Genomic DNA, 72,089 nt, shown 5'->3' with positions numbered 1-72,089 from the left:
TAGACTCATGCTTTTCTGATGGTCTCACAAAGAATTATAGAGGCTTTTATGTAATATCAGAGTGATTAAAAGGCCATAGTGTTTCTTATATATGTCAAAGGCAGTGATAGCGGCATGTACTGACCTCCTGAGAAAGTCTTGTGGAATAAGGCAGGTATGGATTTGGAGCATCCTGACTGTGCTGCACCAGACACTCATATACCTGTAGGAAACAACACATCCTTTACATGCAAACTACTTGCATAGTACAGTCATTTATCTGGTGTAATGCCAATGATGTTAATAAAGTATAAAACTGGACACTGTTAGTGGTTGTTAAGCAGTGGTGAATGAAGAACACAAATCAAGCACTTGAGTCAACGTACAAATATCCTATTAATTTAATAATATATTCTTATAAAAGTATACATATTTTACTTTATATATACTTGTACTTACTGATGAATGTTTATTTTGCACAAAATAAAACGTATTTCCAAAAGTATATATAATATTTAGAATTAAGTATAATTATATTAATAATTAACAAGGTAAAATAAAATAATATTTCATATACCACGACAGTTAAAGTATGTAAATATCTGCTGACAAATTTTTCAATATTAAAACATGTAACGTAAAACAAAAATAACACTCTGATAGTTTAAAAAATGTACTTAAATGTGAAATGTGCATGTGAAATCAAAATAAAGTGTTTTTAGACGTTATCATTAGTCTTAAGGATATCTAAAAGCTGGTATGTTCCAAAACAGTGACTAAATTTGCAGTTAGAAGAAAGAAACATCCAACGCTTGCAGTTTGTCATTTTATGCCTAAATGGATGTCAAATCAAATGGGTCAAACATCATCTCATACATATATATATTTCTCATTAAATCTTCTGACCAACCAAATGCTCTTTATCTAAATTGTCCTGCCCTCTTCAAGATCCTATTGCTATAGGGTGTTGCTATTGGGAAACAACTGCGGCTGGAAGGTATTTATATTATTTATTAATTACACTTTAATTGTAAAGTATTAACGTCTACCTCCAGCCCAACCCTAAACCTGACAATCACAGTAACGTAAAAACAGTAATTATATCGATTATCATTCATATAATTTATTACATTACACATTAAATTGTATTTCATTAACACCTACCCCTTCAGTAATGTAAAAACAATAACCACTGTTGTACAGTGTTACAAAACTATCCTATATTGATGTGCTTATCCACAGCTATATCCCTTTGAGACTTTTCCAAGCACTGTTATAAGGCGTTTAATGGTCATCAACATCTTAAATCCTTAAAAAAATGTAAATGTAATTTTTTTAATGTATTTATATTTATTATTTTATGTTTGCGCCATGTTGCTTAAATAGGAAATCCATGTTTTGGTCTAGAAAAGACGTGTGTTAAGGCGCATTGTTGACGCATTGCAATTGACCAGCAGAAAGCGCTCCAGCGCAGAGCGTGTTAGTTGTGCACCTTAAATGTACACATTGCTTAATACACACAGGATGTACGGCAATATGCAAACATCTTTACATATAAAGAAGAATAAAAGAATTGAAATACTACAAAAATTATTATTTTCTACATAAATATAAAAAAAACACTCTCTACATGCCCTCTTCATCTCAGGGGCTTTTTTTCAATTTATTAATGATAACTTGCTTTTGTATAATGCTATTATTATTATTATTATTATTATTTATTAAATGCATATTTGTTTTATTAAAAACAAGCTTAGATTTGTCCACCGGTCAGCTTTTGGACCATATGGGGCACAGGATATGCGTTTGAATATAACAGTTTTTTGACCACACTTCATTATTAATGTTCATTTATTTGTTTGCTAGTAATTAGAACTGAATATAGAAATAGTTTAAAAACAAATCTTTGCACTTAACAAACTAAATTAATTATGTAGGCCAATGAATGTCTTTAGCAGAGTGTTTCCTTAGCAAGGAGAGAAAGAGAAAGTAATTGGTCTGTTTTACTGTTTTCTCACTAGTAAAGTGTTCAGTTTTTTCACTTACAAAGTCTGCCATGTAAATAGCAAATGCACCATGGCACAATGCAACTGACTCTTAGGGCCCTATCATACACCTGGCACAATAAGACGCAAGACGTGTTTCCAACAATGCAACCAATGCAACCTTAATTTTACAGTCTTCAACTACGTTGTTTAAATAGCAAATCCATTTGCGCCACTTTGTGGACTCATGGATGTTCTGGTTGAGATAAGAGGCGTGTTAAGGTGCATTATTGGCATGTTGCTATTTTGAGGAACTAAAATTGTTCAATAGACTAGCAAAGAGCAGGTCTAAAGTCCAGCGCAGAGCAGGCCAGTTGTGCGCCTCGCTTATACATTGCTTAAAACACACAGGACATACAGTAATACACAAATATCTTTACAAATGAAAAAGAATTAAAGGAATAAAATATTACAAAAATGATTATTCTCTACATAAACATAAAAACCAGTACCTACATGCCTTCTTCACCTCGGGGGCTTTTTTCAGTTTATTCACCACAACTTTCTTTTTATAAGGTAATTATCATCATTAGTATTATTTATTATATGCATAATTATTATTTTTTTTTAATTAAAAAACAAGATTCAATGTGTCCACCTATCAGCTTTTGGACCATACGGGGCATAGGACATGTCTTTGGACTATGTAGGTCAATGGATGTCTTTAGTGAGTGCGTCCAACGACTTTCTTTATCCACGAAAAAGAGAAAGTGAAAGTAAAGGCCAAATGGAGGAGGCTCTTTCTTAATTCTTGACTTGCAGATGCTCTGTTTAACTGTTTCCTCGCTAGTGAAGTGTTCAAGTCCACCAAGTAAATAGCACATGCGACTTGTTGAAACGCAACTGACTGTAGACGCTGGACTTTAGATCTGCCCTCAGGTGGTCTATTGCAAAGTCTATTTTAGATCCTGAAAATAGCAATGCGCCAACAATGCGACTTAACACACCTCTTTTCTTGACCGGAACACCCATGAGTCCACAAAGTAGTGCAAATGGATTTACTATTTAAACAACGTGGCTGAAAATGAGAAAATCAAGGTTTCGTTTATCTGAAAATAGCAACACGTCGTGGAAACCTGTCTTGCGCCGGGTGTATGATAGGGCCTTTAAAGGGAATGGGAGATAAGCCTCTGATTAGTTTGTTCTCAAAACACACTCAGAACTCATAAAGTGAATAAGCACAACCCTGTTAAACCATGCGCCACGGCGCAAATCCTATTTTTCCATCCTTAAAATAGCAAAAGTAGATTTGAACACAACCTTAATGCTTTTGCACCATGAGCTTTAGATTGCACTTTGCGCCTAGATTGATAAAATACAGCACAATTTCACAATGCCAGTCTCACAATTTATTTCTTTTTATTGAAAGTGATAACACCATAGTGGAGTTTTTCTTTGATTATTTCAGCAAATAGGATTACAAAAAAATAATTTGTTTTACTGCGCATTGGCTGCAATTTAAGTTTACCAAACTATGATAACTTCCGCTACTAAGAAACCTGGAAATGTGAAAAGGGTCCATATGCACTTGAGCTCAACCACTCTCACTGGCCGGGCTGTGATAAAACGAAATGCAACGAGTTGTCTCTTTTTTTAAAACAGGGAGGGGATAATCTGTGTCCCACCCTGTCTTCAAGTTTCATTTTAAAGTTTGTCGCACACCAAACAGAAATGCACATTTTAAAGCACTTCACGGGACCTTTAAGTACAGTACTAAAGGAGAAATACTTTGTTACCATCCACCACTGGTTTTATTATATGAATTGTATTAAACAGAGTGAGCAAGTCTTACCCTGAGAAGAGAGTAAAGCCAAGGAGCACTGAGGAGACTGTGTAAAAGATCAGCACCATTAATATCTCTGTCTATGGACTGCCTCACTTCCTCTAACACTTCTGCCAAGACCTGAGCCAGACCTGCATCTGAAGGAGAAAAAAGTATTGTAGTATTGATTATTTATAATATCTGATTTGCTGCTGTAACTTTGTGAATGTTAACGTAGAGACACTCAAGTCGTTTAACAATTAAGAGTGATGTTAAAAGCCCACCATTGTCATCATATGCAGATTGTGCCATTGACTCCTCCTCCACCGACTGCCACATGACAAGCTTCTCTGTTCATCAGATCACTGCAGTCTTGAAAATGCAAGAAAATAAAGTAAGTAATCCGCACATCTGCTGAGGAATTATGAATTTTAAGCTTAAAAATGGCATAACCACCAACCAGTACCAACTTAAATATTACCCACTTGTTACAAATATAAGAATAAATGAATCAGAATGAGCTCAAATAATGATTTAAGATAAGTCTTGCTGGCGTGGTCAAGTCAATTTAAATTGGACTGGAACATCGTTCGGAGAGTCTTCTCTCTCCTGGCTTGATTTGTTTATGTGAGAAAAAAAACTTATGCTGTATTTGCAGGCGATATTGTTAAATTAAACAAATAAAACTAATTACACTATTACACTATTCAGGGTTCAACGCTAAGGATTTTTTATACTGGCCCAATCGGGCCAGTGGTTTAGATTTTTACTTGCCAAGCCAAAATTTTCTCTGGCCCCACCCAAAAAAAAAGTTAGCCCTTTAGTTATTCAGCATAACTTTTCTTTAAATACAACTGACAAATTAAAAATGATTTAATTTAAATACAATACTGATTAGATTAAATAAAGTGAATGGTTTAGTAGAAAACTACAACAATTTTATGACTGGATGTATGGATAAACAGCACTCGGTAATATTTCAGCATGCTTTCACTTTCATATTAGACATGAAACACACATTTTTTGGTAGAAATAACATCCTGCCCTACTCATCATTCTCTCTTCATATAGCAGAATATATGGCTATCACACAACCATAGTACACTGTGATATAGCCTGGATTGTTTTGTTTTACTACAATCGATCCGCTTAATCGAGCCAAGACTACCTTTTTCTGGCGATCTCAGACCGATTGATTTGACGTGGACTCGAGCACAGTTGCAGGATTCACATATGCCACGAACCGCGCTTACTGGGCAAACGAGACAGGTTTCGAAACAATCGTCTAAGCATGAAAGCATGCAATTGACAAACAGTCGCAGCCAAATTAAGCTTTAGTGACAAGGCAGGACTGTCCCCGATTGGGCGAGTAACCATTCTGTATACTGTCCCGAGCATCTTGCGCGCTGACCCTGGGCCAGCGGGCAGTCCTTGTTGAGTCCTGTTATAACAGTACACACACACACAGACACACACAGACACACACAGACAGACAGACAGACAGACAGACAGACAGACAGACAGACAGACGCACTCACGCACGCACGCACGCACGCACGCACGCACGCACACACACACACACACACACACACACACACAAACACACACATACACACACACACACACAAAGCATTGTTTTTCATTGGATCAATGTGGTATATGCACATGGACTTTTAATTTTCACACAGCCAGCCCAACGGCTTCCTGTGAATAGTCTTTACATAACAAAATCGTGACGTTTAAGATCTGTTTTCTATTAAAAAAAGTGATCTTCACTGCCTGATAGATATATGATATAAAGTGGGTTTCAAACCGGACAAGAAGCACTGCTTTAAATTCCATTTTCCCTGCCATCTCTTAAAAATTTGGAAATTTATTTTACCAGTATTTTCAATGGAGTTTCTGCGCTAGACTGGGTTTGCGTGGTCTATCATCTTGTTTTATGCGTGAACAAATAAATTAATGTTTTAGTTTATTTAACTTATTTTATTTTTATTAGATTATAAGGTCGATGCTGTAAAAGGAACTACATATATATATATATATATATATATATATATATATATATATATATATATATATATATATATATATATATATATATAAACAATTTTTAATATACATAGCTTAGACAACTTTAAAGGCATTTTTTCAGTATTTAGATCTTTTGAACTCTCAGATTCCTTAATTGTAAGTAGTTGTATCTCAGCCAAATATTGTTTTTTTCCCAAAACTCAGTTTCCAAGAATTTACACTGACTAGTTTTGTGGACTGGGGTCACATGTCATCACCTTGATATTATAAGGTTTTATCTGCTTTCTGAATGATTTTGAGATATTGAGATTCAAAGTTCTGCATTCCATATAGAAACAGTATGTGTGTAACATTTGTTTTTTAAATAAAAAGTCTTAAAATGTAAACAACTTATAAAGAAAAAAAAAAACATCCCATAATGTAAATAAGTTTTCATTTTATAAGAATATGGCAATAACTCAATTTTGACAAAAAAAAAAAAAAAAAAAAGTCAGATAGAACCTTATAATTCCAAGGTGACTATGTATTACCAAAAAAAAAAACAAACAAAAAAAAAAAAACCTAAAACACTAAAGAGAAACTCATTGTGGAAATGATCTGTTTTTCATGTAGAATTATAAACACAAAACTAGAAAGCCATCCCACATTTATTTGTATATATATATGACAGTTAAAGAAAAAAAACAACATTGGAGTAATACATTTGAAGTAATAATTCACATGCTATAAAACAAATCCCTGTCTTCTATTTTTCAGCTGTAGAGTTAGTAATTAAACAACAAATATGACTATACAATTAGCAGTATTTAGTTGTTTCACTAAACAAATTATAACAGCTTTAAACTGTCATTGTATTGTAATTATTATTATTATAGAGATACTCACCATTTACCCTCAAGTTGTTTCAAACACAAATAAGTGCTAAACTGGTAGAAATATGTAACCATTAGTAGGAATAGAAATACAATAGAAGTCGAGGGTTATAGGGTTTCCCAAATTTTTCAAATTAACTTCTTTTGTATTGAACAAAAAAAGAAACTCAATCAGGTTTGTGATAAGTGAAAGTTGAGTAAACAATGAAAGTATTTTGAATTTTGAGTAAACTATTTTCTTTAAATGTTTTTTACTAACATTCAATCATTCATTCATTCCTTCAGCTTACTCCCTTATTTATAAGGGGTTGCCACAGCGGAATGAACCGCCAACTATTCTAGCATATGTTTTAAGCAGCAGATGCCATTATAGCCACAACCCAGCACTGGAAATCTTACTATCATATGAAATGTAAGGATTAATAATAAAATCAGTATTTAAAAAAATGTTACAATGAAACAAACATTGTAATACAAAAACAAACAAACTACAAATTACTCTGGAAACATGCGCAAGTCATTTGTTAAAAAATAAAATCTACAAATACACACCAACTCCACTTGAAGAATGGCCACATTTCAACTGTGATCTGTGAACTGGAGTGACTCAGTATTACGAAAGTAGGTCAAAAGGCCATCATGTGAAGATTAGATGATGCCACTCTTACCTTCAGACGCTCCTGTCACCGTCTTTCTCAAACCACACGGACGCATCAACATCCCACATCAAAACCTTTAGGTGCCATCCCTTCAGCTGAGCTTCATATTAAAGTGATCTTCAGCTTCTGGCTCGCCAACATGCATGTGATTTTACTATAAAATGTCTCTGGAAACTCAGATTGTAATCCTTTTCTATCCCACTTAATCCTGCGAGGGGCCGTCCTCTCTCTGTGAGCACTTCTATAAGACCGCCTGCCACTCAAAGCTTCTTACCTCCTTCTGCTTTTAGAGACACACTTACACAATACAGCCGCTCCAACTTTATCGCTAAAATGGAAAAGAAGAAACATGAGAAAGCATCCCATAAATCCAAAAAGCTTAGTCGGTGCCACAGATTTTCTGCGGACATTACGGTTACATAATAGAGCCGGATAAATACATTTGACAACGACAGGGACTTAACAACTTAAGAATAATTGTAATCGAATAAAAATACATGATGATGGGGAGGGTGGGTGTCCTGGTTTTTAATGCCAAAGCTAAAAGCTAGGAGATTGACGGCAATGCTAAATGGAAACTATTACTTTTAATTCCTTATTTCCATTGTAAATTATTACCACATTTTTTATTAATACTGCCTTAATTATTGTAGTGTAAATTCTGGGGCTGCATGATACTTGAAAGATTTGCAATGCTGTTTGGCTTGCTTGTTTGGGACTGGTGGAGATGTTCTTCAGTGGATCGTCTTTTAGCAGTGACACTTGCATTACATTGATCTGAACTAAAGTGAACTTGAACTACTTTCAAGCCTGCCTGACTTGCAGGAATGTTCCACATTTTGAAATGTTGTTATGGCTTTTTATTCTCTTTATCTATCTTAAGCTGCTTTCACACAATTTACACTGTAAAAAGCACTTAATAAATAAATATTCACTTAATAGAATTGAGTACTGTGATTATATTTCATGCAATATTTCCCTAAAGAAATGGAATTTTTATTGGTAATTTATTATAAACTTGTTATTTATGAAATCATACTAAAACAATAGGCAAAAGATCATTTTTAAATATTCACAAACTTCTAGTACAGTGTAATATATTTTGCTAACTTATGTACTTTAAATTTTCCCAAATAATTTAAAGAATGTTCAAATGCAAAAAAATAAGCAATTTTCTATATTCTGTTGGTGAACAATCTATGAAAGTGAATCCACTGGGAATAAATAATTTGTTTTGGTAATCTTCAATGAAAGACTGACCATTTTCTTCCATGTTTGGAGTGGTGGTCCTTCTATGATGATGTCAGTTTGACAGTTTTATTGTCAATATTCTTTAACACTCCCTTCTTAGTTTGCTATGATAAATTGATGCACAAAAGAAAGCCCCGTCCCATACTCAATATTTCATTTCATTAAGAAGTTTATCATCAAACTGAAATAAAAACTTCCAGTTCATACAGACTTTCTCATTCCAATCCACGCAAATGAAGACATTTTAGACGAAATCTGAGAGATCTAAGGTTAGAGAAGGAACCAAAACCATCATCCAAAAATTACATGTGTCTTCATTCATTCATTTTCCTTCAGCTTAGTCCCTTTATTCATGAGGGGTCACCATAGCGGAATGAACCGCCAACTATTCCAGTATATGTATTACACAGTGTACGTCCTTAAAGCTGCCCTTAAAGCTGCAACCCAGTACTGGGAAACATGCATAATTCACACACTCACACACATACACTAAGGACAATTTAGTTTATTGAATTCACTTATACCACGTCTTTGGACTATGAGGGAAACCAAAGCATCTGGAAGAAACATGTGGAGAACATGCAGACTCTTGTAGTGGTTTTCGGTTTTTCTCTAAATGAATAAAATTCAGCCTGGAGGTTAAGATTATCAGAAGAATATACTTTATTGTAATATTTTCCAAAAAAGCAGAGACGTCCATAAGTAGACCCATCACTAATCTCACTCCAGGACAATCTAATGTCCCTCCCGTTTGCTATACCCTTTATCCTTGCTTCCTTCCACCTTTGTGTTTTCACAGATGTTTACTGGTTCAACAGGCCTCTCCCAGCTCCTACTCCTTTACGACCCGTTTAAAGTCCCTTTTTCTTGTTGGCCCTCATAATGTAAAGATCTAATGTATTCATCACTGTTTTTACACATACAGTCGGTACTCCTGACTAGTATCTATGTTTTAAACATCTAAACTGGACTCTTCTCTCCCATACAGTATGTGTCTTTTTAAACATATATAACAGTTTCAACGTATGTTGTATACAGGTAATGCTTTTCTGACACAAATGGTTCTGATTGTATTCACAAGTCCTCTCTCGTGCTGTTTTATGACCCCTTTGCCTTAACCTGACTTCAAAGACATATAATGGCAGATCCATAGGGGCCCCCACTCACCCAATTAAATGTGTCTTCATATAGATTCAGTAAATAAAATAAATCTTCATCACTCTACAGAGAAATGCCAACTGACCCAGACTCGAACCAGTGTAAAACATATGCTGGATAATTTGGTGGTTCATTCCGCTGTGGCGACCCATGATTAATAAAGGGACTAAGCTAAAAGAAAATGAATGAATGAAAAAGTGTTCATGGAGCTTTGTGTGATTACAGTTGCAGATTACAACCACTGAAGTCACTCAATGGACAGCCCTGGAAGATTCAACAAGGTTCTGGAAACATTCCTCAGAGCTTTTGATCTGTTTTGACATGAAAGTATCGCAGTTTCTGCAGATTTGTCAGCTGCACATCTATAATGTGATTTTCCTGTTCTAGCACAATCCAAATGTGCTCAATTGCATTGAGATCTGGTGAATTTGTAGTCATTTGCGAACTTAATGTCATGTTCGAGAAAACCAGTTTGAGATGAGCTTTGTGACATGGTGTATTGTGCTGCTGGATGTAGCTGCAACAAGATAATTGTCTGTGGCTTAATTGGTTTTAAAGGGTTCAAACTGTATCTTCAAAATATCCTGTATTCTCAGTTTGCTGTTTTTAGCTGTCATGCAGTGAAAATCCCACAGTGGCACCAAAGATAATCTAGAAATAAGCAAAAAAAACAAATCAAAACGTAAAACATATGCTGGATAAGTTGGCGGTTCATTCCGCTGTGATGACCCTTGATTAATAAAGGGACTAAGCTGAAAAGAAAATGAATGAGTGAATGAATTCACTGTAAACCCTATAGGGATGGTTGTGTGTTAATATCCTAGCAGATCAGCAGTCTCTGAAATACTCAAAGGTCCAGTGAAGTTCTTTGATATGTGCATGTTTAAAATGAGAATAGAGAAGTTGTAAGATTACTGGTAATTTGCCGGAAGCATCCAGTGAGCGACAGCACACACACATACATATTATGTACATCTTCACATGCGCAAGTGTTCCTCCACGTTTTCATCGAAGTTGTTCACAATGCTTAATTCATCCACAGAATTTGTAATGTAGTCAAATGTGTAAAAATTTTGCTGTGATACAGGCTTCTGCCTTTGGATGTCGCTGGGACAAAGCAGCTGCATGAATGCTAAAGCTTTAAATAAAAGTGAAAAAACATCAACAAAATCCAGACCCCCTTATATGTGTAAAAATACACACGCAGCCATTTAAAGCTCCTTTCTGGTCAATGATGTCAGAATTTACCGGTATTTTGGAATGAATGTGTGGATGCTCTTTTTCAGAAAAATTCCGGAACGTTCTTGCCTGTGTGAACAGGGCTTTTTTATTTACCGATAAAGTCTTTGCTGTAATTTTCCTGATATTTACCGGTATCACAGTGTGAAAGGGTGTATAGAGTACCTCCTCCCCCCTTTTTTCACTCTGCCACTAAGAGTGGTTGACTTTTAAGTGCATCACATGAAAAGCAAATGAAGAGAAGCATCTTGAAGTGGACAGGCAATGTCGGATACTAGAGAGCAACTGATTGGTCAGAAGATTTGATGAGAAACTTGAGTATGAGGTGATGTAAAAAAAATAAATGTTGATTTATTTAGACGTGACAAACTGCAAACTTTTTGATGTTTATATTTTCTAAATGCAAATGTTGTCACTATTTTTGTGCACAGTAGAATATAGAGCTATTTAAAGCTAAAATACTTAGAATAGCTTTATTATTTAATTCAAGAGACCTTTAAATCAGCCTGTCTGGCAACAACAATGTTATGTTTAAAGTCTCTTAAATCACCTTTCTTTCCCTTTCTGATACTTCGTTTGAACTTCAGTTGATCCTCTTGGCCACATCTACATGCTCAAATGCATTAAGTTACTGCCGGGTGATTGGCAGATTTTTGTTAACAAGCGGTTGATGGAGTAATAAAATGGCCAGTGATTTGATGACATGAAACAAGGTGACAAGGAAAACAAAAATCACAATAAAAGATTCCTCTCCCAGTTATGTCAAGTTTATTAAAAGTGAGTAGTCTACAAGAACATAGTTAAAAAAAAAAAAAAAAAAAAAAAAAACAAAGCTGGTTTTATAAATATACAAATATGACCTCAATTCATATGTGTTGTACAAATTCATTTTCAATGTGATAGTAATAATTAATCAACAATGAATATAAATGAAATTGATCAAATCAGCAACTTTCTGATTATGAAAAATAAACCCAGCCCTTATGTACTGTAGATGATTAAAGCTGCTGTCATCTTTATATTATAGTGGATAACAGTAATGTAGCTAGTGACAGACCAAAATACTGGGCGAATCGATTATTATTAAATATTCAGACAATATTTAGATTTGTGATTAACAACGCCCTACAATAACTGGTTAGTTTTTGATTTTTGATATTTTTAAAGAATTCTGAATACATATAGAAAATAAATGTTTTATTATATAATATTATATATACTTTTGACACACAATCCTCAATAAATGTGTCATTTTCTATTAATTTCCTCTATAAAATCAGTCTTTAAAACACAAATCAGTTCATCCCTATAGATCACACAACAGTGTGACATCAGCTAAACTCTTTCAGTGCATGTTTTAATGTATTTTAAATAAATTTTACTTAAATCTCTCTCTCTCTCTCTCTCACACAGACACACATTACAACTAAATTCATTCATGAAACAAATTCAAAATTTCATTCAAAATGTAAAGCTTATTACTAAGTTTTGCCAGTGGAAATATGCTGAGGTCCTTTAGGAGCCCTTCCGTTTAAAAATCCTATTCCCTTTATGCATAGGGTTTAACGCCATGTTTCTAGCTAATGGCAAACTGCATAGAAAACATTACTTTAGCCTCCAGTGTATTAGCTCTAAAATCAAAATCCACTTGGATACAGTTTCATAAGTTAAGAGTTTCATAGTTTTCTAATAACAACTATATGGATTTTTATAGCATTTCATGTCAGCATCATGCCAAGCGGAAATGGAAACACATAAACATTCAATTATGCTTAAAAATATTAGGTTCACTTTAGTTTATATAACTGCACCCTCTGTAATGTGCAAAAACGTTTAGGACTGATAGCAAGTTAAATGCAGCAATCTCAAGTTAAATGCAGCAACTCATCTGCATTTTTCAGTGACGGGACAGTAACTTTTCTGCAAGATTTTACAGCAACAAGTGTTTTTTTTTTTAAGTAGGAAAAAAAAAAATAAATAAATAAATATATATATATATACACACACATATAGTTGAAGTCAGAATTTATTTTATCCCCAGTTTCTGTTTAACGAAAAGAAGATCTTTTCAACACATTTCTAAACATAATAGTTTTAATGACTCATCTCTAATAACTGATTTATTTTATCTTTGCCATGATGACAGTAAACAAATATTTGACTAGATATTTTTCAAATTTTCGCTTCTATACAGCTTAAAGTGAAATTTAAAGGCTTAACTAGGTTAATTAGGTTAACTAGGCAGGTAAGGGTAATTAGGCAAGTTATGTTCTGTAGACCATTGAAAAAAATACAGCTTAAAGGGGCTAATAATTTTGTCTATAAAATGGTGTTTAAAAAATTTAAAACTGCTATTCTAGCTGAAATAAAACAAATAAGACTTTTCCCAGAAGAAAAAATATTATCAGACATACTGTGAAAATCTCCTTGCTCTGTTAAACATCATTTGGGAAATATTTTAATAAGCAAGAAAAAAATAATAATTCTGACTTTAACTGTACATACAGTGCATCTGGAAAGTATTGATAGCGCTTCGCCTCTTTCACATTTTTTATGTTACAGCCTTATTCCAATATGGATTAAATTCATTTATTCCCTCAACATTCTTCACACAATACTCCATACTGACAATGTGAAAAAATATTTTTTTGAAATTGTTGCAAACTTGTTCAAAATAAAAAGGCAGAAAAATCACACGTACATAAGTATTCACAGCCTTTGCCGTGAAACTCGAAATTGAGCTCAGGTACATTCTGTTTCCACGGTTAAGTCTTGAGATGTTTCAGCAGCTTAATTGGAGTTCACCTGGGGTAAATTCAGTTGATTAGATATGATTTGAAAAAGCTACCTGCCTATATAAGGTCCCAGGGTTGACATGTCACAGCACAAACCAAGAATGAAGACAAAGGAATTGTCTGTATGTAACCCCGCCGGTCCTACTGCACCCAACCCACTCCGAGCTGGTATCGAACCGGATACCTTCCGCATGCAAGTCAGTTGCTCTACCAAGGAGGCTAAAGACCATAGCCTCTAGCGACTGTCGCTAGAGCACCTTTAGAGGTCAGAGGAGTGAGATTTACCTGGACAGCACTTAGTAGCTGGCCTCTGTTACATGTAGACCTCTGAGACATGATAAGCACCAGGCTGGGGAAGTTTACAGAAAACTGTTCTGTGTTCTAAAAGTTCCAATGAGCACAGTGGCCTCCATCATCTGTAAGTGGAAGATGTTTGAAACCACCAGGACTCTTCCTAGAGCTGGCAGGCCATCTAAGTTGAGTGATCGGGGGAGAAGGGCCTTAGTCAGGGAGGTGATCAATAACCAGATGGTCACTCTTGCTGAGCTCCTGTGTTCTTTTGTGGAGAGAGGAGAACCTTACAGAAGGACAACCATCTGTGCAGCAATCCACCAATCAGGCCTGTGTGGTAGAGTGGCCTGACGAAAGCTATTCCCCACCTGGAACTTGCCAAAAGGCTACTAAAAGACTCTCAGACCATAAGAAACAAAATTCTCTGGTCTGATGAGGCTAAAATTGAACTCTTTGGAGTAATTGCCAGGCGTTACGTTTAGAGAAAAGCAGGCACTGCTTATCACAAGGCTAATACCATGCTGTGGGGATGTTTTTCAGCAGCAGGAACTGGAAGACTATTTAAGATAGAGGGAAAGATGAATGCAGCAATGTACAGTAACATCCTGGATGAAAACCTGTTTCAGAGTGCTCTTGACCTCAGACTGGGGCGATGATTCATCTTCAAAAAGGACAATGACTTAAAGTACATCGCCAAAATATCAGTGGAGTGGCTTTACAACAACTCAGTGAATATCCATGAGTGGCACAGCCAGAGCCCATAACTAAATCCAATTGAACATCAGAAGATCTAAAAACGGTTGTACGTACACCATCGCTTCCTATCCAACCTGATAGAGCTTGAGAGGTAATACAAAGAGGAATGGGCAAATATTCCTTCAGACAGATAGTGTTACATTGTGTTTTCACATTTTCATTATGGGTTATTGTGTGTAGAATTTTGAGAAAATAAATAAATTTATTCCATTTTGGAATAAGGCTGTCACATAAACAAATTTAAAATATAAGGACTATGAATACTTTCTGGATGCACTATATATATATATATATATATATATATATATATATATATATATATATATATATATATATATATATATATATATATATATCTCAGTGCTTCCCACACATAGACTTATAGGTATATTTACGGCCGCCCAAGTCTATTCAATAACACTTTTTTTCTATTATTATCATCCTTTTACACTCTTTTTGTATCCACCTAATATAATTAAACATCTGCGATTGATTAAGTAGTAGAACATCTTCTCTCGTTTACACGTTTCTTTCTGTGTGCGAGAGACCTGTTAGCACTCTCAAAGACAGTCTCACGTGCTCTGCAGACACACAGAGACATGTCTTTTGGGAACTTAAAAAGTTTGTCCGGGCCGGGTCTTTAAATCTCCTAAAATGTTCAGGATTCAACTTTTGCTTTTGCTTTCTAAAGGTTGTATGCGTTTTTGCATTAATATTTTATAAAAGACTATTTACAGATTCTTTCACAACTGACGCACACGTGCACGCACAGCCACGAGATAAAAAAAAAAAATTAAATTCTTCAATCTAAATGATTCAGAAAAACTTTACTATGTGCTCGAAGAGGATGAAATGACTCATCAAAACTGGCTGCAAAATATACTTATATCATTCATTCATTTATTTTCTTGTTGGCTTAGTCCCTTTATTAATCCGGGGTCGCCACATTGGAATGAACCGCAAACTTATCCAGCAAGTTTTTACGCAGCGGATTTCAGCCGCAACCCATCTCTGGGAAACATCCACACACACATTCACACACACACACACACACACACACACACACACACACACACACACACACACACACACACACACACATACAATACGGAGAATTTAGTTTACCCAATTCACCTGTACCGCATGTCTTTGGACTGTGGGGGAAACCGGAGCACCCGGAGGAAACCCACGCGAACGCAGGGAGAACATGCAAACTCCACACAGAAATGCCAACTGAGCCGAGGCTCGAACCAGCGACCTTCTTGCTGTGAGGCGACAGCACTACCTACTGTGCCACTGCTTTGCCCAATATACTTATATATATTTCATAAAATACATTTTAATATATACAGTAAATGTGCCTTAGTTAAATAATCTACAAGTTTTAACCTTGTAATAACAATAATTTTCAGAAATAATTTCTATTTTTTTTCCTTTTTTCTGTCGTTTATTTCTCATTTGCTGATAAATTTATTAATTTGATGATGTTAATATATTACATAGGCTATTTTATATACATATCTAAAATGCTTTGGCATTTAAGCTTGCTTGAACTTAAAAAAGAGAGAGAGGCAGACGTGGATCCTGAATAGCATAAAAGTAACAGAAATAGTGGATTTCTTTTTCTTTTTTACTTTGACCCATTGAAAACAAACAGTGTATAACAGTGTCATAATAATTAAAATTATTGTTAAATATTAAAATATGTTTTGTTTGTCACACATAGTTAACTACTAATTTATGTCATGTGAGTAAATGTGTTTCAATCTGGGTACCACCGCAAGTATATTTCAAACCTGTGGGAAGCACTGTATATATTCATTAAGTACATTACATAGATCCAAAGTGAGAGTAAATAGATGTATAATGTTACATTAAATGCTTTTGTTTAGAACAGTTTATCAAAGAATCATAAACAAATGTATTCTGGTTTCCATAAAAATACTGAGAACAATAAATCATGCTATTGAGCAGCAAATCATAATGTTAGAATAATATCTGCAGATCATGTGACTAAAGACTGGAGAAATGATGCTAAAAATTTCAGCACAGGAATCAATGACATGCTATATATTGAAGTAGAAAACACTCATTTCAAAGTACAGTAACATTCCACGCTATTATTAAAGTGGAAAGGCTGGGCACAGTGAACTTAATTCAAAAACATAAACAAGGAAAGTCTAAGCGAAGCCAAGCTTTTTAATAGTCGTTTATAAATGTGCTTTCTACAACAATATATTTGAAATGCTGCTGTTCATCGCTTGTCTCTTAATTTAAATAAATGTTTTTTAGCTTTATCAGTTTCAAATTAGCTTACAATCACTCTGAAATCTTTCAGTAAAGACCCCTCGTATTTTTTTACTACTATGATACACTTGTGCAGTTTTTTTTTTTTTTTTACAATATGATTAAATTAAAATCAGAGCGGCATCATTAGTTTGAGTATCAGTACATACAGTGAGCCAGTAACAGACTTTAACCAAAGGTTGCATATAATCACAAGTGTCAGTTATTATTAAAACTTTACACATACTGAGTGCTTGAATAATTCAGACTGTATATTGATGTTATTGATACAAAAATAATTAATCTTTTAAGTCAAGTGATGGGTGTTGAAATGTAAATTAGTTGTCTGTCAGTCAAAAGGTCAGTATGAAAAGGTATACAAATGTTGTAACCGTGAGTAGAACGTGAGCCGCTTGTTGAGACCTGAAATAAACAAGCACATCTTGACTTGACCTGTAATCCGTGTCTATTTACTGTATATGGCACCTGCTCCATAAGACTGTGCGCGAGTTGGCACAGCTGCAGCTGGACTCACAAACCGACCCTCCTATGTAGTCTTCTCAAGCTGAATCTGGTTGTAACAGGCCTGAGGGCAGAAATAAACAGAGGGAAAGAGATTAGAGTAAAAGATGGAAGAGAATGAAAGGGGAGAATGAAATCCTTGAAGACTTTTAAGGCTTTTTAAATCAAACCCTTGGTCTGTACAAAAAAAAAATGGGGTCGTGTCATACATTAACCGCTCAGTTACGAGTCGTGAAAAAGTGTGCGTGGATAATTCTGAAACTGTAATTCTCACTTTGAGAGTTGTCAGCATGAATCCCAGTTGTCCCAGCTGTAGATTGCTGTCTGTGAGGTCTTCTATCAGACTCACTTCAGAGCCCAGGTTTCTGATCCTGCACATTCACAAGCAGGTTCTTTAGGTGAGCAGACAAACTGCACATACAGTACATTAAGATTATTTACCCCAAAAATGTACATTTTGTTATTAATTACTCACTCTCAAATCATTTCAATTCCCTTAGACCAGTGGTTCTCAAACTTTTTTCAAGTACCACCTCAGAAAAGAATTGTTTCTCCAAGTACCACCATATTGAAAAGTATTGAAATACAGCAGCGTAATAGGCCTAATATAGCAGCTACAGCTCTGTAACACTTCGGTAACACTTTACATTAAGGTTCATTAGTTAATGCATTTACTAACATGAACTAATTATGAACAACACATGTACAGCATTTATTAATCATAATTGAACATTTACTGATGCATTATTAACATCCAAGTCTGTGCTTGTTAACATTAGTTAATGCACCATGAGTTAACATGAACTAACAATGAACTACGGTATTTTAATTAACTAAAGTTAACTAACATGAACAAATACAGTAGTAAATGTATTGTTCATTGTTTGTTCATGTTAGTAAATGCATTAGTTAACATTAACTTATGAACCTTATTGTGAAGTGTGACCTGCACAGTTAAAAAAAAACAGGCAGATTAATTCCTATTATTAAGAATATTTGTTATTTTCAGCCACTTTAAACATTATAAATAGTTTAAACATTAACACTGTACTGTTAACTATTAACATATAGTAGCCTATTCATTAAAACCTGGAAATGTTGCTTGGACCTCAATAAAATAGTCATCATATGCATGTAAATATATGACATGTTCCTCCGCGTAACCACTAGAAGGTTACCTGCGCACCGCTAGTGGTACCCGTACTACAGTTTGAGAACCACTGCCTTAGACTATTGATTAATGACCAATTAAGGTATTTTAGATTAAATCCGAGAGCTCTCCCAAGACAGCAATGGTTCTGAGAGGTTCTAAATCCAAAAAGGGAAGCAAAAACATTCCATGTGACTTCAGTGGTTATTATGCAATCAAATGTAGTTCCGGACCCCCCCTATTGTGCAGTGTGTGAACACAGCAGCAACATAATACTACCCCAGATGATCATGCACTGTAAAAACAATGGCAATTTGATGATTTAGAAAGTCATGGAGTGTGAATTCGCCATTAATCAGTGTTTCAAAGATGAACAAAGTCTCAAGGGATAACATACTTTATAAATAACATTATAACAAACATTATAAATAAATAAACATACTTTTCACTTTGGCTTTACTTATCCTGTAATAACCCCTTATTATGTGTGTAGCCATTTGTGAAAGAGATCAAAGTGCAGAATAAAAAGTATTGTTTCAGAAAAGAAAAAAGGTGTGAATTTGACTTCCTGCACAAACAATGTCTCCTTTTGCGTTGAAACACAAGCGGTGTTTGACCTAAATATTTAAAAGCATAATATAAACCCTTTCTGTGTCTCACTGGGTAGAACGGAGTTGAGGGTTAGGACAGGTAATAAGTAAGTGAAGAACAGGTGTAGGAGGGTGGCAGGGGTTATCACTAAGTTAATAGATGCGATCGGTAAGTGAAGAGTGGCTTTGGCGGCCTTCCGTAACTTGTGGAGCCCTATATAAAATAATACATCAACAAAATAAAATTCATACACAATTCACGTTTACAAAATTGAATTTGTAAATACAAAACGCAGTTCGTAAATAAACAAATCACAATTCGGAAAATCAAAACACAGTTCATAATAACACACATACAATTTTTTTGAGAAAATATTTCAGACTTCTACTTGTTTTATGAATTGTGGTTTGAATTTATTAATTTAATTTGTGTTTATAAATTGTGTTTTGAATTTACAAATTGGATTTTTTAATCGTGAATTGTGTTGTGCATGTTTGAGTTTGATTTTTGCAAATGTATTATTTTTGAGACGAATCTGGCTCCATATTGGATCCACTTGAGGGTTTGAGTAAATAAAAAAATTGGGTTGAACTGTCCCTTTATATCTACTGTATCAACAAACTGCGTAACCTGACCTTCTGTCCAAGCATGCCTTTGCACTTTTGTCATCAAAACGTTCAGACTACAATCGGACTACATTCGCACATGTGAAGAGAACTGTTTGCATAGGATTATTTTTAAACAAAAAAAAAACTTATCACCATTCACTGCCATTTTAGGAATAACCAAGGATACAGCTTAAAAAATCTTCTTAAATGCTATACAGAAGGAAAAATTCACATACGTCTTGGATAACCTGAGGGTGAGTAAATTAACCAGAAATGTTCATATTTGGGTGGACTATCCCTTTAAGGTCAAAATGCAATCAAAGTTAGTACCGTGCACGCAGCACCACATAGAGGAAAATTGGAAAGAGGTCGTCCATGCACCACAAAAAGTCCTGGCAAAGAATAGCCTGCACGTCCTGGGTGACCTCCTCAAAAGTCAGCTGTATCACCTGCAACTTGTCTGAAGGAGTGAATGCTGTGCTGTACAAAAAAAAAAGGAGTAATTCAAAAGATAGTGTTAAAAATAAAGTGTTGCTGTGGTTTTTCTAATTTTGTTGCACCAAGCTGTCTTTACCTGATCTGTTGCAGGGTTTCAACAGCAGTGGAAAAGCAGGCGTCTTTAGTACTAGGCAGAACCTGTCCATTAAACCCAAATGATCGAACATGAGATATTATATACTGTTAACTTTTCCAACATTTTGTCTTTAAAATGAGAGAAAACGTCACCTTCTTTATTTCCCCCAATACAGAGATAGAAACCGGCCAGAATTTTCTGAAAAACAAGATGATAACATTCAACTATAACAAAAGCCATTGTAACTTTCTGGTCTTAAAATACAGGATCCATAAAAATTATTTGGATACTTAAGCCAGCCTTATTGCATTACATATATATATATATATATATATATATATATATATATATATATATATATATATATATATATATATATATATATATATATATAATAATTTTAAATATATCAAATTTGTTTGTTTTTTAAAATTTAATGATAACACTTTCTGTGAATCCTACATTTATGATGCATTATACAGGTATTCGTAAATGGCGTAGTGATACAACGAAATAAAAATTTTGGTTGATAAAAATAAACTGATAACTCTTCATATTCGGAAGCTGATAATGTTTTTACAGGCTGATAAATTGCCAAAATATTGTGCATTGATATTCTTAACCTATAATGATGCACACAATAAAAAAAGTTTAACAAATACTTTTCATAGAGTAGTATGACAACTACAGTAAAAACAGCGACATATTATAGTTCCCATAGTTATAATGTATCGTAGGTCTCCAATCTTCACTGTCTATTAACCCCTTTATAACCTATTTTAGTAGTTTACAATGCATTATAAATACCGGTTTTACAGAAATAATTGTTTCAATTCATTTTTGCATTGACTTCTTACTGTTCACCACAGAACTGTCTAAATACATTTGCCATATTAAATCAAAATAATTTGTTGTTAATTTGACATTTTAAATCTAATACATTCACTTAAACATATGCAACTGTCTGAAAATATGCTATTCCAAATTTCCTCCAACGGTGATGTTAAAGAGCCCATATTATGGGTTTTTGAAAATTCCCCTCCATGTAGTGTGTAACACAGCTCTAAGTGAAGTGAAGTATCCAGCTAAGGCTTAAATCTGTAAGAATACAGTGTTTAAAACTGTTGATTCATCTATAAAAGAGTCGATTCATAGTGCTTCAAACGAGTCGCCTTGATACCGACTCATTAGGTGTTTCGCCATGACGTACGAACGAAACAAAGTTTTTCACGTGCACGCGCAAACCCGGGAGATTTCAAACCTGAGGCCCCGCCCTCTGACGCAGTAACCCAGACACACACACACACACACACCCACCCACAAACACACGCACACAAACATGCCGGTCGATTGAAGTCACATTGCAGATGGATATATTGAGTCTCTACCCAAAGATGAAACCTCAGCATTATAGCCAAGCAGTTGGAAACTACTGGAAACTTCTGGAAGCTACATGCTACAAAGAATACTTCATCTGCGTTTGTTAAAGGAAGGATCAGTAACTTACTGATGGACATCAGGATGGGTTTCTTCCATTTCTCAAGTGTAAGTACGTGCGGTTAAAGTTGTTGCCTCGTTGACTCTAGCTTGCAAATGTATTTAGTTGTGATTTGTTACTTGTAACCGAGTGTACTGTATCAGGTTAACTGGCTATATTCTCTTATCGCGTGCAAAGTCACGTTAAAAACGCGACGCGTGCTGCTTTGTTTATGGAGCTCCGTGGTAACGTTAGAGGTGTGCATACCCGCGGCTGTCCCCGCGCCAGATTTCTGCGGCGCGGGAATAAATTTCCGAATAAATCGCCGGAGCGGTCGGTAACGGGTTTGATTTGGGACGGGAGCGTGCTGCCTGAGAAAGAGAAAGATGTGTCTGCTTGGTGCTTGTGTGTTAGTGCGCACTCGCGCGTATGAGAGAGAGAGAGAGAGAGAGAGAGAGAGAGAGAGAGAGAGAGAGAGAGAGAGAGAGAGAGAGAGAGAGAGAGAGAGAGAGAGAGAGAGAGAGAGAGAGAGAGAGAGAGAGAGAGAGAGAGAGAGAGAGAGAGAGAGAGAGAGAGAGAGAGAGAGAGAGAGAGAGAGAGAGAGAGAGAGAGAGAGAGAGAGAGAGAGAGAGAGAGAGAGAGAGAGAGCGAGCGAGCGAGCGAGCGAGAGCTTTATGCTTGGTGCTGTGTGTGTGTTTATACAGATTTTCGGTTTTGTTCTCCCCGCTCTTTAGCGGGATCGGGCGCGGCGGGCAGAATACGGGGCGGGTTCTAAGGCTAAAACCTGGCGGGTGCGGGCGGAAGCGGGAGCGTTCTCGTCCGGAGGTGTGTGTGTGTGTTTGTGTGTGTGTGGCAGCTAAAATCCACGCCTACACTATCTAGCGTGTATAAACTGTGATTACTTTTTATATTGCTGATTAGCTATTGGCCATTTCACTCTCTGACTGAAGGCAGTCGACCAATCGCGACAGACTGTCATCGGTCCAATCAGCGCAGATTAGCTTCGCGCTAAGGAGGGGTTTGGGAACAAATGAATCACTGAACGATTCATACGGGAGTCGCTGGGATAATTAGGTAAAAATAAATGCAGATTATAAGACCATGAAAGTGTTTTTTGACCTTGCATGCATATTAGACTGTTGTTGGAGACCCTTACAACCAAGATATGACCCTATTTCATGTATAATATGGGCTCTTTAAAGCTTGTGGTTCATTAATGGCAATTCAAACAGCACTGCATTACCTGATGGTAAATTACAATTTTGTCTATGTCTGTAGGAGCTAGATTTTCCATTGAACATATTAAATCGTCACTTGTTTTGTCATTAAATGTCTTAAAAGTGAATTAGTGTAATAATATATGTGTGACTGTCATGCAGTTTGAATTGGGCTTAAGAGTGCAAACACTTCTTGGGCCCACTGTAAAGACATCTTACACACTGTAACACGATGTTATTCAACATAGTCCCATTGCTTTTGCCACTTACTGTTGCACCCCAAGGAATGCAAGAAGGGCTAGATCAGGCTGTTTGTTGAGTCTTAACACACAGTTCCAGTACAGCTCCTCCTCTCTCTCTTTCTCCAAAGTATAGAGGGTGAAGAGTGGAGGGTAGAGCCTCGGCAGTAGCACCGGCAGGAGGAGACTTGAGCTGCTCACGGTCCAACTGCAGCACACAATACACACACAAGCCTGTTTAACTCTTATGACAGTATACTGTACCCAATAAGAACACCAAGAGTGGGCGACAGAGCTAAAAATCATATTTTGATATATATATTTTTTTGCTGAATCATAATAAACAGCGTCTCTGTATGTTCTTATATTTAGGGTGCTTTCACACCTACACTTTTGTTTTGGAACGTATCTCGTTTGCCCAGTTAGGGCGGTTCGTTTGGCATATGTGAACAGGGCAATCGCTCTCTGTTCCGCGCCAAAGTAATCGCTCCGAGATCGCTTGAATGAGGTGGTCTCGGCTCGATTGAAACTAACCCTGGAGCGGATCGATTGCAGTGAGAATCCCCAGTAATCTCGCATCTCCCTCCGGTCCTCAAATAAGCATCGTCGCGCACCCTTCTCACCCCTGCCCACCGCGTCTCTCCTCAGACACGCCGCGCGCATGCACCCTGTCAATCACCACCAAACCACCTCCTCTCCTGACAGCTTAGCGGGATGCTGCAAAATAAACCCTGACACTCTGACCAATGTAAGGAGAGTTTACTCGCACATGACTTGTTTTAGCTGTTTTGGTCGGATTAGAAACTTTGCAGTGTGAAAGCGAACCGCTCTAAGAGCAAAGAGCAACACTGTAACAATTGTAATCTCTGTTTCGGAACAACTGAATCGATTCACAGGTGTGAAAGCACCCTTAGATGGTAAAAAGCAGTGACTGTTTTCAGTTTTTTCTCTTCCTGCCTAATGTTGTTCAATGAAAAAGAAACTGTGAACACAAACATAATAAAGGTAACAATGTATCTTATGCTACACATAATGATAAAAAAACATCACTTTCTAAGGTTCTAACATTGACATTTAAATGCTAAAATAATGCTTTTTTTTTAAAAAAAAAAGGCAGATGTTAAGACCAAACTATTTTTATTCCTCCATTACATTATTCACATGAAGCTTGCTGCTTTCATAAAAAATACACTTATTTATAAGTAGGGCCAGAAGGAATTTGCGGACATTTTTTTTCTATTTCTGCGCAGAATTGTGGTACAAATCTGTGGATTTATGCATAATTATTTTGGGAGTATCATAACTAAAACCTTATTATATGAAATAAAAAAGTAACACCTTTTTAACTTTTATTTATTGTTGGATAAGTTGACGGTTCATTCTGCTGTGGCGACCCCTGATCAAAAAAGGGCCTTAGCTGAAGTAAAAATGAATGAATGAATGGATGTTGGAAAAAGCAGCCATTGACTTCTATTGTATTTTTGGTTCCTAACATGGATGTCAATTACTGCATTTTTTCAAGATTTATCTTGTTTTGTATTCAACAGAAAACATAAACTCATAAACATTTAGAACCACTTGTGTGTGAGTAAATGTTGAGAAAGTTTTCATTTTGGGGTAAATAATGACTTGTATTTTTTATTTTAGCAGAAACAAATACCTGTCAAATGTAAGTAAGAACTGGGGAAATCAGCGAATCTCAAATACATCAAGCAGTCTGCCAATTTGTTAGCAGCACATATTAAAGCATCTGATGGAGCAAAAGATGCATGCTAACTATATATCTTACAGGACATTTTCCAAAAAAACTGAATGCCTAATTTATACATAAATGTTTGGCGGCCTACAAGGTTTGGAACAGTCTTCCTTATTAATGCAACTTAATGGGAGTAATCTGATTAATTGATCAGTATTAATAAAACGATAGCTCAGAAAGAGTGGTGAATTCTTACCCCTGCTGTGGAGCTTCTGAATGAGTACTGCTGTTCAGAGAGTCTGTGCCCTCATCTGAGGAACAAGACGAGTCCACAATAAAACCTCCATCCTCAGGGAGACCAGGAAACAGAAACCTGCGATAAACACACGCAACAACTGTTACAATCCTGTGGGTTTTGAGATTACGAAATGAATGCTATGCCTCATTGTTTCAATTAGCAGAGTTCACAGTGTAGTAAAACAGTGAAACTGAAAGAAGAACCGAAACTTCACAACAAGCAAAATTTTTTCTATGAAGTTTGCAACATTTAAGGCACTGGAGTTTCTCATCTTGAAGCAATAAGCGGAAAGCCTGAGTGTATTACCTGACTATGTGGAAAATGCGTGTTAGGTATGACTGGATCTCCTCCACTGCCTGCTGCAGGAGGCGTCTGCTAGAGCCCACTCCAACATAAGTCATCCTGTACACGGTGACAAGGGTCTCCAGCAGCCAGCCCAGTGGGTGCAGAGGGGTATCACAAGCCTAAAGACAGATTTTACACCCACAAAAAAATATTACCTTTCAAATAAATCGAAAAAGAAGGCATTTTAAACAATGTTGGAAACCTGTAACCTATGGAAGATTAAAGGATAGGTAAACTTTCCAAAGATGAAAATTTACTTACTATTTACAGTACTCACTAGATATCCACAAAATAAAATAAAAAATACATATGATGATTTTTAAGAAAACTGAAAACCTTCAACTTCCATAGTAGGAAAAACAAATACTATGGAAGTCAATGGCTACAGGTTTCCAATATTTTCCTAAATGTCTTATTTTGTGTTGAGCAGAGAAAAAAAAAAACTCATGAAGGTTTGAAACGAGTAAAGGGTGAGTAAACAATAACAGATTTTTTTCAGTTTAGGGTGAACTATCCTTTTAACGATTACAGGTGTCTATCATTCTTTAAATTATTTTCTTCTGTTTACAACAGAAAAAAAAAACTTGTTTGGAACAAGTAAAGGGTGAGTAAATGCAGAATAATTAATACCAATTTTGCAGAAAAGGCAAACTTTTTATCTTTGAGTAAACCTTTGAATGTTCAGACTATTGTTAAAGTGCTTACAGCTGAGCGTTTTGAAAAGAAATCTGGTGTTTTCAGCTTCACTGTATTTTATTATCTCCTAACCCTAGCCCAACCCTAAACCCACCCCTCACAGTAACATAAAAATGCTCATTGTTGTACACTGTGGCAAATATTATGCTATACTGATGTGCACAAGTGGTGACGCTGTGGCGCAGTGGATTGCATGTTCGCCTCACAGCGACAAGGTTGCTGATTCGAGACTTGGCTTGGTCAGTTGGCATTTCTGTGTGGAGTTTGCATGTCCTCCCCATTTGTGAGTTTCCTCTGGGTGCACAAGTCCAAAGACATGTGGTACAGGTGAATTGGTCTAAAAATTGACCGTAGTGTATGAGTGTGCATGGATGTTTCCCAGTGATGGGTTGCAGCTGGAAGGGCATCCGCTGTGATCTGTACTGTTAGGTAGACTTTATTGTTTATATGTCTTTGGACACCTCACCTTTACAAGATACCGACGGATGTTGTTGTAGGAATTTGCAGTAACAGGGCCCTCATGCAGAGGAATCACCTCAAGACACTCCAGCATCTTAGTTTGTGATCGGCTCAACTCTTCTGAACTACACACACAAACACAAACACAAACACACACACACACACACACACACACACACACACACACACACACACGTCACTGATGATTGCTTCACACACTCAAGAAATAGTTCACAAAATGTCATTTACAGACTCTCAAGCAGTTTATGACTTTCTTTTTCTGATAAATACAAGATTCTTAATATTACATAAGAATGCTGGAAACCAGTATGCACTGACACACATGGTAAGACAAAAATACTATGAAAGTGAATGGCTACCGGTTTCTGACATTTTTCAAAATATCTTCTTTTGTGTTTAATAAAAAAAAAAAAAAAACTACAAATTTAGAACAAGTGGATGTTGAGTAAACTAAATTTTCATGTATGGGTAAACTGCATTTAAGTGCACATGAACGTTTGTTTTTGCATAAGTTTAAAAATGATTTAATTATTAGAGAGTTCTTATTTATTTTAAAGGGGTGGTCCACCACAATATCATATTTTAAAATTTAGTTGATGTGAAATGTAGCTGTGTAAACATAAACAACATCTCTGAATGTAAGATGTTCAAAGTTCAAAGCAAAGGAAGACTTTGGCTTTTTCAGAGTTAGTTTAGCGAAGACTACAGCGAACGAACTTGGAGACAACTAAAAAATACATTCGGGCTAGTGAGATCACAAGGGCTTCCTGTTACATGCATTCACCTCACGCACACACCTTGCGCTGTGAAGGGGCGTGGCCAGATGCACTGTAATGTTATAGCAGAAAAAGCTAAAATGCCGTCCAAACACTGCTATTTGCACAAAAAAAAATCTGTATTTGGGCTTCCAAAGGACACGACACAAAGAGAGAATTGCTTACAATTAAATTTTACAAATATGTTACAGAAAATTATTAAAAAGATATAGCTCTAGCAAAAACAAACTTCCAGAAACTCTCCCAGTTCAGCGCTGGATTTGGCTATTAACTCATCCAACTGACGAAGCTGTGGATGGTGAGCCACAACCTGGAGGTATGTTTATTTTATTATTAGCAGAGTAACTTTATATAATCAAAGTAAGATATATGTAAAAAAAAAAAACAACAACGTGATTTTCTACAAGTGAAGCATGAGCACACAAGTGTTATAAGCACAATCAAGCCTTAAAAATACACTGTGGATCACCACTTTAAAATAAGCTCTTGAGTGAGACATCATAACCTTGAGAACTTATTCATTTAAATCTATGTATACTGTACATATAGCACATACCGATCTCTCTGTTGTCTGCGTTTGGCAGTGAGGGAGATGGCGATGTTCTCCCAGGCTTTCTCCAATGCCCCCTGACCAGCGGTTTCACAGCCCAGTCGGCTCCAGCATTCCTCAAAGACGGCTTTCCACTTTTCTTCTGCAGGAACTGCATGTTGACCAGCCACACTACATACACACACATGCACACACATTTACAAACACTGTACATACTGTACACAAGAGGTGCAGCAGATCACAAGACTCACGGTTTGGATACCTAATAATGTTTATGAGATGATTTTCATAAAGAATAAATAAATACATCAAAGATAACTTTGCTAACCATTTAATTCTTGGACAACATTTATATAAATAGCAAAACAATAATAAAAATACATCAGTAAAAACAAGTAAATAAGTCAGTAATAAGATCAAAATAGACAAATTAGCAATAGCATAAATAAAATGCAAACTAATGGTTGGTTGCACAACCCAGAACCAGGTCATGAAAGAGTTTCTACTGGGCCACAAGAGTGCAAAATTACTCTATATGTACCACTTTATTGTGACTTACCCCTTTAAGAACCAATATCCATATTTGTGCACAATCACAGATCAGACACCTGAATCACCCTGCTGCTCCACTACTAGTATTCTAAATGTTTCGTTTTCCATGAGGGTATGAATCAGGTACAAACACAGTTGCTGCGTTCAAATTGTTTGAGATGGAGCAGGTGCGGTGCCCATCCTTATTAAGATTCAGTTACTACAGCATAAGTGGGAAACATCTTTCTATATTATAGTGAGTTGTTTTAGTTTGTGATTGCATGCATTTGTGATATAGATAAAGTTTCACATACATACTTGATAACACCTACCAACCAAAATACCCCACCTCACCATACAAATAAGTTTGCAGACCCCTGGTCTAGGGCAGTGGTCCACAACCTTTTTATCACCGTGAACTATCAACGCTTGACAGTCTTACCACAGACCGGGGGTAGGGGAGAGCAAAGGGGAGGGAAGGGGGGTGGGTGTTGGTGTACACAGATTGCTAGGTGACCATTAAACTATTTTTCAGAGGATGAGAAGCTGACAAAACATTACTGCAATTCTGATACAAGTTTTATTTATGAAGAAAATGAGAAAGCACTGCAATGTTTGGGTTTTTGTGTTTGTCTGATTAGCCGACCAAAATGTGCTTATTTATTTGTTTACGTTTTAATGCCATATCAGCAGCATCGTAGTGTACACAAATACACAATTTATTTCAGATAGATGTTGCATCTTTAATGTTGCATTTGTAAATAGTCAAGAGAAGTGAGTGATTTTATTGTCTTTTCTTGTTTGAATAATAGCTGATTTAATGACCCAATATTAAGATACACATACATTTTCCTTCTCAACTGTTTAGGTTTATTTAAGAAATAACTGACTGTGTTTATGAGGATACTCAGCAAGATTTAACAAGAAGCAATTTAAAAATAATACTTTAAAAATTAAAACACTTAAGAAGATGTAATTTCGTTGAATGCTTAGCATAATACACACAGAAAGCATGACTTAAGTACAAATTTTAGTTCTCTTTCAGATCTTCTTACATATGAATTGTTGAAAATCATTAATCTACTGTGAAACATGCTATGTATTTGTTTAACAGTGATCCATAGAATCATTTTAATATTTATTAGTCAGCTCCCTGGAATACTTGATTTTGATTTATCAATCATTGGTTAATCGTGTTATACGCAGGTAACAACGTCTGAAACTAATAACATCTGGGCCATCTTGCTATAATAATATAATAGTAATATAAATAGGTCAGTGTAGACTGCATCTGTCCAATTGAAACCTTTTTCTTTCTAAAGATTAACAATTAAATAAAGAGTACTAGTACATTATTACAGCTCAGATCAATGTCTTGTGTCTAATTGATCAGTTTTGTGGCAAGTAGCCGTGTAATAAGCAGCATAATATACATCTACTGTAGGTGGTTGTTTACACAGTATAAAGCCTTCAGTCTTGTACAAAAGCTCTCTGCTTCATATCAAGCTGCCTTATAAGCCTGATATGTTTATTGTGCAAAAACAACTGTTTACATGTATTATCCCTTACATAAACATCATACAACATACAAAAATAGACTAGACCAATGCATTATTTATTAACACTTACGGCATCTTGATATCTCTCCTTGCTATTTCAAAGGGTTTTGTAAAAGTTCCAGCCACTCTCAGTCCAGACCCCCAGTGGCCGTCAAAGACACCATCAAAAGAGTCTCCATTAGGCATGAACAGAATTCCCTTCACAAATCACAAATGTGGTTTAGACAGATTTACGGTCAGATTCAATAAACAGGGCAAATTAGTGCTGGAGTGCAATTCCATTAAAGAGCAGATGAAAGGGGAACGTTCTGCTGATACTGCGCAAATTAAAGAACACAAGCAAAGCAGTTCATTTTCTTAATGCGCAATGAAGTGCATAAAGCAGAGCAAATTAAGTAAAAAATAAACAGCCAATATTTATGAAGTGCATATAATTAACTAATACATAATTCATAAAAATCACTATTTTTAAAACAATATTAAATTAAGCTCATGAATCATTTCAACTTAACCCTTGTGTGCTGTTTGGGATGTTTTCATCCATTTTGAGTCTTAATTTGAATGCATGATTATTTGGTGTCAAGGCGATTCAATCAAAAAAAAATGTAAAATGAAAGTCAATGGGGCAAAAATAGCCACTGACATAACAAAAGGGGGCAGCGTGGTGGCGCAGCTGGTAGAGCTGTCGCCTTACAGCAAGAAGGTCACTGATTCTAGAATTCTAGATCCTCAGCTGGCATTTCTGTGTGGAGTTAGCATGTTCTCTCAGCGTTCGCGTGGGTTTTCTCTGAGTCCTCTGGTTTCCCCCACAAGTCCAATTTAAGACATGTGCTATAGGTTAATTGGGTAAGCTAAAATTGTCTGTTGTGTATGTGTACATGAGAGTGTATGGGTGTTTCCCAGTGTTGAGTTGCGGCCGGAAGGGCATCTGCTGCGTAAAATATGCTGGATAAGTTGGCGGTTCATTCCGCTGTGGCGACCCCTGATTAATAAAGGGACTAAACCAATAAGAAAATTAATCAATGACTGAATAACGTAACGTAAATAAAAGGTAAAAAAAGTTTATTTTAACAATACACAAGGGTTAAATTAAGTGAAACTGACTTGAAGAGCTTGAACAACTTAAAGTGGAAACATTACTTGCTTTAAGTTATAATTACCATAAAAAACATGTTATCATAACTTATTGATCATATCATTGTTACGGTGTACGAAGCATAGTCACATCATACTAGTGTTACCTTTCCACACAGTGTCCAGTCATCCTGAAAGTCACCCTCAAAGACTGTGTCGTCATCACAAAGAAGAGTCCCATTGCCCTGTATCAGATGAAAAAATATATATACAGAAATTTAAATTTTAAATTAAAAAATGAAGCAAAAAAAAAGGAATTCATTTATTTTCCTTCGACTTAGTCCCTTATTCATCAGGATTTTCCACAGCAGAATAAACCGCCGTATTCCGACATATTCCAACGTATTCCAACCCAGTACTAACCACTGAACCACCCACAAAAGAAATAACAAATGAAAATAATAAAAAAATTATATATATATATATACATATATATGTATAATGCAAAATACTACACACATTTTGTTTAGTGTAGTTGTATTATATCTCAATGACTTCAATTCAACTGACCATCATTCTGTTATTACAGAAGTTTCCTTCATAATACAATCCGAATTGTGTGATAACAACCCCGTCTCCGTGACGCTGGTCATCATGCCATATCCCCATGTACTTCTCTCCTCTAAAAAATACAGAAAGAAGTTTATGAATTGTTAATAACTGGAAGTTATTTCAGATCTCCAGTTTAGCAACTACATGTGCTTACCTGCTGAAGTCATCACACACCCCATAGCCTGTCCTCTTCCCTTGAACCCACTGACCCACAAACACACTACTGGACGAGGGAGAGGCCACTTTCCCACTGCGTAACATGCCGTGACCATGACGCATGTTCTCTCTGAAAGAGCCCTCATAGACTTCACCTGAAGCATACCTGCAGACACAGAGCAGTTGGAGCATTAAGATGTAGAAATTATTAGTTAGACATTGGAATTTTTCATACAAATTTTCATTATTATTACCAGAAAGTGCCAAAGCCATGCATTTTTCCTTCCTTCCAGTGACCTTGGTAACGCTCAAACTTGTTGAAGGTGGTACTGGGCGTCATAAAATCTCCAAACCTACACAGAACGGTAAATTTAAAATGTATTTTTGCAATACAGTATAAACGTTTAGTCAGCATGTTTTTTCCGCTTAGTTTGAAAGAAGATTATTGTGGATTTATTAATACTGCATTAAAAAACACTAATATTGTGGAATATTGATACAATTTAAATTAGGAGACTGTAGTAGTTTCTAAATATTTAAATTTGTAAATGTATTGATGTGATGGCAAAACTCTCATACGCCATTCTTCAGAAATCAACCTAATATAATGATGAACTAATTAAGAAATATTTCTGATTATCGATGTTGCTAATGTGCGGCTTAATATTTCTGTTGCTATAATAATAATAATAGTTTTAATAAGTATTATAATGATAATAATAATAATAATAATAATAATAATAATACGGGGTCACGGTGGTGCAGTGGGTAGCATGATCGCCTCACAGCAAGATGGTCGCTGGTTTGAGCCTCGGCTATGTCAGTTGGCAATTCTGTGTATAGTTTGTATGTTCTCCCTGTGTTGGCTTGGGTTTCCAGCAGATGCTCCGGTTTCCCCCACAAGTCCTAAGACATGTGGTATAGGTGAATTAGGTAAGCTAAATTATCTGTGGTATATTTGTTTGAATGAGTGTGTATGGATGTCATGGGTTGCAGCTGGAAGGGCCTTGACTGTGTACAACATATGCTGAATAAGTTGGCGCTTCATTCTGCTGTAGTGACCACAGATTAATAAATGGACTAAGCCAAAAAGAAAATGAATGAATGAATTAACTAATGAATTAATAATAATAATAATAATAATAATAATAATAATAATATTAATAATAATAATAATAATAAATATTTCTATTAATAAATAAATTACTGAACTTTTGAACAGTAGTCCACATACTAAACACATCGGTAAACATAAATATAACAGTGTGTACTGACCCATCTTCCAGTCCACTCTTGAATGTGCCACAGTACATTGTCCCATCAGGCCACTTCAAATTCCCTCTATTAAAAAAAAAATGAGCCACTGTAAAATCAGCTACAACAAGGGGTGCGTGATATTACTGACAAAAAAAATATCTTGAATGCATATGTGCTGGTCCCTTGGTTAGTTTATGAGTCATTCAATAAATTGAGTCAACGATTTGTTTAACACAGCAGATTTGTTCAGAAACAAAGCATGTGATAGACAGTCTTTAAAAGAGAAGTATATAGTGGGCCACAAAACAATGTGACTGCTATATATGGCAATTTGCATTTCTGAACTGCACATATGATGCAAACTTCACTTTCTGATTAAGCCAAGGCACAAGGTTTGTAAATGTTAGTGAAGTGATCCACTGATGATGGTAAATACTAATGACATGGCGGATGGAAAAATTGCATACAAACCACAAACTACAGAACATAGAATATAGGATATTGACTTATCGCACAACATATAGACATGACTTCAATCATTTTTGGTGATGCAATAAATATCACCCATACATAAAAAACAATTCTAGCAACATTTTAGCTGATTGTAAAACGTCTCTATCTCTATTATAGTTGTCAGTGTTAGTGTGGTTAAAAGAAAACACTATAGTATTTACTGTAAATTACTTCAGCATATTTTCATAAGGGTGTCTGACAACTGAAAATAGATCTGGTAGCACATATTGTAGCCTCTGTTACTCTTTATCCAGCACGTTTTTGTTAATGTTTATTATTATTTATTTGTTTAGGATATACATTTTCACATTCTGATTCCAATGCCTAATTATGAAATTGTAAATATTCAAAGAATTAAATAAAATATTCTTAAGAATTAAAGATTATGTGTTCTTTGGAAGCGTGTACATGAATTGTGATGATATTATATTGTAGTTCCGGCATTATATAATGAGTGGCATACAAATGGTTTTAAATGATAATAATATCATTCATCACAATATATTTTGGTGCAATATATTGTACGACAAAAAATAGATATCATGACAGGCCAATGTATACTTCTTCAATGATTTCACACAATAGGTCTGGCATTGCATTTGCACATGATTTCGCATGTTAACAGGTTTCAATGCTAATATTCAGAAAAACTGCACATTCACCTATATATCATACCCTAAAAGCAAAAAACTAAATCCTATAGTAGGATTTTTTGCTTTCATCATTTGATTTAAATGGTGGGCTTATAGTACTGTTTCATCACAGAGTGAAAGCTTTGATTTTTGTTAGTTTTTGACAGTTTGCATCTATTATAACAACACCACCCATTTTATTATTTTCTATAAGTTATGTACACCCCCTAGCCTAACAACAAAAAGTGACAAATTTTTGCATTCCTGCAAAATTCTTAATTTAAAACAAAAATAATCACACACAAAAAAAAAAATAATCTTATATGACTTATAGACATTGCGTACACGGCAAACGCAATGTATTTGAGTGTCTTTCAAAAAATGGCGTCTCTCCTGCGCACTCACAATCATTATATTACATTGAGGGGGAGGGGGAATCTTTTTCAGCCTGTGCAGTAAGCAGATGTGGGTGAAGCGTAAATGATTTACATGTAAAGTCAAGGCAAAAATGGAATTAGATATCCATGGTGTAAATTGGTCATTATGCACATTTGACACGCTTCAGACTGCAAAAGAAAGTGGGAAACATCTAACAAACGGAGCAATGGAGCAAACAGAACAGCAAGCAGCTTACAATGATGGAGATTAGTTCAAGGATGACGACTGCTGGACGTGACCAAATTTAAAAAGGAAATCATTTTTGCTTTACATGTATGGCTGATTAAATGATTTTGCTTAACACTTTCCCCACCGTTAACGAGTGAAAACGTTGCCCAGCCATTGATGAGTTTTACGGCAATCCATGTTTTAGATGTATTAGGGTAGGGGAAGCCTTAACACATGTAATAAGTGAGGTACATGATGTCAGATGATCTTAGGAGTGAAATCTGACAAAGAGAAAGTAGGATCGTGGATAAATATAAGAATCATACAACCTTCCTTTGACTTAACCCTTACCGTTTTAGATCTGTTTTAGATCTTGTCTTGACAAGAAACCAAAATAAAGAAGCTTTATTTCGATAATTTGTTCCATTGTCATTGTTTCAGATTGCACACCTTACATAGTAGGCTGCTTAATATAGCAAATAGATATAATTGTTTTCAAATAAATTGTTGCTCAAAAAAATAATAAATTGACAATTGGTAAGAAAGCAAGGTCTGATACTAGCGTAACCTCAGCAACAATAACATGTGAAAGCTTTAACTAAGTAATTTATACATTTTTTGCAATATTGTTTTTCTAAGGTAAGTGTGAATACAAACATGGGCATGCACTTACTTGCCGTGAGGTTTGCCTGACAGCCAGCGGCCTTCATATTTGGCATCTTTAAGTCGGCCCTCTTTGCTGAAGGTGTAGTTGGAAGTACGGGACACAGGAGGTTCACCTTTCTGGCTGCTTCTAGAAACACGCGTCCTCCCGTTCATGCCTGACACCAGCACTTCATCAATGGCCTGGTTAATGGCTCTCAGCCACTTGCCCTATAAGAGAAGCAGAAAGCAATTAATCCAAAGTAGAAAAAAACATGTGAAGAACGCTGAATTCTAAATGATTTACCTTTTCCAGAGGGGACGTTGCCAGCACAACAAAGCTATCTTCAGGTGTGGTCAGCTTAAGGCCAAGTCTAGCAATGACAATCATAGATTAACCTGTTTTTTTTAATAGTCATAAGCAATACGTTACCATTATAGTGTTTATGGATTATTATGTAACCTAAAAAGCTACTTATGTAAATACTAAATTCATACTTTTTATTTCTTATTTATACAGGCAAAAGCATTTATACAATGCATATAAGTTATCTATAAATATATATATGTTATTTTATTGTTTGCTTTATTTCCTACTTATTTAAATGTCCTTTATGTATTTTGTGTTGATATTCATGTACAGGTACTTTATGTACCCTGACCACAAAAATATTCCTTGTGTGTTTGCACACATTTGGCGAGTACAGCTCATTCTGACTCTGATACTAAAGGTGCAAAAAGAGATCCTAATACTAATACTAATGTTAGACCGTAACTATTGAAAGCCTATTTCCCACCTTGCAAATAGACATCCAAAGCAATGCCTCCTAAATTCATGGACATGCACTAAACAACATCACTACAATAACCATGTAACATTGACCAGTGTTAAATTACAGTTAGATAATAGAAAACCAAACCTAAAAAACAAACAAAAAAATAAGGTAAGGTCTTGATGTTGCCTGTAATACTAAATGCATAAATGCACCAATAATCCAATACTTTCTGAGCTCCTTTCAATCCTTTCTACATATTTTGTAGAGGTGTAAACCTACACTAGTCTAACGGTTTGGTTCAGTTACGATTATCATGCCATCGTTTCAGTTCAATTCGATATCTCTGTGCATCACGGTGCATTGACAACGCTTTCCATACACAATTTTACTTCACAGCACAAGAATACTTGTATTAAAATGTATCATATTTAAATACACCTTCTGTGTATTTGTAATACAGTCTTGTCCTAATGCAAGCAGTCAGATATATATAAACTATACCTTTAATTTTTCCTGCTCAAAGTAAACACTCTTTTTGAATGCATCAAACAAAACTTAAGTACATGCAACAACATGAGCATTTATAACAAATAAACAAAAGTAAATATTATCCTGCTTGCTTTCTGAGCACTGTCAAGTGAGTTGTTAAATGCTATGATTGGTCAGAAAACACCTATGACTCAACAGAAAAGGTTGCGATTGGCTGGTGCTGTTCCCCGATAAGTGACACTGATAATCTGATGCAGCAATCACAGCTGACACCATGACGCAGAGGAGAAAAATCACTCTGCAGAACCGCTGCAGATACCGAATTGTCCGTGTCTGCATCGCGGTGCACCGAAGAAACAATTAATTTTGACACCCATAATATTTTGACAGGCAGGTAGGACAGCCTGTCATAATGTTCAGTCTGAAAGTTTTGTATAAATGGACTTTGATCTTATATATATATATATATATATATATATATATATATATATATATATATATATATATATATATATATATATATATATATATATATATTTTTTTTTTTTTTTATTAATTATTTTTTTTGCAAGATGCTAAGGGTCTAATCCAATTCAATGATTTATGCTAAGCTCTGCTAAGTCACGCCGCCAGACCCAGAGATCGGCTGAATTGATTGGAAAATGATAATATTAAAATGTTTGACTCAAGGGAGTTGTAAAACTAGCCTTTTTGTAATTTGGAAAAAAAGTGTTCCTTTAAGAGTTCATTCAGTAATGCTTCTGCTTTTTACAGAGAGACTTATTAGGTATTTTATTAACTGTAGTTAGATTTTTTAACAAGGTGGTATAATTTGTATATTGTATAATGATGTTTTTTTGTTTTTTCTTTTATTGCCCAGCCATTTAATGGGCAGCTCAAAACGTATAGTTTGTGGTAAATGGGGTTTTGTTGGATTGTGATTTGGTGATTTTTGTATGATAATTAAATTTGTTGTTTGTGATGTTCAATGGTGACAAATGAGAAAGTCAACCTGATTCTTTTTGATGTAATACAAAGTAAGAAAAAATAAATCACAGAGCTCTCCCATTTGCACACTGTGATTCTATACTGGGGCAGAAATCTTTTTAATTTGGTATTGGCACAACAGTAATCTCCTAAATTAGTAAACGCAATCCCAGCCACTCAATATTTAATGCAATGTCACTTGCTTAAAAGTACACTTACAATCCCAAGCTTTCATCTGAGATGGGCTCCACCCAGAGTGTAGCAAGTGGATAGACATAATGAGATGAGAACTGTAAAAATAAAGAGAGATCAGTCAGTTACACACAAAGAAACCACTCCCTCATACTGTACAAAGTGCATTATAATAGCTTTGGCTTGCTGTGCTGCTACAGACACATTGCAGTAATAAACATTTAATAATTTAATGTGTAAATCAAACAGGTTCTACTGAATTACAAAAAAAACACACATTAGCCGTATAAGAGTGTATTTGTTTCTCACACATCTACACACTTCAGAAAATTAACTACTCTATTCTTGCACAAGGAAACCACACCCAACAACCACACATATCACAACAACATAAGCAAAAGCTCATTTATGTTCATGCAAGCAAAATGTATGCAATGGCACGTTAAATAAAGTGTTATGACATGATGTTATGGAGTTTTTTTGTTTATGTAATTTAGAGTACTGCTTCTGCTGTCAGGAATTGTTAAAATGTGTTTCTAAAGGGTTGTGCAGACAAAAAAGGTATTGAAAAGTTTAAATGTTCTTCATTTTCCAAACGCCATCCACCAAAAAGAAATACAGACCAACCAAGCATAGAAAATGTTACAGCAGTGTATATCACAGTTCATGTTTGAAGACCACAAACCAAAGTGAAGTAATATACCAGCATACTTAAAAATAAACACACAAAAAATTTGGGTGGCTTAATTGTTTTATGTTAATTGCATTTACATTTGTAAAAACTAAAAAAAATTACTTAATTCACTCATGTTGTCCCAACATGAATCTAGTAGAGCCCAGCATTTTTAACAGTGCAGACATAAATATTCGAAAACATTAACTGATATCTTTTTAAGGGTTAAATGAATAAAGATTACATTTTCATTTGGTTTGCTTCTAAAATAAAAATGGGATCAAAACTGTGGTGTTTAAATGTTTGAGACACCTTGAGCATTTTAGTGTGTTCTGTTTTTTGTCCCATAACTTTTTGTATTCTATCATTGCAAATTTTAATATATTAAATGTCACTTGTACATTTGTACAGTACAATGTACAATGTACATTATAAATTGCATGTGTTTCTTTCAAGGGAATTTTGTGAGCAGCCAAAAATGTACATTAAAATCTAAAATTAAGTGAACCTCCAGTTGCCAAAGTAAAGTCAAGCGAGCAGCAGATTAAGCACCTTAAATGCATTTTACTTCGCTTGTTGCAGCTGGGGGTTAACTTTCTTCACTGGGGGTACACATATTCCTTGTCATCGAAGCACATGCAACTGATAAGCAAACATCGGACATTTAATGCATGAAAATGTGCTGATGAAAATGTTAAGAAAAAAAACAATAATAATAAAATAAAAAATAAAAAAATCAAGCCACACTATATGATTTTGCTATACTTCATGACATTTCATCATTCATTCATTTTCCTTAAAGCTTAGTCTCTGATTTATTAGAGGTCGCCACAGCTAAATGAACCGCCAACTATTCCAGCATACGTTTTACACCGCGGATATCCTTCCAGCCACAATCCAGTACTTGGAATCACCCATACACTCTCTCACTCATACACTGCAGCCAATTTAGTTTATTTAATTCACCTATAGCACATGTCTTTGGACTCTTTATAACATTTTTAAATACTTAAATAATTTTGTTACATTTTCAGTCTATATTTTGGTTTAAGCATTATTTTCAACATTCTTTTTTATTAATTATATTTTTATTTAACCTTTCTAGCTATTTTTATTTGGTGAAATAAATGTAGTCTATTTATTCTCTTTTACCATTAATAAAAGTAATACCTGTAAAAATTAAAAATACCCATGTGGCCTGACAATGATGGTGAAAAAGTGTTCTGAAAATGGCACAAGCTAAACATTGGAGCTAGAAAACTATTCACCAGCTGTGTTCTTAACACACTGATTGACTTTAAACAAGTTAAGCTGTCAAGTTAAGCTTTTAACTTGTTAGGCTGAAATACTTCAGATAATAACATACATTAGCAGCATGACTCAACATGTATACTATAATGAGCTGCAGTTAGAAGTAATAACACTTAAAGATGCCATTTGATGACTCAAAAGAAGAAAAAAAAAAGTTGTCTTCTCCTCATTCAGGCTTTATGAAGTGCAAAAAATGCATTTACAGTACAAGCCAAATAATAAAATATAAACTGATTCTTAAACACATAATACTCACAAGCTTCTTTGATGGAATGCTTCCCTGAATGAATGAAGACAAATAAAAAACACATATGAATGAAATGAAATAAAGGAATGTTATGAAAAATGTGATGTAGTTTGGTGTCAAACACTTTTAACCTGTGCATGAACCAGCACGTCATTGAAGAGAATGAACCAGCTGGCTGAAAATCTTCCAGCGTTCTGTAACGTTAGGCCTTTATTACTGCTCTCACATACCAGACGACGGGACGGCTTACGCAGAGCTTCCTAAGAAAGAAAGGGTTAAATTAAGAGAATTACAACCAAACAGACTCATAACATGCACTCATACATCCACACAGCCACCTACAGGTTTGTACATGAACGAAACCCAAATATATTTGAAACTGATGTGGTCATATCTGTCACTATTTAGCCCTGTAGCGTGCTGAGCAATTCAATTTCATTAAAGGAAAAAGTAAGTAGGTCAATGAAACCACATTATACAGTGGAGGTCATGTATGCAGTACAGTGCTGAGAAATGAACAGCAGCCAAACAATGCTTGATTTGATTCAATGGTGGTGGATTATTTTAGTTTTTAAAAACAATTCTCAGACTGATCTCTAACAAGAAATGCTGCTTTGTGGTAAAGATGACACATTTAGTAGTATTTTAAAGCAGATCATCTTATTTGTGCAATTCTGAGTATACTTGACGCAGCTGAGTGGTTGACAAATCACTGGTAGGAGACACACTCTTTTCCTCTCCAGACTTACTTATAAACACTACATTTTTCTGTGAAAACACTGCACAATTCTGAGTGTACTTTACACAGATGAGTGGGATTGATAAACAACCTTAATCTAATGTTGGGTAAAGTTAATATATTACAATTGTAAGCTTTAACTGAATCTTTAAAAAAAACACACACAGGAAAATAACATAACAAATACTCTCGCATTTATTTCCTTAAAAAAAAGATGTATGATCAGATGCACAATCTCGGACATGTATCTAATAAAAGTGTAATACTATTTAAGAAATACATTTTTAAAAATATAAGCTAAAATACAGCTCATTAGACACAATTAGCATGTTATATATATATATATATATATATATATATATATATATATATATATATATATATATATATATATATATATATATATATATATATATATACATACACTACAGTGTACCTGTATCTGCAGTTACACTTAGTAAACAGCAGTAAGTTCCTATTTTACCCCTTTTACAAGATGTAAGATAAGCTTTTGGTGTCTCCAGAAAGTGTCTGTAAAGTTTCAGCTCAAAATACTTAACAGATTTTTTATTATGCCTCCAGAATCTGACCATTTTTGTGTCTGAGTATACTGTAGCTGTTTTTGTAGACTGTGGCTTTAAATGCAAATGAGCTGCTTCTCTCCTGCCCACCGTTCCCACATGTGTGTCTGCTTCTTATCATGCTTTACATCAGATAAACAGCACAGTGACAGAGTCAGACATGGATAAAGCTGAAATACAGCTCATTAGTCAAAAATACCAAGTTTATTTCTTGTATTTGTGGGGAAGTTTATTCAAGCCTTTCTGAAATGATGAGTCTTGCACAAACGCTGTTTGCAGTACACACACACAATCACACATATTAGCATTTACTGACACCATGCGGCCATGGTGATTATAGTGGTTAAGAATTAGTGATTTTACTGTCTTTATTGCAAACATGCTGTTTTTAAAATGCTTTAAACTTATAAAAATCACACAGTCGGAACAAACATTTTAATCCTAGTTTCCTTGTAAAAAAAATGTTCTGTGGAAATGTGTACATGTTATTATAGAAACATGGCGCCTATCAATCAATTCGGCGGGCAGGGAATACCATACTCCTACGTTACGTTACTGGGCCTCAAAATCACTGGGATTTCCCTCCTATTTTAATGTCAGAAATTTTTTTAAAAAGCGCCTTGGGTTTATATCACTACAGTATGAGTGTGGACACACTATACCGATACAGTTCTGTCCGAACATCTTACAAAAGTTGTTTTTCATCATAGGTGCCCTTTAACTGCTGAAATGTTAGCGAGAAAACGAATGTTTTTAAAATTTCAGCACCGATTGGTACAGAACTCCAGTATTGTGACAATACTAATACATATGTAAAAAAGAATGCTGAAATAAAGCAAAAATGCTAAAAGCGTTTACAAGAATGGAGTGGCATGTTGGATAGGTATTATTGTGCGAAAGAAATCAGTAAACTATCTGCTTTGTAACTACGCAGTAATTTCTATAAAAGTTGGCATCTGTTTCCTACCAAATTCTTTCCTTTGAAGTTCTTCCAGAAATGGAAAGTGGCCTCAGCATCTTTTCTCTGCTTGCTGACAAGGCGAGCTAAAGCCTCATATTTGGAGCAGCCATTTTGAATCCTCTGGTATTCATCAGTGTTCTAAAAAATAAAACATTATGCCATGCATTATTTTGGTGCTTTAATAAACTAAATAATGAAAATTGGATCATTTCCTTACCACTTCAAAACAGTTGGCTAGTTTCAGAAGTAACCTGTTATACCCATTCAAGTGTTGCAAGGGCATGTAAAACAAGTTTACTAACAGATCATAGAGCGACGGGTTCTTCTCCTTGGATTCTAGTAGAGCCTGTATCAACTCCAGTTTCTTCCCAAAGCATTCTCTGGTGAAGAAAATCAGGCATGACCAAAGATTGTATTAACCCTTGTGTATTGTTTAAATTGACTAGCCTTGATTGCAAAGCCTCGACACCAAATAATCATGTATTTTTAATTGTTAGTGGTTTTTCCTGTTAGGAAGATAATGTAACAAAGGGGTAGTAACTTTGCGCAGAGTGTAGTAAGCCTTTTCCCAAAATATGTGTCAAAATAAGATTTTTCACCAAAATCATTCCATTTGCTGAGAAACAGATAAAGTTGTGGCCAAATTAAGACACAAAATCACCCCAGAGTGGATGAAAATACAACCAACAGCACACAAGGGTTAAAACCAATGATGAAAAGGATGATCTTATGGTTATATTGAATTGTACTGTATTTTTTGAGTACACAGACTCACTGTGAGGGTTTCAGCAATGACTGGAAGCCTCCCATAACAAGAAAGTTTCCAACCGGACCACTGTACCTGAGGAAGAAAATAATCACTGGTGTTATAATTGAAATTTTAAAGGAGTCACAGGGCTCTAAATTAACTTTTTTACTTTGTAGCAGCAGTGCTCCCAACTTCAAATATTTAGGAGCACCAGAAAAAATTCAGGAGCACCCACCAAAAATGAATGACCACCCCTGCGTATTGTATTTTAAGGGATTTAATGTATTTGAAAACAACATCAATTAAGACTGACAAAAAAACAGAAACAACTAACTAACGCTGTGATGACCTATTAATATTTGTGTGCAATAATTCCAAAACGAATGTCTAATAATTATTCAAAATTAATGATGATGAAAATGACAATAATACTAACAATGAATTACATTTCTCATTATCATGCTGCCTGGAATGTGATTGAATGTGAGTTATTTGCAATAAAAAGTCTGTTACTTTAAAAAAAAATTTAATAAATGTATGCTTTGCATCAAACAAAAATGAAGCCTTGCAGTAAGAAATATATAGTTTGCACTATTGTTTTCATATGCATGTCAGTTTAATAAATAATATTTCTGCAACAAAACAATTGAAAGATTATAATAAATCATTCAATTCAAGGCTAAAATCTAAAACACAGTTTTTAAGTTAGTAACTAAATAGAAAATTAATATACATCTCAAGAAAGTGTGGACAAAAGAAAGTAAGAAAAGTCTCACTTCTACCACTCTTAAAAGGTTTTGGTTTCGGTTATACGCTGATTTATATTTTTCTGTGTATGTGGAAAATAGACGAGTCAGCCAGCCCAATATATAAGCAGGCAGAGCAGGACTCTTGCGATGATCACCAGCACAATACCATTCTTTGTTATGAGTTGCAGATCCAGCGAGCTTTGGCGAAGATGCATAAGTGTTAGATTTTACATTTAGCAGACATTTGGATGAGCACGCAGTGAATGCAATGCAATGCAAGATTCGGGCACCTTCTCTGAAAACACTCGATTGATCTCGGCTGGTGGATCAACATTCACCTCATGTCATGATGGCTGTCATTGGCAACATTATTTTGTAATTTTAGGTAGAGTTAGCAAACCTGTGCACTTTTCAGTCCTCAGCCATTTGCATTTCCCGCAGTGACAAAAGCTCCCTGTCATCTGATAGAGGAAAGCTTTGAGTGATTGACAGCTAATATGAACCAATATACGGTGGGGAAGAGCGATTCAGCACACCCTTAGAAAAATATCAAAACAGGTCGAACTACAACCATTAAATGCAGGCACACAAATGCTCTCAAATATATTATGAGGTTGCATAGAAATAAATGACCAAAATGGCCGCAATTTCGAGCCCTGAGTCATGTTATGCTTTTCTAACAAGATGCGATATTACTCTCAAGTGGGCCAAGGAGTTTGTGAAGTTTCAGCAACTTTACAAATCATTTATAATACCATCCTGTGAATGTCCCTTTTTGGGTTGACGCAAAAGCATGCTGTTATTGTCTTTAAATGCAAATGAGCTGCTGCTCCCACCCCTTTTCCAGAAGAGGGCGGTGACTTCAAAGCTCATGCCTTAATTACTCTGACAACAACAAAAATCTGCTTGTCTTTTACAGTAAATTTTTATCGAATGATAAAAGAATTATTTGAAAAATTATGCATAAGGTTTGAGCAAACTGGAAGCTGATGTGCACTTCTATTGTGGTATGATGACATATTTTCAGTCGAAATGGAATACTGAGTGGTGGTGGGGCTTTATTTCTGCACTCCTCCTCTCATCTTTTACTCATAGAAAACTAATAGTTGAAGGGTGGCTAAGCATATTTCACACAAGCTGTCAAACTGATGTCCTCAGAGAAGGACTGCCATTTCAAAGCAGAAGTAAATGGTCAAACTTTAAATGTTTAAAAAAATCCAAATATTTTTTTTGTGAATTAACACAATTATATTATATGAATTATATTTTCTGTGAATTAACTTGAACAGATTAATTATTCAGCTTAAAGGGGAACAAAAAACTATACATTTTTGACACATCTAAACATAAAATTGCCATAATGTTTGTAGATATTTAAGAAACATGCTAAGTTAACATACTTGTTTATCTAAAACAATGCTAAAGTCAGTTATTCTGCTTCAAAAAAATGTGTGTTCTGTGTCAAAATTCCTGTCTTTGTTTTGGTCTGTGTAACTCCGCCCACTGCCAGTTTACCCAATTATATTTCGTCACGCCAGGTTGGTGGAAAACAGCATATTTCAATTGAGTCTTAAAAGTTGCCTCAATGTATTCGTGTGCTGACGAAAATTCAACCCGCGGAGGACAGTAGCATCATCCAAAATGAGACACAGATTCAGAGATACAAAAATCCACAAGGAGTGATTTTAAATTTGCAAACAATACAAATATTACAAACGTAAATATTAGTTGATCAGCTTACAACGCAAGTACTGATCGACATGCACAATGGTGTTTCTGTTACTGTTGTCAATCTGGCAACCTGCGTTTGAGTCAAGTCTGAGGAGGAGGGTCTGATGAAAACAACCATATCCAATATTTTGAATTCAGATTGCAATACCTATTTCAACCACAGGGTGTTCATCCTACATACAGCAGCGGTTCCCAACAGGTGGGTCCCGGCCCACAAGGGGGCCTCAGCGAGCTTTGTGGGGGGTTGTGTCATATTTAAAAGATTTAAAATATTTAATATATTTTAATATTTAAAAGAGGAGAATGATCATGTTGCCTTAGTTAATTTTATCCTCTAGCTCAGTAATCCTCAACCATCGGTCCGTGAATCAATTAGTACCAGGCTGCACAAGAAATCATTAATTATTTCTGTTTTATTATTATTTAAGTCTAGAGTTCTTTTATTTTGTAAAGTCTTTTATTTTGAAAGTCTTTTATTTTGAAAAATGACCATATTCTCTCGCTTAAATCTCGGTCACTTTAGCGCCCAAATTTAACCCAAAAGCAGCAAAATGAGTATGAAACGGACGTCTTTGAAAAGTTTATTTGCTAAGGGGAAAAGGCAAAATGAAGGAACTGCTAAAGAATGGATCCACAACCCATTTGTCAACATACCAGGTGAATCCAGCATGTCTTTGCAAGAAAATCAACTGATGGAGATCACAAATGACGGCAGCCTTTTAGGGGCCGTTCGCATATTGCATATTTCTAGAGTTTACACAAGTTTGTTGTTTACAATGGAGGTGTGCGGTTTGCGCGCATAAGCAGTGTGATGTGCTCGCACCAATGAACCCCAGGCCGCGAGCGGACCGCAAGTCACGTGGCAAGTATTGATGGATCAGCTTCAGCTTGTTTGGAAAATTCACATTACTGTAAGATTAGTTTTCTCAGACAAACACAGAACACACCAACACTACAGTGCTTTTTACATCTCTCCATAAATAAAACTTGTATCAGAGCGACAGCAATGGTTAATGGTAGCCTAGCAACCTACGAAACACCGAACCCCCCAAAAAAATGGAATTTAAAGGCCAAAGGCTTATTTACAAATGGCCTACTGATGTTTTGGTTTATATTTTACATTAGGCTATAATTTGTACATAAACATATCTTAATATAGTAATAAACATGCTGTTGGTTTGAAAACAACATTATTTGTCGTCATTACTGCAAACTTTTATGAGCAGTAAAATCATTAAATGTGGAGGGCGGCCTCACTATATTTTACGGGTAAAAAGGGGGTCTCAGGCAAAAAAAAGGTTGGGAACCACTGACATACAGCACCTTTAAGACTAACAATATTTGCTAGCAAAATAAACAGCAAATTTTAATTTCAAGTGTACTTTGAGGTGCATCTTTTTGTACATTTTTGTGCAGCATTATACAAACACTTCTAAATAGTGATGTAGATATGACAGAGAAACTTTGTCAGGCATTTTTGGTAGCTCTTCTACTCTAGATAAAAAAAAAATGCTTTTGTGGGCAACTTCAAGCTTTGTGACTTTGCAGATCATATAAAGACAGATACATAACACACTCAAAATCCACCATTTGGCCTTTAACAAAAAGATTAAAAACAGCTTTTTAAGTATGAATGGTATCCTTACTCTTTATAGGTATCCATAAAAATGGCTGTGTGTTTGATCAAGACCAGCGTTTCGATCACTTTGCCCTGCTGCAGGAAGTTGGTGAGGGACACTGAGTGTTGCCCTGTCAGATGGCAAAGCTTGCTGAAACTACCAGCCATTTCTTGAAAGAGCAACATGGACGACTCACCCAGAGACAAGGCCAAACTTGCTGCATTATGACAAAGCAGATTCAATTAATATTCAAATGCAAACAAAAATGTGTGATCACTGATGAGTGAAGAAGTGTGTTACGTACCACGGGCTAACAGAGGGCTCAGGATCTGGTTCTTCAGTTTACTGAGGCTGCAGTAGAATTTCCTCTCTGCCGATGCAAGCTCATGGATTGTTGATATAAAACCCATTGCATTCTGATCGGCCAAAGCCAAACAATTCAGTCCTCCCCCAAAAACCTGGTTCACGTAGCCAATCTTAAAAGACATTAACAAATAAAGTAAATAGTTGCTATATATATGTACAGTTGAAGTCAGAATTATTAGCCCCCCATTGATTGAAAAATATCTAGTCAAATAAAATTTACTGTCATCATGGCAAAGATAAAATAAATCAGTTATTAGAAATGAGTTCATAATTCAGGGGGCTAATAATTCTGACTTTCTATAGTGTGTGTGTGTGTGTATATATATATATATATATATATATATATATATATATATATATATATATATATATGTATATATATATATATACAGAAACCTCTTCTACGTCCTCACCACAAAACCAGCGTTTAAACTTTGCAAATGAACATACAGACAAGCCTAATGCATTTTGGAAACAAGTTCTATGGACCGATGAGGTTAAAATAGAACTTTTTGGCCGGAATGAGCAAAGGTAGGTTTGGAGAAGAAAGGGCACAGAATTTAATGAAAAGAACCTGTCTAACTGCTAATTATGGGGGTGGATCAATCATGCTTTAGGGTTGAATTGCAGCCAGTGGCACAGGGAACATTTCTCGAGTAGAAAAGAAAATGGATTCAATAAAATTTCAGCAAATTTTGGATGGTTACTTGATGCCATCTGTGAAAAAGCTGAAGTTAAAGAGAGGATGGCTACTACAAATGGATAATGATCCAAAACACACCTCAAAATCCACAGTGGATTACATCAATAGGTGTAAACTGAAGGTTTTGCCATGGCCTTCACAATCTCCTGACCTTAACATAATTAAAAATCTATGAATAGACCTTAAAAGAGCAGTGCGTGACAGATAGTCCAGAAATCTCAAACAAACTGGAAGACTTTTGTAAGGTAGAATGGGCAAAGATTCCTCAAACAGGAATTGAAAGACTCTTGGCTGGCTACAAAAAGCATTTACAAGCTGTGATACTTGCCAAAAGGGGTAGTACAAGATATTAACTCTGCAGGGTGCCCAAATTTTTGCAGAAACCATCTTTTTGTTTTCTGTTATTTTTAAAAAAAGAATGTCTAATCTGTAATTTGATGCCTTTTGGAGATTTTTCCATCTTTCCTTGGCGTCTTTATGCACATTAATACAAATTTTTACCTGGGGTGACCAAACTTTCTATCCCCATGGTATATTTAACCTGAATTTATTTCTGCTTTATTGATTTAAACTGATTTAAATTGTTTTGAAAGTTTTAAAAGAAATAACTATCATTGGAGTAAACGGTACGAACATTCATGCAGAAAGGCAGAAGGGTGGGTGTCTGAGTGCAGGTCCTGCTGTCTGCGTCCTCCAGCACCTGCTCTCCGCTGTAGTACAGTATGGGCTGATAACAGTCTCCATCGGCCAATAGCAAAGTGTGCGTTTGTCCTGCTGCCACATCCCAGACGCGAATACCATCTGACACCTATCAGCACATGCAAAAATGCACATTTATTTTCATTCATACAAATGCATGTCTTAATGAAAGAAAATGTATCGTGTCATAAAAAATAGGAGGATACCGTGGTGAGATTAGGAACTGTGCTGGGAGAATTCATACGACCCAGCTGGCCAAATTTTTCACTTCCCCATGAATAAACCTAAGAGAGGAGAGAAATAGGGAGAAGAAAAAGTTACTTTAAAAAAAAGTTAATTGTTTAAACCATTGTTGTTCGATTTGATTTTAGTAATTTAATTAAAAAAGCTGTCAATGGAAAATTTGAGGAAATATTTAAAGTTGAATAAGTAAAAGTACAAAACTGAAAAAAGCAAACAAATAACAGTATTATAGCTTTATGGGTTTGAAAATATTTATATTTGTTTTATTATATAAAGATCTGAGAACATTTCTTGAAAATGACCTTTGGTCCGAATAATGAAAGCTTTCATGTGCTGTAAATTAAAATCAGTATTAATCCACTAAATACTGTTTCAATAACTCTTGTGAAGTATAGCTATTGTGTTGCCTAATAAATACAAACGTGGTCTGAAATGCTACCTTTTTTTTGTTTTATGCAACCATTAATGCATTTTGTTTTAAATTTAATAGAAATTTTATCAGTAGATTTCAGGATAATACAAAATTATGTTTTATTCCTAAATACAGAGAAATTGAGCCTTTTCAAGTGGTCTATTCATTTTTCCATAAAAGTGTACAAAAATATAGTCAAGCCAGAAATTATCCATCTGCCTGGCAAATTCTTTTAATTAACCAGCATTTTTTTTTTTAACTGGAAAGGCAGTCTTCTCCCAAAAGACAAAAATATGATGTACATATGATGGCTTTTTTGTGGAAAATAAATATTTCTCAGCTTTTAATTACATTTGAACAAAAACTTTAAGTCAGAGTTTGCCAGGGGTGTGAGTCATTCTGGGCTTGACTGCATGTTTTTAAATGAATAAAGTTCACAAAGCCACCTATTAGTGCAACTAAAACTAAAAAAAGAATAAATTGGTACCAGAAAATAATTATAAAAGCTTATTTAAAAATACTGCATGAATGAATACTACAACAACGATATCCCAATAATGTTAAAATCATTTTTGGTGCATTCAAAACAGACATCGTCAGACCACTTTAATCAATGTTTACGGCAATCCATGTTTTAGGTTTATTATTGCTAAGGGAAGGTCTAGCGCATGTCCTGAATGAGTTATGACACTTCTAGATCTTCTAGGTATGAAACACAAATACAATCAGAGTAAATGTAGATCATATTGAATGTAAAAATGAAGAACTTTCCCTGAAAATAAAAAACGCTGGTGGTTGCTGGCAACTTAAAAATAAACCAACAAAAAAACTTGGCAGTGAAAGTGAAAATACTCTCCTACCTTAAAAGTTTGCACATAAAGGGGAAACTTTACTAATGCATGTGCAATAAGGTTAGCTGCAATAATCCCTGTGCTCAAGCCTTTTCAGTATTAACCTTTCACTGAATGCCTTTAGGAATTCCTGACAATAGATTAACACAATATAGGATTTGTCCGCAATGCATATTTTTGCTATAAATCAAATTTGTACCAGTTTATAATCAAATGCTAAAATATTAGATCCGTCCCCACCTGACATTGAGCTGTCAGCGCCAAGGAGTGATTTGCTCCAGCTGTGATCTTGACAACTTCCTTTTTGCTTAAGCTCTTGATGCAGAGAGGCTGTAGCCTGTTAGCAGAAAACACAAATGCTCCAGTCATGCTCTGTGGTCAAGGACACCAGTTGTTTAACTTCAACAAACACTTAGGTGTGGTGTTTATGAGGGTTCCGCTGTACCTGGGCAAATAGTCTCCATGACCAAGCTGACCTTCGTGACCTTTCCCCCAACTCCACACCTCCGTGAAGAGGGAAGGAAGGAGATTTCTGGACTCTGAGGTAGAAGCTCTCACTGCTCTCAAATTGCTGGTTCGGTGAGTGTCAGAAGGCGAGACTGAAATTTAACAAGAAAGCTTATTAATGTCTTTCACGAGTTTTTTGTCCATTGTAAATGCAAAAGACTTTACAAAATAAATATATAGTTATATATATATATATATATATATATATATATATATATATATATATATAGATAGAAAATAGGTTTGGAGTAATATAAAGGTGAGGAAATGATAACATAATTTTCAGTATAACAATTTTGTAATATTACAGTTTATGGTTTCAATATTTCGATCCATGCAGATATCATGGAAAAGAAACCTTTCAGTAAGTACTGCCATTGTGGAAAACCCCTTTGTGTTTTCTCATAAAAGTGGTAAACCAAGAGAAATATTTGAAAGTTTATCCTTTACTATTAGTAGGTTTCAAATAGAATCTTAGACAGGAACTAATGGGTTATATGCAGAAGGACTTTTAATTTTTCAGTCACCTGGGTCAAACGCTTCTGGTGAACTGTTTGCCATTACAAAATCTGCGCGTTTGGGATCTGCTTTCTTTAAAAATCAATGATCTTCACTGCCTGATTGATTTACGATATAAAGTGGGTAAAGTGGGAATGTTTATTTTACCCCAGTATTATCAATAGAGTTTCTGTGCTTGCCTGCTTATCCTGATGGGCGTGTGCATGTAAATTCCATCTTCATTTTGGTTTTAATGCTTAAACAACTATTTGAATAATGAAGTCTATTTTACTGATTATATTTTAAATAAATTACAACATAGATGCTGTAAAAGGAACCATAATTTTTTTTTTTAAAAAGGTCACATTAACCATTCAATTGAAGTTAATCTGGGATAAAAACACTAGCTGTGCATACAGTATGTCCTATTGATAGTTAGTGATGTAGTGTTTTTGAAAAGCTTGCTATTTTCTTACAATCCAGCTGGCTAACATATATGACTTTATATACTGTATAATAAATTGTGAAAATTACAGTTTACTGAAAATATCAGGAAAAAAAAAGACTAAATACAACACAATCTATCTGTCATGTTACCAAATGTATCAAACTGGACAAGGACATTACATTAAATTATAGGAATATTGTTTCAGTTATATTTGTATATATATATATATATATATATATATATATATATATATATATATATATATATATATATATATATATATATATATATATATATTGACAAAATATTGCTATAATTTAAAATGCTTTATTTTGCAAATGAAAAAGTGGAAAAACAAACAAACAACACTTTAAATATAACATCAATTGGAAAATAAATGAATTCTAACAAATATTAAAAATTTTATATTAAAGTTATTTATTTGTTTGTGATAATTATTAAGACAAAACCTATCTGGGTAAGTAAAACATTTAAACTACTAAATATTGGAAAAGAAAGATAGAACAATTATTTCAAAGCCACATTTACATAAAACCAATAATGTTGTATGTATTTAGCCCTGTTGCAATAATTAATAGTTATTTTGATTATTTTGCCAAGTCAAATACACTAATAAATTGGTTTAGACTCACTATCTGTAAATAAATAACCATAAGAAATCTATCTTTTGGGCAATTTAATTATCAGCACAAAATTTGTGATAATTACAGGTTTATTTGTAATGGCTTAATCCAGCAAAAAGGACTCTTTTAAAAAAGCACTTAAACTATCGAGTGTAGTTCAATCCAAGTTACATTTTGATCAGAATGGAAGCGATTGTGTAAAGCAGTGGTGCCCAACTTTTTCGTATGAAGTGCCAAAAATTAAATATCATTGAGAGCCATGGGCCTAAAGTAAATATAACAAACTATATTATATTAAAGTTACCATAAGTAATTTCCTAATTTATTTCATAATATTTAAAAAAAGGTAAAAAAATACTCTGAATTGTATTATCTAATGCAGTATAATGTTTTACCTGATCATTTACTGCAATAAAACATAAACAATCACATTTCTAACAGTGTACTTCAATGCTAAATACACTAGTCAAGCAGAGTCTGCCTTTGTCTTGATTTGCTCACCAAAGTCCCTGCATTGTTGGGTAACATTATGTGCATTTAAACAAAATCTGATCCATTTACACAATTTAACTTGGATATTTAATTTCAGTTAGCTTTTAACAATAGAACAACAAACAGATGATTACATTAAATTTGAATTGACAATCTCAAATCTATCCCCATCATTCATGCTCTCTTCTCAGTTGAAATGCCGGGCCAAATCAAATCAAAGGTTACCATGGCCAACTTTGGCCTGCAGGCCCTAGTTTGAGCATTTCTAGTGTAAAGCTAAAATACTGTAATCGGATTCTTATCTAAATAAAAAAAGCAAATAAAGTCGCTTAAATCCGATTGTACGTCATCAAATAGGAGAAAATGCATTGATATGCTGATATGCTTTCTAATTTTGTCCATTTAATTAGATGCAGACAAAATGGGTTAACTTGTATTTGACTCATAATCACAATATAGGATTGAGGAATATTACTCATGTCAACACATCCAATTTGGGAAAAAAATGGTGTAATAAAATAAGCCTTTAAGTTCACAATACCTGGAGAGAAGCTATTGCGATCAGTGTCCTCCAAGGTAACATCCGTCAGACTGATGCTTTTCTTGCTTTGAAGCAGATCAGCTGGACAGAAGTCAGTCCCAGCAGTATCTCCACCCTCCTCACAAGATTCAAACAAACACCCATTGCTAATCACGAGGTCACTGAGATAAATGCCTCCATCCACACTGGAGTGCTGAGAAGAATCATCAGAAGTGGAGTCCAGCGTTGGTATTATATGTTGGTTTTTCTGCTCTGTAACAGTATCTGAAGCACTGATGTGTTTTCTGGCAGAGGATGTGATGCTGTCAGTCCTGCTCAGTGCTGGTGAAGAGGGACGTAGTGTAAGTTCATCACTCTGCTCTGATCCGAAAGGACATGTTAGTGATGACTGACGGCTCGGAGGATGGGAACCTCCTGCTGATGTTGCCTGCTCAGCAAGAGTCTGGTCTAAAATTTTTTTGAGGTAGTCTTTCAGAGCCTGCTCATCAGGGTAGGGAGTGCTTTTGGATCGCTGAAGACATGCAGGTCCAGTCTCAGATAGAGAAGGGTCTGGTTGTGTCTCCTGGTTTGTGGTATTTTGCTGAAAAGAAGATGAAAAGGTGTCCGTTGAGGTTAGAGGTGACACTTGGTAATTCGGCGATGAGTTTTTGCTTTGTGGTGTTTGAGCTGGAGAACTCTGTCCTGACTTTCGACCTTCTTTAGATTCTGCCAGTTCCACTCCAAGTGGGCAGTAGTGCTCATCGGAAATAACAACATGGTCTTCCTTGTCAGTCATGGTGTAACGGATCTGATTGCACTGCCCACATTTATCCTGAGCTTGCTGGCTTGCATCTGGGGAAGGCAGAAACTGAACCAAAGCCAGGCTGTGAAACGCTCCACAGGCAATCTGAACTACATATCTTCCCACTAGATGCTCCACCTTTTGGGGTTTCCAGACTGGGAATACATTGGTGACCAGTCCTAGCTGGCAACCGCTGCCCCAGGCCCACACCTCATGCTTGTTTGACAGAGCCAGAGTGTGCTGTGCTCCGCAAGCCACATTTAGGACTCGGACCAGTTGTGGAGGATGAGTCTCGTCATCCACCACAGTAACGGGTGTGGGACTGGGGACCCGGTCTGTTCCAGAGACTCCACACTGGCCGTATGAGTTCTCGCCCCACATGAGGACCAGACCATCCTCTGTTACAGCAGAGCAGTGATAGCTGCCCGCAGACACAGAGATCACATGCTGACCACTCAGGGTGCTCTCTAAAACAAGACTGGCAGGCGGAGGTTCAACTGGCTTCCACGGCTGCTCACCAAAACTATATACTTGGCCACCTGAGAAAGGAACAAGCTTGAATATTAGACAGTCTGTCCAATCAGCCTTATCATTAGAATTGTTTTCTTTATTCTTTATACTTTTAAAATAACTGTTCAGTAATTAGGTGAAACATACTCAATACAACCAACTAGGGCTGCACTAGGGTTAGTTCACCCAAAAGTGAAAAGTGTATTATTGATTACCATCAAGTTATTCCAAAGCCTGAGACCTTTTACATTTTAGATGAAATCAGAGAGCTCTCTGATCCTCCATAGACCGCAACAATGTCAACTCGTTCAGAAAAGTACAAAAAAAAAACAAAAAAAAAAAAAAACATTCTCAAATAGACCATAAGGCTTCAGTGATTCACTCGGAATATCATATAGCATTGAGAATATTTTTTTCACACATTAAATAAAAACAGCTTTATTTCACAGCTTCTTCTCCTCAGTGTCAGTATAGGGTGCAGATTCATGAGCTGTGCGCGTTTGGAATGCGGAGGATGAATTTGAATGATTTTCATATATATAATATCTTAATTCATGGGCAAGGTAGTGGCGCAGTAGGTAGTGCTGTCGCCTCACAGCAAGAAGGTCGCTGGGTTGCTGGTTCGAACCTTGGCTCAGTTGGTGTTTCTGTGTGGAGTTTGCATGTTCTTCCTGCCTTCGCGTGGGTTTGCTCCGGTTTCCCCCTCAGTCCAAAGACATGCAGTACTGGTGAATTGGGTAGGCTAAATTGTCCGTAGTGTAAGAGTGTGTGTGTGGATGTTTCCCAGAGATGGGTTGCGGCTGGAAGGGCATCCGCTGCGTAAAAACTTGCTGGATAAGTTGGCAGTTCATTCCGCTGTAGCCACCCCGGATTAATAAAGGGACTAAACTGACAAGAATGATTATCTTAATTTGAGCTATAATAATTAAGGATCTCAGGGATTTGGAAAGACATAAGGGTGAGTAATTACTCCTTGACTTTTCTGCAATAAACTTCACATTTAATCTTTTTTCCATCACCTCTTCTAATCAGTTATGTACACACGGGCTTTGTTAAATTTGACATTATTCAATTAATATTTATTACATTATTGTGTTTTATCATGTTCATGAGCATGTGTTTCATGCTCTACTGTTTTGATGCTCTTGTTAGCACTTTGAGTCTAAAAAAAGCACAATATAAAAAAATGTATTATTATTATTATTATTAGTTGTTGCGTAAGACATTGAGTATCTTTATTTTAGTCTATACAGTATTTATTTTTAATTTGGGACAGAGATGATGGAAAACAGTTATGTAAACATAAACTATTATGTTTAAGTTGTCAGTAAAATTTAAAATAGTAATGTTCAAGCAAATACCTGACCACAACAATATAAATGAATAACACAATAAATTAAATGAAAATATATCAAAACATATGATTTACATTTTACTCATTTATCAGAAGCTTTTATCCAACATGATGTACAAAGGAGGACAAAAAAAAAAAACTCATCAGAAAGTGGCAGTATATGAATGCTAAAACAAGTCATTTTTTCCTTCTACTCTAGTTTTTCTTCTATAATGGTTTGTCTAGCCCACTTACCAGTGTTGAGCACAATCAGAATTGCACACTTTTGCACACTGGTGCAAATATAGAGAAGAAAAAACTGTTAACTACAGGACACTGCCAAGACCACTTACCTGCTTGAAGCAATTATGATAAATTTGATAATTAGATTTAATGTATAATTAAACAAATATTTAATTAAAATTTGATTTCATCAAATAAACATAACTGTGATTATGTTTACATCTAAATATAGTAATATTCATTCACTCATTTTCTGTTCATCTTAGTCCCTTTATTAATCAGCCCTTCCAGCTGCAACCATCACTGGGAAACACCCATACACTCTCATTAACAAACATACACTACGGACAATTTAGCTCACCCAATTCATCTATAACACATGTCTGGACTGTGGGGGAAACCGGAGCACCCGGAGGAAACCCACGTGAACACAGGGAGAACATGCAAACTCCACAAAATAAATGCCAAATGACCCAGCCAAGGCTCGAACCAGTGACCTTGCTGTGAGGTGACATCGCTACCCACTTCGCCACCGTACCGCCCAATAATATACATACTTTTTATATTATTATTATAAAATTATTATTTAGATTAGAAATATAACTAACCCTGATGAACAGATTCAGCAAGGTCTTTTTTCTTGACCATCAGCAATTGTTAGAAATAAAAAAACAATAATTTTACAGCCACTTCTGGAAAGAGTTAAAATATGTACAAGATAAAGGTAAAGAATGTGCAGGATTGTTCAGAACCTCAAGGACTTTTCTAAAAACAATGGGGAGTTTAACTGATCACAAAGCATAACTTTAACTGAATTATGAGGTTATTTACATTTAATTTTATTCTCATTTACAGCTTTCTTGAATTGTCATAGAGTTCTGACCTTCTATCAGCAGAAGTCCATGTAAAGACCCCAATGCAGCATGGAGTACTGGCCTCGACAGGAGCAGCTTCTCCGGGCTCACACTGCAGAAATAGCCCTGCCATCTGTAGAGCACACCTTTCTCTCTAGAGCCATCCTGTTCTCCAGACCTGCAACAAATATAAGTGTGTGTGTTTTAATTTGCATGAAGCTGGGAACGTGTTAATTCTATATTGCACTAGTAAAAAATAGCATATGGCTTTGTAATGACACAAGGGGCAATAATGACAGAAAGTTCAGTTTTGCCAAATATTAATATTTAATTAGTGACATGATAAAGTTAATTTTATGTTTCACACAGACATTGATTTTTATAACAGTTAAAGAGCCAGTTAATTTCCTGGTTTGAGCCCAAAACAGCACAATTAACAAAAATAAATTATATACATGTATAACTTAAATATGTAAATCAATAAAACAACTCAACTAAATTACAATGCTCAAGAAAATGTTCCTTTTATGAAAAAATACTATCATGAAAAAATACTATAACTAAAACACTACTATTAAATACTACTATTTACTAAATATTTATTATAAATACTATTGTGTTTGTGAATCGTGTATTATCGTGTATTATACTGTATATACTAGACAACATTTAAGGTGTATCAAACATTTTTCTTTTTCAAAATTGTCCTATGACAACAATGAGTGTTGTTGAATAGTTTTAGGACAACTTTGATGAAAGGTTTTGATCCACTTCAAATGTTGACTAGTGTATGTTATAGTATTATTTTCAACACTTTTTAAATGACTGTTACAGCATAGTATTAACTAATAGAGAATGGATAAACTGTACACAAAATGCTGTATGGTCTACTTGAGTTTTTACTACAGTAAACATTATTGGTGTGTTAAAAGTGGTGTGTTGTAGTAAAACAGGACTGCACAATGTTGAAAAAAACATGGTGATGTTTTTCTGCAATACAGTATATGTTGCAATATGAATATACTTTCACAATATAACTACTTGGAAAAAATCCCAATTTTACACTGATTGTGATGATTTTGAAGGGGAACGCACGTGTATATCTATAAAATATACAAAATGATAAAAATACACGAAATAATATAATTTAAAGTACAGATGAAAACAATAGAACAAAGATAAAAATTAAATCAACAACACTTAATGGTTTAACACTAACAGTATTGATGCATAGAAATTCAATAATTAAATGTAAACAGTGTCTATATAGTATAAATATATTAACCCAATCAATTCAGTATAATCTTATTGTTAAAGCAGAAATCTTTATAATGTCTTGTGTCCAAATTGTTTCAATTAACTTGAAATCTCTTGGGATCCTGATATATGACTATTGCAGATTCACACATTGCAATATCATTATATTGTGCAGCCCTATAGTATAAGTTACAGAAAACATAGTGTAGTACTGGGTAAAAATGATAAATTATTGTTGAAATTTATGTAGTTGATATTTTTTCACCCAATATTTAGCATTAATTTAATTGTATTATCTTTCTATTTATAGAGACGTTCAGTGATTAAAATATTATTTTAATAAATATATCTGTTTAATAAATCTGTTTTGTTAGATTACACCCAAATATGTGACCTATATTTACTAAGAAATTGATAAAAATATTCATTTTCAAAATGAGATGTACTCAGTTATGCTGAGCACTGTGGGTATATATATATATATAAGTGGGTAGCATGATCGCCTCACAGCAAGAAGGTCGCTGGTTTAAGCCCCGGCTGGGTCAGTTGGCATTTCTGTGTGGTGTTTGCCTGTTCTTCCCATGTTCGTGTGGGTTTCCTCCAAAGGCATGCACTATAGGTGAATTAAATAAACTAAACTGGCCGTAGTATATGTGTGTAAATGTAAGAGTGGATGAGTATTTCCCGGTGTTGGGTTGCAGCTGGAAAGGCATCTGCTGCGTTAAAACATATGCTGGATAAGTTGGCGGTTAAGTCTGCTGTGGTGACCCCTGATTAATAAAGGGATTAAGAAAATAAATTAAAAAAAAAAAAAAAAATATATATATATATATATATATATATATATATATATATATATATATATATATATATATATATATATATACATAAACATTGCCTGAAAACATAAGTTTTTGTTTCAAATATAAATGCATTTAATTAGTAGAGTCTTAGGATAAAACTAAATTATGTTTTACTCGTAAATCCAGAGAAACTGAGCATTCCCAAGTGGTCTATTCATTTTTCCATAACAGTAATACAGACTGTATACAGAAATATAAGCTATTTTAATTTCAAGCCTGAAATTATTTACATCCCTGGCAAATAATCGGGTATAAAATTCTGAAAAGTATTGTTTGCAAATTCTAAATAGTGAAATTATATTAGTAGCCAATGAGTATCAAAGTACAACAATGTTCAAAGTCAAATAAACAGTGCTTATGTTGTTTTCAATAAGTACTTATATGTGATTTCAGACAGAATACCATGGTAAACAATATAGAGAGCGTGTCTCAAGTTGTCACTGTACAAATGTGCGAATATAAAACTAACTATACAGTACCTCAATTCATTTGTTTATACTACCAACATTACAATAGTTGTGGTATTAACACAGCAACTTTGAATTAATTAATAATGAAATTATTAACTAATGAAAATAATTACCACAACAAATCAAATTAAGTACATTAGTATGGTTCAAAAACAGTAAAAAAGTAGTATTTAGGTCTACTTTAAATTACTATATTTTTCCATGTGGGATTAAACTAACTGAGTTGAGTTTAACGGATGTAATGGATTTAAAATCGTTTACCCTTTTAAATCAAGGCTTTTGCAATGCAGTTTTTATATATAATGAGCTGAAACAATAACATTTGTTTAATGTATATATGTTTAACAAATGTCAAATTGTGACATTAAACAGAAAAGAGTAAGTTACACACCTGCCCTGTTCCTCCATCAGCATGATTTAATCCATTTTAGATGGTGTGACCTTCACTCCAGCAACTACAGCAAATGAGATCAAATGCTTATCAAAACTACTTTCAGAAGCGAAAGTACGTTATCTGACACACACTTTTACAAAACAGGCGAATTCAAGATTGTCACAGATTAAAAACGCCCATAAGAGCAAACAAACATCAAGTGGTTAGAGTCGATTACGTTTATTTGTTAGATTATTTAAGAAACTTTGCGTGATGTTTTTAGTAAAATGTGAAATTCAGCAGTACAGTACCTTAGGGCAGAATCGCTGTCTGTGTTTGATATTTGTGAAGTGTGAAGGCTCGCGACTGAACTTGACATCAGATTCACTCAGAAGTTTGTTTTGGGTTCTATGGAAGGCGCAGAGGGCCAAAATAGTCACAAAGTGTATATTTACGTAACGCGGAAGTTTCCTGAAAACCGGCTAACGTATTAAAACGATTTAAAGGTATTTACAACATTTCTAAAACGTTGGTGGTTTATTTATAAGAAGAAAATATTATAAATACTTTGGGAAAACATAAAATGCTGCTGTTATACTGTAATTGTCTATGGGTGTTTCCCAATGATGGGTTGCAGCTGGAACAGCATCCGCTTGGTAAAACATGCTAAATAAGTTGGCAGTTCATTTCGATGTGGCGACCCCTGATTAATGAAGGGACTAAGTAAAATGAATGAATGAATAACTGTAATATTGCATTTAGATACTAGGCTACTGCTTCACATGTTCTACTGCCATATCTAAAAAAAATAGAAAAAAAAGCAGCTAAATTTTTTTTTTTTAGGTTTTTACATTTGTATTAAACCTTTCACATACATAAATTATAAATAGCCTACATCTACGCATTCAATATTTCTTACATTTGTCATTCTTACATGCTTATTCATTCTCATTATTTAACTCTGTAGCATTAGACTGTAACTTATGTAGGAAAATCTGAAACATCCTTTATTTTTGTTGTTGTTACAGTCGAATATTATTATTAATTACTGTTCTGGACTAAATGTTTGTGTGTGTCAATGTTTTATTTTCATTCATTCATTTTCTTTTCGGCTTAGTCCCTTTATTAATCTGGGGCCGCCACAGCGGAAGAACCACCAAGTTTTATATAAGCTCAAAACATTATTCAGTGGTCAATTTTTCTGAGCTAAAAATTATGTAAAAGACGAGTAATTCTTATGGCTTGTAATGTAAATGAATGAGATCTTTAAGCCTATAGGGTCTGAGGGTCTTTTGGGCTCTGGAGGAGTATTGGCATGCCCTGAAATTTGTGCTTTTTTTAGTTTCTTATAAATATATTAGGTTAAAGTTTGATGACATTGTATTTAGTACAATCTGTGCTACAATAATGCAAGCAGCATGTCTGTATGATGTTGCAGTTTTGAGAAAAATATAGTTTTGAATGTTTTTTTTTATTTTTACTTTTTTTTAAGTCACTGAAACAAAGCTAAAAAAGATATTAAATGATGTATATATCCAGCTTTATCTAACTAATTGATAATAGTTAGAATTATTATTATTATTAATATTTTTGCTACAAAATAATCTGAAAATAGTTTACTTATTCACTTTTTCCTAGTGATGGGTTGCAGCTGGAAGGGCATCCGCTGTATAAAAACTTAATAACTCATTCCGCTGTGGCGACCTCAGATTAATAAAGGGACTAAGCTGAAAAGAAGTCGAATGAATGAACGTATTCACTTTAAAGCTGTATTGTAAACAGTATTGAAGTTCTCATAATATTCATAGTATTACTACATTACAACATTTACAGGTTTTCTAACATTTTTCAAAATATTTTCTTTTGTGTTCAGTAGAAAAGGAAACTCGTAAATATATGGAACCACTTGAGGAATAGTAGTGAGTAATTTTTCATATTGATGTGAACTATCCTTTTAAATGGCAGGGATTTTTGTTTTGGAAAATGCGTTGTGCTTCACTACCCAACAGGGGGCACAAAAACACTACGGAAATGTTTATTTTACCTGGAATCTCCAGCACACAATGTGGAGCATAGACTATAAGTTAATGACTTAATGGCTAACAAATTCTATTTTGTTGGTTAAAAGGCATAAAACCTTATTAGAAACGGTAAGATAGCACTTCTCACATCATTCAAAAAACCTTAATGACTACTAAATGACCTAAACAAACCAAAACAACAACAAAAATGGATTTCTCACAGCACAACTCAGACAACCGCGCTCTGAATAACCATAATGTTGCATAAAAGTTGACCTAGAGTGGGAAATAAAGGTCAGCAACAAGTAACATAAAGTAGAAAACAGTAAAGCTGGTGTTGGGTTTGGGGAGGAGAAACCACAAGCAGTAAAAAAAAGATTGGCAGGTATAGGCTATCTCTGCAGGACACCCACAGGAGCCCAGACTCTCACACGCACACCCTCCACATCTCCTCCCCGAAGCACTCCTTCGTGATCTCAGCTTGTTTTCACTTTTAGTGTTTTCTATATAAAACGCACAACTTTGCCCTGTGGAACTTGGCCCTACATTTTAGTATGTGTGGTCATAAACACTAACACGAAATGGTGGGGGAAGAAAGGGGTGTGTATGTGTGTGTGAGGTTGAACTTAAACACATCTGAATGCGTGTGTGGACTCATGCATGTGCAATGGTCACCTTGTCTGTTTGGATCAATTAGTTAAGTGCGTCTGTCACACTCAGCATGTGTCGGGCCCCGTTTGACCTCTGCATCTGTTCCCTCTCAGGCTGTGGAGATATGTGGAGAATTAGTTCATTCAGCTTTCTTTTAACTAGATAAGCATTGGATGGGAATTTGAGGAATGTTTTACACCCACCGCCAAGCCTTTCTACTACACAAGTCTTCTATAAAACTAATTTAAATGTAATTAGAACCTTTCTGAGCTCATTGCTGCAATACTAATAATGTTAAAGGGATAGTTTGGCCAAAAATTAAAATTCTGCCATTATTTACTCATTACCCACTCGTTCAAAGCCTGTTTGGCTTATTATTATTATTTTTTTTAAACACAACAAAATATTTTTTTAAGAAATCTGGAAACCTGTAAACATTAACTTCTATACTATGGATGTCAGCGGTTACAGGTTTACAGCATTCTTAAAAAAAATAAATAAATTTGTGCAACACAAAATAGAGTCTAACAGGTTTGGAATAAGTAAAGAATTTTAAATATTCTGGTGAATTTTCTCTTTAACTATAAACAAAAGACTCAATACTTCAGTCAACTGTTTTTATGGTTTTCCAGTAGAGATTTACCGAAAGGGTTATCCAAAATAAATCTAAATTAGGTTAGAGAATCTATACAGTAGAGGCAGGGACGGATTTAATTAATAAGCGTAGTAAGCAGCCACTTAGAGCCTCAGGATAAATACCTTAAAATATAAATTGGACCTATAACTGTTAATATTCTATCATATTTTGTATGGTGAGGGTCTAACAAATAAAATTTTACCATAATTAATACAACACATTTTTCTTACACCCCAATCATGGAGCAGTCCAGCAGTCAAATCAAGTAAAGATTTAGTTTTAAAAAACCTTTATTATACGAGTTGTGAATTCATTTAAAAAAAAAAAGTACATTTAAAATGTAAAGATAAAACATAGAAAAGGAGGTTATATAAGAAAAAATCTTAAATAAGAAAAATTGGCCGTAGTGTATGTGTGTGAATGCAAGAATGTATGGGTGTTTGGGTTGCAACTGGAAGGGCATCCGCTGCGTAAAACATATGCTGGGTAAGTTGGCGGTTCATTCAGCTGTAGCGACCCCTGATGAACAAAGGGACTAAGCCGAAAAGAAAATGAAAGAATGAATGACTAAGAAAAAAACTTTTTTAAAGTGATTAAAAGTGCAAAGGGTGCATTTTAGGACTGTTGGACCCCATGGCTGGAATTGCTCAGGGAATTGCCCCCAAATTACTGAATCAGCCCCTGAGTAGAGGTGGTAAAAATCAACCAATATATTCCTTTATTTTGAGGTCACCAGTTAGTCCTATTTAAAGTGACCCTATCAGGAGTAAAATATCAATTTTTATTGACAGTTATAGTAACTACTGCAGATTAATGTTGGTAATCTGGTTTAACTTGACTTTTCTTTTTTCTTTTCTTTATCACTTATTTTGCAAGATGGAAAGCGGTTATACACTAAAAAAATGTTGGGTTTCACACAATTGATTTGTGTTTGGACAACATGAAGGATTTAAGTGCACTTATTAGTATTTACCAATCCAAGTGGAGTAAACATAAAACAAGGAAATCTTCCCAAAACAAATTCAAGAATTGACATTTTAAATAAGTAGTCTTAATAAACAACAAACATCATTTTTCAGAGTGTAATGTGACTTCTCAGACTGCAGTCAGTGTCAGTCAAACAGTATCAGGAAAAGTTGGTCATTCAAAAATTGTGATTTATAGATCTTTACAATTGGGCGAAAAGACTGGTTGACTAGTGTGCTGTGAGAGACTAATAATGTCTATAAGACACTAAAGTGAGGAGCTCTGTCACCCAGGAGGAGCTCAGAGTAGAGCCGCTGCTCCTCCACATCGAGAGAAGTCAGCTGAAATGGCTCGGGCATCTTTCATATGCCTCCTGAACACCTACCTAGCAAAGTGTTCCTGGCATGTCCCACCGGGAGGAGACCTCGGGGAAGACCCAGGACACGCTGGAGGGACTATATCTCTCGGCTGGCCTAGGAACTCTTTGGAATTCTTCTAGAGCTGGAGGAAGTGCCTGGAAAGAGGGATCTCTGTAGTTCTCTCATAAGACTGCTGCCCCTGTGACACGACCCCGGATAAGTGGATGAAAATGAGATGAGATTACTACATTTAATTTGTTTATTTAAGTTTTGGTCATACTTTTTTTGCTACAAACATTGCTGTTCTCTAATTGTTATCACTGTGCTTTTCACAAAATAAGGGGTTGATTAAAATCACTGCTGCATCATCTTACAGATTGGCGGACGGACAGTAGACCACTCCTTGAATTGAAATGCCTTATACAGTGGGTGTGACTGTTCATCATCATCGTTCGTCATTATGTCACTTAGTGTCTGTCATCATACTCTCCCACAACTCTCTGCTGTCCTTCATTTAATCAGCATGTGCTTCTAATACAGCCTCTGTAGCAGGGCTTATCTGCAGCTGTGGGTTCATCTGTGTGGGAACAGTATATTTTCAATGTGCTTCAGCTTTAATAGCTGAGTGTGAACTGCAGTCAACTCATGCACTGACTGTGGTCCAACCTAACAAAGGCTTGAGCCAATGACTGTGCTTGAGCCAGAATAAAGCACTTAATCAGCATTGAAGCCCACCTGCACCGTTTTCTGTGCATTTACGGGTACTCTATTGAACTATCTAAAGTGAGACTTCAGTTTCACTGCATTCCCAGCTTCAGAGAGCTATATGTAATGGTCCACTGAGGAGTAGAGCAACACTTGAGAAACTTCACATTGTCTATAACAGGAAACAGCTGTGGTTTATATTTTGACAGCCGAGCTGGGACTTGACAGCAGTGTCCAAGAAACTCCTTCTTAGAAAAAAAAAGAGAATTGAGTATTCAAATATATCTAATTCCACACCATATAGTGGGTGAGCCAATGAGTATGTCTGAATTGACAGTATTCAGAAATGATGTTTCATTAACAAAGTTCGGGAGGAGCACGTTCAGATAATTATCCTAAACACAATCACATTTAGTGCTTTGGGTACAGGCCAAAATTCTGTGCTCGGTGGCCTCCCCTCAGACAGCACGCCAAACACGCAAGACTTTCTACCTAATTACCTCATGAAAACAATATAGGCATAAAGTTCCCAGATTACCTACTTTCCCATGAGGATTTAGGAGTTAAAGTGAAGCAGCACAACAAATGTTTGGGTTGCATGACAAAACATGGCGGATTTATTATGTCCCAATTTTATTCATAGTATCCACAAAATACAGAACACTTTGCCATAATAACAAATGCTTTAATAGTTTAATAGGTTAGTTCAGCAAAAAATGATTTTTTTTTAATTAAAATTACCCACCCTCACAGGTAATTATATGGGTTCTATTGCTTCATCTCCAGAACACAAATTAGAGGAGATTTTAGATGAAATCCTGGAGCTCACTCATCCACCATAGACAGCAATAGTCAGAGATGCTGAAAGTCCAGAAAAGGAACGAAAAACATAATTAAAATATTCCATGTGACTTTAGTAGTTTAACTGTGATCGTATAAAGCTACAAGACCAATTCTGTGGCAAAAGAAATAAACATAACAACATTGTTTGCCTATGTCCTCTTGCCAGCTGCATTAGATCACAGTCCGTGTTTACAATGGGAAATACAACAATTTTGTGTTGCAGTGCTAACTCTAATGGCAATACATTGTATTAACTGGTAAATGTGTGTTAATCTCTCAAGGAAGAGAAAATATGGCAAACAAAGTCAAATAAAGGTCACAGGAGATTGGATAAAATGAGGACGAGTAATTAACCAACAAGTAACCATTGTGATGCATGCATCACAGAAACTGGCACAGGTCTGGAAGTGTCTTTATAATTAATACATTATCCCCTGCTACATGCCAAGTCACATACTTATACTACTTATACCCTTTGTGAGGGAAAAGTACATACTTTTGAGTGTGTAACAGAAAAATATGCAAGCTTTGGGTCATACTACTTTATGGTTCGTTATGTTGTTTACTTATGTCCCCTGCCAATCATCTTGACACATCACCCACATTTCTTTCATATTTATTTTCCTACCTTATTGGAGAAGCAACAGCAGGATAATCTGCCATTCGCGAGTCTTTCATGCAAAGAAATCTCCTTATATCTATGGATAATTATGCATATAGAAGTTAATGTCCAAACATATCTTGATGTAAGTTCACCTTATTGTTGCAAATGAAATATAGCACGGAAAAAACTGTTTAAATATTTTATAGTTGGCTAGATATTAATTAATAGCCTTTCAATCTACTTTACCGAAGCCTCTCTAATGTTATTTGACCGTTCAGAGTCTCTCGTGTCCACCATGTTTATTTACAAAGTTTATGTACACTTTTTCTAATCTGAACTGAAATTAAACACTAAAAAAACTGAACTACACTTTCCAGTTTTACTATGATATTTTATGTGAAGCTGCTTTAACACAATCTACATTGTAAAAGCACTATACAAATAAAGGTGAATTGAATTGAATTGAATTAATCAAAGTTACGTCCAAAGCACAATGTATTGTGGGAAATATCCGCGGTTAGAGTGCGGTCCACTAGAGTACTACAGTTGAGTCCACTATGGCCAGTGGACGGTTCTACACAAATTTTTACTGGAAATAGTAAACTATTTGGTAACCTTTGACATACTCTTTTCAACATACCTACTTTGGTTTAGCACATACAGTACTACTTTTATTTTTTTGAATTCTATTTAGGATGGATAGTTTGCAAATTGGGATGCTGCATATGATTACACCTCACTTTCAACTCAGGAAGTCTCGTATATTGTAGCAAAGTGTATTCTATAGTTTTGAATTGTAGTCATGTGACATTGTGTTCATTTCTTGCTGTCATGGCAATATTTGCAGTTTGGTGGTCTGCCTGGATAGCGCATGTTGCTGTGTTATCAATTTACAAAAAACTTGTTTTAGTTATTAAAAAGCCCCTATAAATTTAAAAAGGGTCATATTTTCCAAGCAAGTTCAAAAAACACTTTCATTGTTTTATAATGTGCATTTATTTTTACCTAATTATCCCAGCAACTCCCATATGAATCATTCAGTGATTCATTTGTTCCTAAACCGCTCCTTAGCATGAAGCTAATCTGCGCTGATTGGACTGATGACAACCTGTTGCGATTGCATGACAGCGGTCAGCACGAGACGGAGTGAAATGCCCAGCACAGTTTATCAACAATATTGAAGTAGTCAGAGTTTATAGTTTATGTGTGAGCATACCTGCTAACACTCCTGTTTTTCCCGGGAGTCTACTGTATATCAGACACATCTCCAGCCACCCACCCATTTTGTTACTTATTCCAGTCTTCATCATTTTGGTATGGTCTGTAAAAACCCCCGGGTCGGCAACATTAGTACAGGATCAGATCACAGCGGCTGCCTGAAACGCGCTTCATAGTAGTTAACTTAATAACATCACAGTACACAGTACTCGGTTCTCAACAGTGTTATTCAGACACCTCACCCCCGAGCCAAACCCCACCCTGGTCTCCTGGATTTTCAGGGACAGATGTTGTCAGGTAGGTGTGTGAGCCCAATGCAGTTGAATAGCAGCATATTGCTCTATTCTTAACCATAAGTAAAACAGTGACACACATTTAGTATCAATCCACACACACTTGTTCCTTTAAGGAAATAGAAAAAAAAGGTTTCCCTTTTGTTTCCGGTGCAGCCATTTTTGAAAGGGACACAAGAGTGAGTAAAGGCTTATTTACAAAAGCTGAACTATTTTGAACAATGACCGCTGCACGTGTGTAGGGACAGCTGACGGTGGTCATAGCAATGACAAACAGCAGTGGAACGCTAGCTCACAAACACATTTAAATCCATAAACAAAGCAGCAGGTGTCGTGTTTTCAACGTCGCATTAGACGCGATATGAGAATATAAAGAGTTAATCAGATACAGCAGAAGTGGTTACAAGTAACAAAACACAAATAAATACATAATTTGCAAGCTAGAGAAAACAAGGAGGCAACCATTTTAATCGCACTTACTTACACTTGTGAAATGAAGGAAGAAACTGATCCATGATCCACTAATCTATGTACTGACATAGTACCATCAATAGTCTTTTCTGATCCTTCCTTTAACAAACGGCCGACAAACCCCCTGTGGTAAGCATGTAGATTCCAGAAGCACCCGAACAGCACAAGGGTGAGCTATAATGTTGAGGTATTTTTGCAAAAGTAAACCTCAACCATTGACTCATCACACTTTCATCTTTGGGTAGAGAAAATAACACTAACTTTCCTTCACATTTCCAATTTCAAATTTGTGTGTCTAGCCTCTTTGTCTTTGCTACTATATATATAGTACTATATATATATATATATATATCACCATACCAAGTTTCTTGCCTTTTATTAGTGTTGCGATTCAAGTTAATCCACAGCGCCACGCACGGGCTTTGGTTAAAACGTCCTTTTATTGTAAGCTGAGTTCTTAGTAATTTTGCTGTAAAAAATACAATAAACATGGAATTGTAATTGTATTTTAATAAGAAACTGATTTCTAGTGACAGTTATAATTTTTTAAACTTTAAAATATTATTGAAAAGAGACAGCTGGAGACCCATATTTTTAGGTTAAAGAGCAACATGTGGCTTCCAAGCCATTGTGGTTCCCTACCACTACTTTAAGAAAATAGGAAAAAAAAGTTCCCCTTTTGTTTCCAGTGCAGCTATTTTTGACCTGAACACAAGAGTGATTAAAGGCTTATTTACAACAATGGAAGCAATGGCGTATTTATCACTTTGCTTGATTCCAGTTCACAATCTCTGGTGTGCAGCGCATTTAACGGCTGCGTGATGCAATAACCACGGGAGACATCATTTCGACAAACGCTGCTCTAAGCAAAGTGAGTGATGCTCTGAATGCTCTGATCCTGCTCGTTTCCATCATTCTGCAGGCAGAGGAAGCAGCTGGGTTCAGAAGAGCACAGAGGTCTCTTTGGGGAACCAGGGGAAAAAGATCCAGGCCTCTACACCCATCACAGTCCCACCGTGGAGGATCACTGATCAAAGCCAGACATGTGGAGCGGTGTGATGGGCAGAGGGAAATGAGCTGGGTTTGCATGTTACGGATGGGGGTGAATGATGATCCGCGTCAGGCCCTGAACGAAGAGGGGGTTGAAGGATGAGAGCATAGGGGTAACGCAGGGGCCTCAGTGCAACAATACAGGGACAAATGTTAGGAGACGGCTAGTAGTAATGGCTTTACCATGTGTTAAGCAAAAGGGCAATGGTGATTGATAGTGCAATCATTTTTTACAATAAACTATTCTATATAATTTAATGATGTGTGTACATTAATTATCTCAAATGTTTCCAACTATGTGTAAATTCACAGAAATTTGTGCAACACATGCTCATTTTGAAAACATAGCCCTATATACATGTCTAGAGATCACAAATTATGTAGTTAGAAGTACATTAAAACAAACACTATGGGGCGATATAGCACTGTTACGGTTTTTGCTTACCAACTGACTGCTTACCTCCGTATGGACGGAATTTTCACTGGTACCAGTTTGTCCGGTAGCTCGACATGTATGACAGCGGACTTGAGACGCAGAGTAAAGTTGACAATGCGGTTTGAGTCTGGTGAAGGACGGTTCCAGAACGCAGATAAGACAAAAATAAAAGACAAAAAATTAATAAAACAAGTAAATAACAGGGTGAGATTGTGGTAAAATCTTAAAACGAGGTAAAAATCATATCAAACACTGTTGATTGGGATTAGGGAAAAGGGTGGTCACTGGTCAATCGGTGCTTTTTAAAACACTATTGGTTGGGTTTAGGGAAGGGGGAGGGTGGGTCAGTCGATTAGTCTGTCATACAGTCAGAAGACAGTAAGTCAACAGCGACCTCGGGTGGATTTAAGTGAGAACAGCAGGTTCGAATAGCACTCGTGAGAGAAATTTGAGATCTAAAAAAGTGTACACAGCGCCCTCTGGTGATTTTCGCAAAAACAAAAACTTAAAAAAAACATAGCTCCTGAGACGTATTTTGTTCTCTCCTTAAATGTATATAGAGGTTTCATTATCAGAATGGGCCTGGGTTGAATTTGTGGTTCTTTATCTTTATTATTTCCACTGGCAGTGAAGGTGAATTGGACAACTCCCATGGTTCCGTGCTCTTTCACAGCTTCACTAAGCTACAGTATGTCTTTGTTATTGTATTGATCCAACAACCTACAGCAAGGAATATAACATTTTAACAAACTTGAGGATTTTTGCACTAAAGGAGCTTTTTTTACCGATTGTACAGCTACTAGCAAATGTAGAAAGCTTTTTTGCATCTTCATACCACACAAACTGAGGAAGATATTAGTTCTAGAAATGCCATTTGGGGGAAATAAATTGGCTACTTCAGAGGATCTAACTTCACACAATATAGGAACTACAGTACCGCTAATTGTTTAAATGCATGTCATTTGAATCTTTTCATCATTTGAATAGAACATTCTAATTAAGATTCAGTTAACATT

The 72,089-nt window shown here is 35.4% G+C and overlaps 2 protein-coding genes across 14 annotated transcripts in view; both read right to left on the bottom strand.

Moving 5' to 3' along the window:
- mpp4a (MAGUK p55 scaffold protein 4a) overlaps nt 1-7,723 on the bottom strand; it is a 30,507-nt gene extending 22,784 nt beyond the window's left edge. For 8 of the 12 annotated variants that reach the window (XR_012385224.1, XR_012385223.1, XR_012385222.1 and 5 more), the window contains exons 1-4: nt 7,361-7,633; nt 4,071-4,158; nt 3,817-3,944; nt 125-202 (exon numbers count right to left, since the gene is read on the bottom strand). Coding sequence is in view for 5 of the 12 variants with exons in the window: in XM_021478855.3 (XP_021334530.1) it covers nt 125-202; nt 3,817-3,944; nt 4,071-4,125 (261 nt within the window). In the remaining 7 variants the exon portion in view is untranslated. Of the gene's footprint in view, nt 1-124; nt 203-3,816; nt 3,945-4,070; nt 4,159-7,360 lie in introns of all 12 variants that reach the window. The other 4 variants (XR_012385219.1, XR_012385220.1, XR_012385221.1 and 1 more) reach the window with 2 other exon arrangements.
- An 8,886-nt stretch (nt 7,724-16,609) lies between these two features.
- On the bottom strand, nt 16,610-61,187 carry als2a (alsin Rho guanine nucleotide exchange factor ALS2 a). 2 transcript variants are annotated; one of them, XM_021478854.3, is made up of 34 exons: nt 61,131-61,187; nt 60,838-60,901; nt 57,886-58,034; nt 54,136-55,455; nt 51,451-51,604; nt 51,246-51,342; nt 49,706-49,783; nt 49,435-49,608; nt 48,036-48,207; nt 47,759-47,948; nt 43,660-43,725; nt 43,102-43,264; nt 42,891-43,022; nt 40,735-40,863; nt 40,613-40,636; nt 38,400-38,470; nt 36,236-36,302; nt 35,960-36,159; nt 33,554-33,619; nt 32,533-32,631; nt 32,277-32,444; nt 32,081-32,192; nt 31,678-31,755; nt 30,507-30,634; nt 28,353-28,517; nt 27,007-27,124; nt 25,806-25,963; nt 25,458-25,574; nt 23,537-23,713; nt 20,725-20,770; nt 20,573-20,634; nt 20,329-20,478; nt 17,924-18,020; nt 16,610-17,713 (listed from the first exon to the last, which is right to left on the bottom strand). In XM_021478854.3, exons 2-34 carry the CDS (start codon nt 60,858-60,860, stop codon nt 17,675-17,677), a joined length of 4,989 nt encoding a protein of 1,662 aa, XP_021334529.1. In that variant the 5' UTR covers nt 60,861-60,901; nt 61,131-61,187; the 3' UTR covers nt 16,610-17,674. The 2 variants fall into 2 exon arrangements, with proteins under 2 accessions (XP_021334529.1, XP_073768636.1); XM_073912535.1 differs by having other exon boundaries at nt 49,501-49,608.
- Nucleotides 61,188-72,089: the final 10,902 nt, after the last annotated feature.

The sequence above is a fragment of the Danio rerio genome, chromosome 9 (assembly GCF_049306965.1).
Source record: "Danio rerio strain Tuebingen ecotype United States chromosome 9, GRCz12tu, whole genome shotgun sequence".
Taxonomy (NCBI): domain Eukaryota; kingdom Metazoa; phylum Chordata; class Actinopteri; order Cypriniformes; family Danionidae; genus Danio; species Danio rerio.
Note: the sequence above shows the minus strand (reverse complement) of the source record. Positions and strands in the feature narration are given on the sequence as shown.

Coding starts and splice junctions, on each gene's coding strand:
- als2a (XM_021478854.3), bottom strand. CDS start 60,860: ATGCTGATGGAGGAACAGGGCAG. Junction 55,456..57,885: donor TGGACTTCTGCTGATAGAAG/GTCAGAACTCTA, acceptor TTCCTTTCTCAG/GTGGCCAAGTATATAGTTTT. Junction 36,303..38,399: donor TCAGATGAAAGCTTGGGATT/GTAAGTGTACTT, acceptor TGTCATTGCTAG/ACTTGGCCTTAAGCTGACCA.